Here is a 54,484-nt window from a genome sequence, read left to right on the forward strand (position 1 = left end):
TTCCTGTATAAATGGGTGTCAGTGAAGCAGTTTTATGCTCTGGATGCAGATGTGGGCCACATGTAAAAACCTTTCCAAAAACAGGCACTGTGGAGAAGGGAAAGTTGTGCTTACAGTACCTCTCCAGGAGGGGCTGGCTGCCTCCCAGACTGGACTGCTGTTAGATCTGTCCAGTCTGAATAAATAATGACAGTCCACATCATCTGGACACTTACAAAAGGCATGCAAGTGCCTGGACCAAATGCTAAGCCTCGTTAGACCCGTATAATTCATCAATGTTTCATAGAAGTCTTACTTTTACAGAACACATTTCTACAAGTGAGCCGTCTAGCAGAGGTGTCCTGTTTATGCTCCAGATGTGATTGCATTAATGACAATGATAAAAACAAAACTAGCTCAGGAATGTGGCATTAATCTTCACACACAACGCCATGAATAACAGAGGAAATGGATTGAGTTTCAAAGAGCCCTGCCTATCCGAGACACAATCGGACGACCTGCGAGTAAAAGAAACACTTGTTTGCAAAGGAAAGAAAAATAAATGTTGAGGAAGAACAGAGTATGAGATGCCTGGCAAGGCAACAAGGAACACTCTGAAGAAGCTACATACAGTCGAGGTGAGGGTCATGGCCGAACAATAAGGCCATGCATGGTAGATGGGCACACTTCTTTGCCGTCAGTCATAATAGAAGAAAGATGAAGTGGGAGAGTCTTTGGGCCCAAGCCTAGAGGGCCCATGGGTAGTGGGAGAAGAGCACAGCGTGAAAAAAGTCATGAGCAACGACAGTTAATAGTAAACTGCATCAAAAGGAGTCCCAGAATATGTTTGTTTTCAAGATTTTGTACGAGTCAGCAAAAAGTAGCCCCCTTTGTAGCTGCCTGCACTACATAGTTCAGTCGCCAGACTTATGAGCAGTGGGTGATGCAGCAAACACAATTATAACAGAAGTGTTCTGGTGCAATTAAATTGGGATCATCAGGGAGCAAAGAGTGCAAAATATAAAGAGCTGCAACGAATCAGGCGTCGGCGACAGGCCGCAAAATCACGGAGGAGGCTGTCCCCGGACTCTGACGTCATCGCTGACCTTTCGTGTATTTACAGAGGAGGTTTGATTTCCACTCTTTTTCCATGCTCACACATGAGCCGTTGTGAAGCGGGCCCTGGAGGTAAAAGAGTAGCTTTGTCCCGACCTGGACGGAGAGCACTGGAGTCATGTGCTTCTGCCAATCCCGAAGACTGGCCCACAAGCCACGGCCATTGAGAGAAGCACAAGCATCACCTGTTTTATATTAAATCTGTCAGATTAAATAAGGAAGCCAATAACCTGCAGCTCTCAGGGAGCAGGTTTAGCCAAATCTGACCCTCTGCTACTCTGATCATAGTTCTCCAAACTGTTGAGTTGAGGGACAGGACAGACACATTTTGCAAAGAAATCCATGAAATTGCACCTGATCATTTGTTGACGTATTAAATGAGATGCAAGGCGATAAAGACATCGTCTTCTGTATTTCAGCAACAACAAAGCATCTGGGTTTTTATTTGGGATAATGCAGCTTGGGTTAAATCCCCAGCACTTAAACTGATTGATTTTCGGGGTTTTATGGAGCAAAATAGAACGTCTATTATACAACTTATATGTTGCTCATTTATCACCTTGTTAAATTATTGAACAAGTACAGAGATCTCATTGTCATAGAGTAGAAACATGAAGACATTTAAAGAGCCCTTTCAAAGTACTCCCCCTAACGCAGCAGACAATATTGCCCTCTACAGGGCATACACATTAGTCACGCTTGTCTGTCTCCACTCTTTTTTGGGGGGGAGGGAGGAGAGACTGTGACGAGTTAAAGAGACACAGCACCACATGTGTTGATGAATGTATAATTACCTAAGTGTTCAGAGACCTTGAGATTCAGGGGGTGCAGGTTAGCACCTTGAGATCAAGACCCTGGATTACACCCTCTTGACATTTAGCATCTGCCTTGCTGTGGTGTCCTTCGGCATGAGTCCCTGCTAGCTTCATGTCAGGTCTTCTGTTTACCCTCACTGTGAAGGGCACAGGAGAAAGAATGACAGCCAGGAACTCAATAATTCTCAAATTGCATTTATAAAAAGGATAACAGAAATGATGTCAGTCTTATAAATTCAAAATAATGTGTTGACAAGAAAAATAATTGTGTTTTTATCACGTGAAATTGAATTAAAAAGACATTATGCAGACTGATTAATAACTCCAAAAGATATTAATTATTCCAAAGGACCATGGGCTCTAATTCATCAAGTGTCTCTGACTTTGAAAGATGATTAAAATGAATGAGATGGTCACATGAAGGACCTGGTCAGCGATCCAGGACCAGTCCCTCCTTCACTTGATGATACACAGTCTATGAATTCTGCCTCTGGTCTCCAAATTAGCTGCGTGGCATGAAAGAAAGAGGAAGAGGAAGAAGAAAGAAAGAAAGAGGTGTCTCATCACTCTTGAGGTAGTGGGGGGAGGTCACCTTACTCCTCTTGTCCTCCAAGAGGAGCTGAGTGGGATGGATTCAGCCTCCCTCGGTCTATGAGAAACACCAAAGCAACAGAACAGTTACGTCTCCAGAGATCCAACCCTGGGTTCAGCCTAACTGTGGCATGAGATGGACCCCAATTTAGGACACAAAGACATAGGTCAAACCAGCAGGAGGTATAGCCTTTCCCTGAGAATGAGCCACTCCTTTTCTATTCATTGCGACCGTACTCTGTCCTCTCTTCTTCCTATTTTTGTGTTTTCCCCTCTGCTTCACCCTCATCCGTCTGCATCTCTTTCCTGCTTTCCCTCACTCACTTTCCTCACCCTTCATCCTCCCCCATTACCATAATGATCGTTGGTGTACCTACACAGTGTACCTCTGAAGCTAATTATCGCAGTCCTGCGCTCATTTACAATTATAAATCTTCTCTGAATGCAAATGCACACTTTATCTCATTGTAGACAAGCCAGAATTGAGAACGGACAATCATGCAAGGTGTATCTGCCAGCCATGAATTTGAACAAGCAGACACGCTGCCGCAAATTAAATCTTATCCTCAGCTCTTCTGATAACATGTTTTGGTTAATTTGGCAACGCGAGGAACCCTTGTAATAGGTTTATACGCTCTACTCATATACGCACATCTGAGATTGAAGGAAAGGACCCTCTTGAATCTCCCACTCTCACAACTCACCTTCTAGAGAAGGACAGAGAGGCCCTCCAACCACTTTTAGCTGTTATGGAGTAAATCACAAACATGTCATAGCTTGATCCTCTGGGACTATACACAACCTTAGCTGTCCTATATTGTGTGACTAACCAATGTCCTCCTTGGATGGCCAAGGACCCAGAACAGCCCACATCTCTTATTCTGAGAAATTAGCCTTTTTTCCCCTCTCTTTCCACACTTGCTTTTCTTTTTCCTTCAGGCATTGACATTTAATCAAACCCAAATCCCATTGTGCCTATTAACATATCAGGCTGATACGGGTTGCTGTAAAAAGCTTGAGTACAAGAACCCGGAGCACATCATTACCATAACTCTGCCTGTGTGATCTCTATTTTCACTCCTCCGCCCACATGTAAAAATGCTTACCTGGCAAACAACTAAGCGTGGAATCATTTCTCTCTCTCTCTCTCTCTCTCGCTCTCCCCCTCTTCCACCTCATTCCCCCCTGCTTATCTTTTTAGAATGTGTTAATTATTTAGCTGCTTGTGCTCGTAAATGTTCGCCAAATAGCACTGAGACAAAACTAAGCATCTAATGCAAAAGGAAATTTTAGTATTTCACCAGACCATCAAAACCATCTAAAGTTTGCTCTGCTGTGACGAAATAAACTATTCTGGGGTACTTGTTTTGGAATGCTTAAGTGCTTTTAATGGATGATATGGTTTCTCTATGAGCAGCTCGGTCTTCCCGGTATTAATCATCGGAGACGTGGAGGGACTTGGATATGTGATGCGGAACGTCTCTGAAAAATGGCGATGATTATGAGGTCAATACCTGATAAATTGCCCGTATTGGAGAGGAGTTGTTTTCCGCAGCTCAGCAGATATCGGCTGCTTTGCTCCTCACCTTGATGAAGGTCCCTCTGCTCTTGAGTGACTCTCCACACATTTGACCCTGTTGGCGGCCGCTCATGTATGTCGGGGCCATATGTTGGTTTGTGAGGCGGCCCTGCACGCTGAGCCTCTCTACCTGCGACCAACTGAGGCCAAAACTGGTTGTCGGTCTTGTACCACAGCAGGCAATTACTTCCCCCCCCCCAAAACTAGGACAGCTCTCCGTAATGACACAATTGTGACACAGAGCACAGTATTTAGTGCAATCAAAAGACATTGTCGCTGTCAGCATTGGTTTCGTACAGGGAGGATGACAAGGCAGCGTGAATGGAACGGGGCCATGTTGTACAAAGAGGATTATGAAGACAAAACAACTTTGGCAAGTCTGAAATTTGGGGACACTTCCGCGGGGAGATGAAAACTATCAAAGTCAAGCTGTTTGTCGGAGGGGCGGCAGCTCGCTGAATGTGATGAACAGACAGGACAGAAAATACAGTCATTGAGTTTTTACCTCTGCATTCAAAAGCTGACACTTGACAGAATAGCACTTCAGAGAGCGGCAGCCATCTACATGCGCTGAACAAAGCCCCACTGTTTCTCAGCGGATGACATTTTCTCTCAGTGCAACACAACAAATAATACATTAGTGTGAGCAATAGGGTAATTGTGCAGAGCTAGGAGAGATAAAAACATGTGTTTATGTGTTTTTTTTATGTGTTTTCTGATACTGACGCATTAATTTATGGTGCTTTCCTGTTGTTAGATCAAAGAGTGAAAAATAAAGGAAGAATTATTCCTGAAGTGATCAGTTGTTTATACAACTCTGTTACATAAGCCATCTCTCTTCTCCACATTTTAATCAACATAAGTAATGGTAGACCCTCATATCAATATACCTGAGCCATCTGCTCCCTATACCAAGGATTTCACTCTCTGCGATCGCACAACCGGAGTTACGCCTCTCACTACATCCCGATCGGGATTATAGCGTTGGCAGGGATCAAAGTGTGTTTCTGTGCTCTTATTTTCAGAGATTTTTGATTGCCAATCTGCAGCATTGTATCAACAATATACAAGCTGCAGGCGGTGGCTGTATATGCTTTGTACAGTCTGGTTCGCTTACAATTTATTTGATCCTTTACTGGCCAAGCAGGTTTTATTATTCAACAAACCAAACAACATCAAGTCACGTCAAGGCCACCTAATAATGACAAAACACGGTGCTCACACACTGGCAATTGTATTTCCTTATTAGCGGGCTGTCTAGTGGAAAATATGGAAATGATATTCATACTCAGACAGGTAATAACGACCAAATGGCAATGTAAAAAACTGTTTTGCAAATTAGTCTTAACACTAGACTAGTACATTTGCATATTGTCTTTGAACATGTGGAGGGGGGGAGGGGGGGGAGGGAAGCCGGAAGTTGAATGGTTACTCGAAATGTCACATTTGAAATTCACTAAACAAGTAGTCTTATAAAACATGTTGAGTGTTACAAATGACCAGGCGGAGCACATTAATCTTGACCTTGAGTTTTTTTTATTTTAGTGATCAATATGACCACACCTGCCAGAACACAGTGGCCTGTATAGGTTATGGAAGAACATTAAAATATGCTGTTACAGGTCGACTCCAGGTAGGTCTATGTGTCCTGTTAACCCTTCACTACCATGCAAAATAAAAGGGTTAGTCAACTCATTGTTGCAATGTATAGTCACCACCTATGCCTGGTGTCTAAACATAGTAGGGCTTCAATTAATGGTTATTTTCATTATTGATACTATAATATTGATTTGCTGATTTTTATTTTCACTAGTGATCTATTAATTGTTGTATTTATTCATTGTGACATCTTTAATAAAAACAAATGATATATATATATATATATATATATATATATATATAATTCATTCTATAGATGTGGCCATGATAATCTGACGGAGCACATTCCTTATAAATATTAAGCATTTTGGAGTAGGCCTTATTTGGACGACTAAATGCATAGGCAACCCTAATAAACAAAAAATCCTTGAAAAAATGGGGGAATTAATGGTGATCCGCTACAGTAGGCCCTCCTCCCCATTTTAGAGTAATAAGTCAACAATGGTGCAAAAAAATTCAGTATCCCCGCTTGAATTAAAGACATGCCTACTCCCTCTCTCACTGCACAGCAGTTATCCCCCACCCCCCTCACTGTTTCGGGGATGGTGTGGTCCAGGAAGCGCGCCTCTCCTGCGCTCTCCTCCTCTGCTCTCCTCTCCGGCTGAAGTGAATCAGCTGACGAATGGTATCAGCTGAGGAATGGTATCTCCCTCCTCTCGCGCGGATGGATCGCGCCGCTGAAGCCGGGCAGCCTGAGCGCTGACACAGGAGCAGGTTGCCCACCGCCCGCTCTCCTGCCGCTGGATGTCTCCCCGACCGACCCTCAAGTAACATATTTTCGCTGCCCGCAAAAAAACAAAAAGAGGCTACTTTGTTATTATTTTTCACCTCGAGCAGGAAGCCACCCGCTTCCCCTCACCATGGCTTCCAACTTCAACGACATAGTCAAACAGGGATACGTGAGGATACGGAGTAAGAAACTGGGGGTGAGTACTGTTGCACTTGCTGTCTAGCCCCGTGGAGGAGGAGGAGGAGGAGGAGGAGGAGGAGTTCCAGTTGTTTGCCGTCTTTAAGCATCAGGGGCGGCTGGATTAAGAAAGAGGCTTTAATTGCTCCATAGGCAGCCGTCCTGCTGCGAGCTCTTCAAGAGGAAAGACAGATTAGAGCAGCGGCCAAGTTTCTCTCAGTTTCATTGTGCAAAAAAACATACTTCTTCTGCACATACTGAGATGTTGGTAAAGTCCACGTGATTGACGGCTGGTGTCATGTGGATGTAGTTGTAAATCACATTTCCCATCTTTATGATCAACCTCCATGCCAGTGACTTTATTTTCATTGAGAACATTGTTGCAGTTTGTTGTAGTTTTCTCACAAACAGATACCACGCTTTTCAACCGGAGCTGTTGTTACATCAGAGAAAAAAGGGGGTAAACTACCAATCTTAAGGATCTAAAAATGCTATGAGATCAAGCTAACTGAGATACTTTGTAAAAGTAGTATAACAGACATTAACCACACCATAACTGACTCTAATAAGGTCACTTACATTTGAGCACCACAGGCTTTAAGTGTCTCCATCATGAGGCACGGGGCCAATTAACACCGTGCTTTATGGCTTCTAGGATGTACAACATAATAAGAATTCTGGGAATGCCAGTCATCACTATACACATTGTCATCAGCCTATTACCGGTCAGAGCCGTACTGTACTCTAACTCTCTTTTCAGTAATGATGAATTATTCCCAGCACTGAGGAGTCTCATTGAAATCCAGCTGATTTTGGTGTGATGGGCAGCCCTATGCCTTGATAATGGATTTCCATTGAGGTACAGCACAGGGGGGGGGGGGGGGGGGGGAGAGATGGCTAGACTGCTTAAAGTGAAATGAATGATATATATTCAATCACGAGCGCCTTATTGTCTGACTCATAAAGCCATCTGCTTTTGTTCATGCTTCCAGCTCATTACGCCAACAGAGCAGGGCACACTCCCTCTCCTTTTGATGAAGTGTGATGATGGAGGCTAATGATGTCTGCCTCCTCACATCATCACCTGGCTTCATCAACATTATTCCACTATTGTTGGCTGCATTCAAGGTTGTCTTTGATTGCTGTTCAAGAGTAATTGTTGTCGAGTAAGAGCAACCTTTACCGCCCCTATAAAAAGGAACTTGCACAACACAAGCGCGATGTGACAAATGAAAGCGCAAGACGTTTGTTGTTGTTAACATGCTAATTAGTTTGCTCACATACAGTTGGCTCGGGTTTATTTACATCTTGCGTATGCTGTTAGCTAGATGCATTCAGAGAAAGCGGGAGCGTGCGCGTGTTTGACTTTGCAAAAAAGCAACCGAGGATGCACGCTGCGTTGGCTGTGCTGGAGGTATATGGATGCCATATCTCTGCCAGCTCCACATCTCATGCTGCTGTTTGTGGAGAATAACAGTTTGTGTCCTGATCGCCCACTCCCTCAGCCCTCCACCGCTCGCTGCCGTTTCATCATAGAAAAAGCCACGCTGCGATGGCCTCAGAGGACCCTGGTGTGGGAAGACAGAAAGTATTTATCTGGCCATGCTAGGGTTAGTTATTCCAGGCAGATACTCATTCAAACAACAAAAAATGGAGCAGGAATAAGGTTGTTTGTGTGCCTGATTCAACAGGCACCAATAGAGTACATCGCTGTGATTATTCCTGTTTTTTTTCTTCCTCATCATTGCTAAATGGCTTAATTTCAAGTGTTTCGAGGGAGATGAAAATCCAAATGTGTGAACCATGCGTGGGCTCACTGGAGAAAAAAAATACACATCTGGAACGACGGGGATGATATTTAGAGTTGTGAGTGCTATTGTGTAGCGTGATCTCAAACAGCCAATTTGACTTTATTTCATCTTTGTCTCAACAGCTAAATATTGTTTATGGGTGCGAAGAGACACTTGATATGCTGAACAGAGAGCCATAACAGAAGGAGACTCAGATTCATGGATCCGGAGATGCACAGGCCTCTTTGCTTCATAGGATTGCTCATCACTAAAATGCAGCCAAACGTACAGCATACTGTAGACCTCCATCCAGCGGTCCATCATGCCGCTGGGGGCCGATTAAAGTTTAACATATCATACTTATAGAAATATAAGATTTATTCATTCCTACTGAGCAAAAAAGAGCCACAACTAAAGATTATTTTCATTAACTATGAATCTATTATAATGTGTTATTGATTACATCTTTTGATCTATAAGAAAAGAGAAGATTTACCACCAAAAGTTCCCACATCCCAGGGTGACATCTTCATATTGTTTGTTGTATCCAAAAAAATGGCCCAATACCATAAAATAATGAAATATACTCTTATATAACAGGCAAATCTTCACATTTGACATTCATTTATTAATTGATTTCATTGTTTGCTTTGTAAAATGGACACAATGTCTTAAAGCCCAAGGTGATCTTCAAGTCACCCGTCTTGCCCATCAACAGTCTAAAACCCAGAGACATTCCATTTACAACAGGAGAAAACTGAGCTTTAGATGCAAGCTTTCAGTTTTCTGACAGTTTTTTGATATTAAGCTCTACCGACACATTTCATAAAAGTAAGTCATAAAAGAGTTGAAACTCAGCCCTACCTGTCAGGTTGAACCTTCTCAGTTTTAGGACAGAAAGGTCCTGGGTGTTTTCCACCTCATGTGATGGTTTTTTAATGTTTTTTTTTTTTTTTGTGCTTTTAAAGGTCTTTCAAATATCACATATCAAGACTTTGCATCACAGTTGACCTTCTAGTGCTCCCACCCACTATTCTAATGCTGTGCCATTTAAAATGCATTATACATTATTTTTTATTCGAAAGTGGTACAGTTGAATGGTTCTCCTTATGCGATATTAAAGTGGCCAGACCAACAGCTTCGCCTGAACTCATCAGCATCTGTCAATATGATTGGCTCATTTCCAAACCCCATCAAGTGTGAAGGTTGAGGCCACGAGGTCAGGTCTGTGTTCTTCCGAGTGATCAAAACTACCAGGCGGGGCACTTTCTCTTCAGTTTTTTTTTTTTTTTTTTTTTTTTACTGGGACATTTTTTTTTTTTTTTTCACTGACGTGAATGGCAACGATTTCCTACATTAGCCAACCTCTTTGTCTCTTTGTTGGCTGAAGAGACAACGGTGCAGTGTTCTTGAATGCACAAGTAGTCTCTCTCTCCCTCTCTCACATTCCCCTCCTCTTCCTCACCTCTCCACCCATTCTCTCACCTCACGTCTCACCTGTGCTCCCCACCCAACAGTGTCTCTCTCACCCCCCCTCCCCCATTTTATCTCCCTTCTTCCTCTTTATCCGGCTATCTCCCTCACCTCATCCCCCCCTTTGCTCTCTCTCACTATTCTCTCCTTCACTGGTTTGCAGACAGTTGAGAGACTGAGCACAAAAGCATCCTATTCATCACCCCACACTGCACCCTCCATAACCCCAACAGACTATTCCCCCTGACACAGTGCAAAGGCACACGCACACACACACACACACACACACTGGCTCGGTTCAACAACGAAGAACTGGCACACACATGCACCCGACAAACAAGTAAACAATCTGCTGCCAGAGAACAGTGTGTGGATTCTCAATTAATTGTAATCTCGTGGCTTTGGACCATACAGTATTTTTTTTGGCGACATAAAGATAAACTAAATGCCGAAAAGCGCCAAAAACAAGTGTCTCTGCGCTCGGAGCAGCATGGGTGACGGCAAAAATAGTTTTTCTCTCTTTCTCCCTTTCAGTGATGCTATCATGGTCGCCTCTTTGACGAGCTGAATAACATGACCTTTGAGTAATTTGCGCGTCAGTCTCAGACCAGGTACATGTTTCCCAGGTTAAGCATCCCTGTGGTAAATAGAAAAGGTCAGCTGTTGTATGAATATTTCCCCCTCGTCTGTCCAACGGTTTCTTCCAAGCCTTAAATGGTCAATTTCAGTTTGCTGCAGGTGAGTCGGTGAATGGCGAGACTGAATGGCAGACAAACACGTTTTGACACTTCAAAAAGGGAGCTGTAGATTCGATGTTGGCCCAGAGGTAAAATATGTAATATTTTAGGAGAACGCAGAGCACTTCACACACAGACTTCACACTCAGGTTATTCTTGTTAAATTTCCCACCACATCAATGCCAAAGGAATTTCACCAAAGCAAATAGTACCTGCAAAAAACTCACCATTCATTTCCTTTACATACAAACAAATGTGCATTAAGAATAGAACCAGATGATTATGATTTTACATCATGCCAGCTATTTAAACTGTCCATAATTAACATTTGCCAATAAACAAATGACTCGTATGGGAATGGGGTTGCATCTAGTAACAAAGCCACAGAGAACTATCGCCTAACTCTTGCGGTTATCGCAGCTTTAATCTTGTTTTGGTTTTTACGGCCTACAACAGTACTATTTTGGTTCATTGTCACCTCTCATAGTGTTGTTTTCAGACACAGCTGGCAGAAAAAAAAACAGCTTTGAAAACCCACTGTGCACTATACCTGCCTAGCACCAAACAGCAGACAGACACAGTTAGCATTTAGCTGGTGATGAAAGTGGAGGATTTAGCAGCTAAGAGAGCCCGATATTTCCCACAGGAATTGGTGGAGATCAAAATCAGAGCTAAAAAGGAGAGCTGTGAGCTGGAAATTAGCTGAAAGACGCTAGCTGGGGGCAGCTGCAGAGTCGGGTGGATATTTCTCTGTGGGTACATGACAACATGTGATACCTTTTCATATTACAAACAGTCACTGGATCAATTGTTGTAAAACATATTTGTTATAGCAGCTTTAAAGTCATATTTTTAAAGCTAGACCATCTTACCTTGCACTCTCCCTGATTTTGTTTTGGTGCCCAAAAGCGGACCAAATCCCCAAATTCCCCTGTTTTGAAACTTGGACTTGATTTATTTTTTTTTAATCGTATGTTTTTCAGATCCGGAGGTGCTGTCGGGCATCTTAAAATTACAAGTGCACTGTGAACTGCACAGTTGGTCAAACACTCAAGCCCAAAAGGTCGAAAAGCAACAAATTAACGTAGATCTTAAAAAGATAGACACTGTATAATATATTTAATAGACCGCTAATGTAATTCATAATAGCAAGAATACAATTGAAAAGCACAAAGCTGTACTCCACTGCCATCAGAGTGCAGTTATGAGAGCGCCTTGGTCAAACCACAAATCTCAAAGCAGAAAACACATAAAAAATGCATTATGTCTGGTCCAGAATGAGGAGGAGTGAAATACAATCAGCCAAAAGTGTGGTTGTAAACCAATAATCAGGGCTGCAGACTGAGACTTTAAGTTATTCATCATCCAAACACAAAGGATATCATTCGCAAAAAAAGATGGGTTACTCCCCCGTTTATAGATTTACAGAAGTGATTTGGGGTCCTAAAATTACTTTTTTGCAAGATAACAATTTCACAATCTTGGGAATGCATACCGTTTGTTTTGGGGCAAATAACCCTCTGTAATTTAAGGGCTGCTGTAGCTCAGTACTTATTGGAACATTGCCACCTTTGGTCTTGTAGGAATGTTTTGAGGGAAGTTTAATGTGTGACAATCTACAGTACTTGTGTTACAGTGGCCCTTTGCCACAACACAGCAAACACTGACAGCAGGTAAAGTAATTTGTGATGAGTGTTGGACACATCTAATTACACTGTGTAGGGCTCCTACCAGCTGTTATGACTCTGTGTGAATGTTTGCTCATGAGACTTCCATGTTTGCTCTATTGGGGAAGAAGTTAAGTATGCAAACACTACACTTGAAGAATAATTCAATTTAGAGCAATATTTAGCCAATCACCCTCTGGTTCCGGCTTCTCAAATGTGAGGATTTTTATATATTTGTTTAGACTGAATATGTTTTTGGGTTTTAGACTCCTAGTCCATTCAAAATGTTGTGTTTTGCAGACCTTTGATACCTGCGTTCGATGCTTAGCTTGCAGTTTACGCTGATAAAGACGTTCATTTTGCAAATTAAGCCTTTTTCTAACCATTATATAAGAAGACAAAATCAAGAGTTATTACTTGCAATAAAGTACTTTTTTGGACCCAATGGTGCTCTCCTCCCATCTCTGTCCACAAATACGACAGTTAATAAGTGCTTTGTCTCACTCAGCGGTTTTTGTCTTACAAGTGGGCGGTTGTGTTCAGTGACCAGTGGCCGTTACGTGGTCAGCGTGTGTTGTAATGGTGTGTGGGTGTGTTCCCCCCTGGTTGCCGCGCAAGCATCCAACCAAAGCAGGGTCGCAAAGAAGTGCAGAACAATGGATCTATTGTCCAAGATATTAAGATAGGATCTTGCCACTTCCATGCACTCACTATTAACAGTGACAGGCCGTCCAGAATGGTGGATGTCAGGAGATTTTTCACCCCAGGAACTGTACTTGTCAGTGGAGCGTAGAAACAACACAGTCAGCTATGTTACACTCTGCAACATGGATAAATGTGACCGGGCTTGTGCGGGAAAAAAAATCATTAGATTCTTACATCCAGTGGCCACAATTAGCCGTGTCCTCTGCTCCATCTTTGAGATGGCCAAATATAAATAGAAACTGTGGCAGATAGAGGATTTTTAACAAGCCCTGTATTGTTTATGATTTTATTTTTTTTGCCTTGTGGGTGCTTGTAGCTTACTTTCAGCTCTTCTTGTGATGGATGCTTTTTCGACTTGGTGCATTAATTCACAGATATGCAGGGCTATACATCGTGTGGTCACTTCCTTTGGTTTTCATCAGCTTCCTGCATCAGACAAAGACCCGAAGACAAATTACCAGCTCTTATTGGCCCTGATGAATTGCATCTCCAGCAGGATATGGGAACAACAGTCCAACAGTCGTTACTCATGGTGAAAAATGTGCCTCTATTATATAGTCGCTTTCATAAATAAATCTCTGCCCGGACCCCACTTGAACATTTCACATCATTGATTCCCCGTTGTTACTAATTATCAAAAAGGCTTTTTGTCATGACAGAATGTTATTAGTAGTTCGTAATGTCTAAAACCCAAATTGATTAAGTAATGCACCATAAAAAGACAAATAATGCCCTAAACACTCTTTCCTTGCCCTCAGTCAGTGTCATGCTCTCCAAAAAAAAAAAAGCAGACACGACTCTTCTTTTAATCCCAGCAACTTTTCCCGTCTCTCGCTGTCTCCTCTGTCCACAAACAAATCCGTACACCAAGCCGGCGCTGTCCACAACGGCTTTGTGCTCCCAATGTTTTCTGATGAGCTGCTTTGTAAAGTGCAAAGTTCTCTAATCCCATTGAGGGAGAAGTCACAGCTCAATGGAAAAAAGGACTCTCTTCATGGCTATTTAATCTTTCCAATCCCCGCAGACCCTGCCCCCCCCCCCCGACAACAGGCGAGACACTCGATTCAACACCACAAATCGAAGTCGAGAGAACAAGCATATTATTTAAATCTTTGTTCCACTTTCAAGTCATTATTTTTCTATATAAAGTGCAGAAAACATAGCAGAGCATATAATTTAAAGCAGCTTTAACAAGATTTATACAATCAATCACATAAGGATTTGTATGTGAAAGGGGTCGCTAATAGCATTGAACCCACAGGGAATCATCACCCGGCTCATTGTCTTTGTGGCAACTTGTCTTTGGTTCACTCTCCCTGCTTTCATCACCAGCGTTGGCAGCTAATTTCTATCTAAAATCTAAAATAAAAACGGACTGCATGTTGACTGCCCACCACTAAACGATGGACAAACAAAGTTAGCGAGTAGCTGTAGAGCGGAGCATTTAGCAGATATTTCCTTCAGGAGTTGGTAGAGAGAATATGTTAGTGCCTCCAAGTGGCCCAGCACGTTATTGCAGACATATTAACAGTAACTTTATTAAACAAAGGGCGTACTTTCAGCTACATGATATCCATTTTCTTATTCATAGATACATTTTGTAGCCAAAAGACCATTTCTAAAGACTATTTCGACACTATCTGTGATGTGATGTCACTGAGAGATTTTCCTCCACCTGTTGTTGACTGTTGACTCAGCATATTTAGTCAAGCTGTTAAATATTACCTTTCAGCGATGTGACAGTCACCAACAAATTAGATTTTCCTGTAAAAATCGTTGCCGTCACTGTTTGTCACAAAGTTGGTAAGCTGCAGCGAATGTCTCTCAGCAGTGTTTTACAAGAGAGGCTTTGCTCCCTAATTCAACATTTTGTAAAAGATATTTTCAATTAAGCCGTGTGATATTGAGGTAAAATGTAATTTTCTCCATATTCAGACCATCTTGTTCACATATTTCCCCTCCCACACAAGGCTTGTGCTTTGCAGTTCTCTGTGGTACTGTAATGCTAGATTGTGCGGATACACTGGAGGCTCACCTATAAAACACCATGCCTAGAGGAATCTATCATAGCTCCATTAACACTTCTGCTTCATCCTCCTCTCCTCGCCTTCCTCCCCTCATTAATCAACAGACCAGCCCTCGGGGCTCTACTCTGCAGCTAAGCTCACTCTCACTTTGTGTGTCTGCGTGTGTCCATACAGTATGTGGGCCTTGTGTTTATGTGTGCGTTTTCATGTGTCAGATATGTAAAAAAAATACAATTTACAGAGCAATTTTCTTTCTGTACTGTTAAGTGCAGGACTAAAAAAAAAAAAAAAAAAAAATCATAGAAAGATCCATCAGAAAATCCTTCAGATGTCGTTATCAGTATGTATGGTCTTATGATGAGTCGGTCGTCCCTCTCACACTGCTTCCAAATTCAATTCAGAGAAATTGCATCGGGTCTTCAAGGATGAGTTGACAGACATGACAATCAGATTTGTAAATACCGTCTCAAAAGGGGACCAGATGAAGTTATTCTTAGATAACAAAAAAGAAGTCCCACCTACCTTTTTATATTTGAATCACGATCTATAATGAGTTCTTCTCCTGCTGTTACCTTTCATCGGCCTGCTTGCCGAGCACATTCAGTACAGTGCACAGCCAAAGATAGCCTCAGCTGTGTCTATGTGTGTTAAGGGGCTTGTCTTTGTCTGTATTCTTAATTTACTCAATGTGGCGCATAGGTAAACAGTATTATGGCCTTGCTAAAAAAAAATAATAATAATGAAATATTACACCTGATCTGCTTTTAATTGCAAGCAAATAGCCTTGCTGAATAATGTAAATTAGCCCTAGCTATGGAGTAAACAAGGCTTTTTTATGTGGCACTAATTGTCAGGCTCTGTATTATTAATGTGTTGTTAAAAAAAAAAAACTTGACCGTGTGTAAGGAAAAAAAGCTCACATCACCCATCTATGTCGAAAGGTGTTTGTTTTGGGATGAGTTTGTACACTCCGCTCTCCTTCTCTCCCTCTTTCTTTCTCAGGGGAGTTCTTTTAATAGTAAGGAGGTGACAGTTTTACCTCTCTCTGCGCACCAGAGTGACAGTTTGGTACCTGCCCAACTCTCATGAAACGTTACAGACGACTCGCTCAAGTCGCACGCAAAGCTGCACTCCATTCTAATGAGCCGAAGTTACCTTGAGTGTCGGCCGCGGTAATCGGATCCCCTTTTCTATAATACAGCTTTTCATATTTCCCCGAGAATTATGGTTCAAGGGAATGAATTTTTGGAGAAGGTGTGCCAAGAGAAATGGAGCCCACAATGGTATATAGCCTTGGCAGTGGCACTTTGGAGCGGATCATTCAAAAAGGTCATAATGGAGAAAATAATGGCTCTTAAGAGTCATAAAACAATTGAAAACAAGAGGTTATTGGAATCAATTATAAAGCAGATGAAAGAGGAGTTAATATGGTATGCATCGTAAGTTTGGGACTTGATTAGGACTTTTAAAGAAAGTAGGTTTGAAGTTGAATGCACACATTGGGGTCAACATTAACTGGTGTTACACACACACACACACCACCCCCCCCCCCCCCCACACACACACACACACACACACCGTCCTCCCTTCAACTCCCCTCTTAATGTCTGTTGGGCTAAGTGATAATTGCATTCCTCGATGATTGCATGCTGAGACACACAGTGACACCGAATCACAGCCCACTTATTCCAAAGGCAGTGTGTTCTTTTCGGAGGAAATGAGACAAAAACAATATGACCAACTCCATCGGACGCCCTTTTCTTTGACACAGAAGTGCACTTCCCTCATTTCCCTTCTTCCGCAAACACGGGCGTCCGTTCCCCAGCGTCCTCTTTTGATTTGCAGACCAAATGTGGCCGAGTCAAGTTAGTTCCAGGGAGCACAAATCTCTGCTTTTCTGGTCGCGAGAGAATAGTTGTTGCAGACACAGAGCCCGCTGCTTTCCCAGCTAACCGTATCAGAGAAGCAACCCGAACATCAGTGAGCGAGTACCTCTTTAGAATTAATCCTCGGGGGGGGGGGGGGACTGCACCAATGCACGGGGATTACTGCTTTTAGGGCTTCTGATGAAATTCAAATAACAAAACGCCTGCACAACGTGTCCTGGAAAACACTCTGCGTTTCATAATATCCTGCTAAAAGTATTTGCTGGAACACCTCGCAGTGGTCTGTGCCTCATTCGATTTCACAGTCTTTATTGATATGATAATCAAGTGGTCAGCTAATGGTAATTGGCGGAGTTGCGTCATTGTTGTGTGCGCGAGAGCTCCTTTCATTCTCTTACTTTATATTCTCTTCCCACAGAGGCTATAGTCGGCCACTTCTGAGGCACTGTATTTGGTTTCCATGTAACAGCCCCTCACCTGACTTAGATGCTAATTTTGCTCATCCGGCAGCGCAAGCACCAACATACTGGAGTGACAAATATGGCTTTGCTTACATTACAACTACACCCAAATGGAGTTTTATGCATGCAGACCATATTGCTCTTCATTTATGGATTTAGTTCAGTTCAACGTTCGGCCACGCTTGAGGGGACACTGTGCTGGACAACTCATTCCAGTCTCATAAGGAGAATAACACTGCTCTGTATTGTCGCTTTCTGTCTACAGTGGTCTGTCTGCTTGTTGGCGAGGGTATTCTGCCATAGTTAAATCCTTCTTTGTCTGCGTGTTATTGTCTGTGAACGCTTCAGCCTTGTACATGGATTAAATGGAAATTGCTCTGTGTGTGTATGTGTGTGCAGAGGATTGCTGACTAAAGCTGTAATACATAAAGAGCTTTGGATGAGGGATGGTTCAAAGAGCAGGCAATTGTCATAATGATGACTTAAAGCAAAATTGTCCCACCGTAAAAAAGAAAATGTTTTACACATTGCACTGCCTTGTATACGCTTGCCAGCAGTGCTTGGCAACCTCATTGTCACAAGAATCAATAGTTGCTGAAATATACGATGGAATAACTGAAGTAAGCAACATTATAAAACTGTATAAGTACATTATAGGATTATGATTGTGGTGTAGTCCTTTGTCCTAGCTTTTGTCAGTTTGACTCAATGCCCAAGGACGGATGCCGGTGAAGCCATAGTCTGAGCCCTGTTTATACCTCTACTCCTCTTCACTTGCTCACACCTGCAAGAGAAACTTCAATATTGACCTACATCTCCTTCAGAATAATTTAGCGGCTATTTTCGTGCTGTGCTTTTAAAAAAGAAAAAAAAAGAAAAAAGAAGCCCTGCTACAGTAGCCATGATGGCTGGATTCAGCACAGTGTGTGACATTTTAACTAATGTTTTCCTGCTCAAGGCTGCGTTGCCCAGCGTGGGTCAAACATGTCCCTCGTCTCTCCCCACAGTTACAACAAATAGAAATACTTTCCCCGCACTCGAGGATGACGATTGGAAGCACAGAAGGACTCGCCTTGTAGCTTTCCAAGGTGTATATGTTGTGCCGTAAATTAGGGGAAGAGGGTTTCTTATGGACGATACAGCAAAAAGGTAGTCGTCAAGGATCTGGGATTAGTGCTCTGACCACAAGCCCCAAGCCTTATTCATCATGAATCCTAATGCTGCAGCCACTTGCCTCTTTAGCTCTGACAGATTCCCACGCACCACTTTTTCAGCAGCTGCTCTCACGACCTCATGGTCATTTCCACATCTTCAACCTCTCTCTTAAGCAGACTCTTTCTTTTCACCCTTTTAATTTGTGTTTCCTTCTTTAATGCTCTTATTTTTCATCATTCCTGGCTTTCTCCTAATCCCTCGCTGGCCCTCTTGTTATTTCTCTGTGTTACGTGGTCATTTTAATATCACTTATATCATATTGGGTAGACGCACCCTTTGCTTTCGGGTGAGGAATCAGCCGTAACCTGTTGTCCTTTATGTTTCAGGCCACATTGTGACATTCAAATCCAGTATTCAGCTGTGAATTCAGGGTTACTAATATTGCAATTTTACAATTCAGGACCAATTTGGCTGATTGGATGAGAATGTCCAATCGTGCATAGACACAAGACAGAGATGATGAATGGGAGAGGAGAAATTTAGAAGAGAGAGAGTGACGACAGAAGGGCAGGAGGAGAGACAGAGATGAACCAGGCTTGAAGAGAAAGTGAGGAGGGGGAGTGTGTGTGTGTGTGGGATGAAGTGGGGGGCAGTGATTACTTGCTGAGGTAGCACTGCATTACACATGAGGATTTGGAATGGCCCAGATAAAGTAATCTATGATTAACTGGGGCGCGGCTGGCTCGCCACCCTGCCAACAGCTGTAGTCAGGGGCGAATTACAAAATTATGGGATGTCCAAACATTTTAGATGCGGTGGTAAATGCATTTCCATACAGGGGGAGGGAGGTTCAGTGGGGATGAGTGTTATGTATAAAGTCAAAGGTGACAGCCGGCGACTAGGGAAGAGAGCGACAGAGGGAGCAGTGGTGCATTTAAGGCAAACGTTTTTTAGTGGTCGCATTTGGCAGAGGATTGTTGAAATGGTCCAGCAGTCCTGGGAGGGGGAGGCAGGAGGGGGAGGCAGGGGTCATGGCGGGCGGAGTGATCGCCGCAATGATTGCTGGAACAACTGTCCGACAGAATAACAAATCAAATTATAAAGATGGACACCGCGGCACAGACCCCGCCGCCGTCTGAAATTGATTGCCAGCACCAGGAGCTGATATCGTCGGGCCCGGTCTGTCATAGTCCATCAGGCGTCATTATCACCAGGGGAGCACTGAACCTCATGCAGAACGAGGAGGATGACTTCATCCACACTACTGCTTTGAGTTAAAGACAGAAAAACAAAAACGCAGACAGAACCAGGCTATATCAGAGGTTTTATGCTTCTTTCTTTGTGATTACAAGGTTAAAAAAGGGTCTTGTTCAGAATACTGTTCAGAAACAGCTCAGTATTCAACATGCTAAGTGCCAGCTAAATCCGGTCTGTTATCATCATGTGTTGCAGGACTACCTTGATTGAAGTGCTCTCGTGTCTTGTATGTGCGGCAGCAATCATCTCTAAATCATAGCTTGTAGGACAGATGAATCACGGAGAGGTTACAAACCCTTCCCCCATTTGTCCCTTTTTAAAAATCACATATTTTAGGAATAATGAATGCAAGTGCGCCTCTGAGGTATTATGATTGTGTTTCAATATTAACTCCCGAGAATTGAACAGGCGTCTATTTTTATTCTGCCATGTGATTAGTCATTTAACTGAAGCAGGCTGTCATTGGAAATCATTTTCATGTCTTCAGACAGTTCCTCAGTTCATCCAAATGACAAGTGATTTTGCCTGTGGGGGGAAATAGGCCCATATTTTATTGAGAGCCGAGACAGTTCTTTAATAATGCTAGAAGTTTCTCGTGAAGTGAATGGACTTTGTGTTTGAGGCCACTTACACAAAACGACTAAGGCTTCAAAGACGGCTCATTACTGAGGTCCATGAGGTGTCTGGCTTCCTAAATTATCTACTAGACCTCTCAGTCATGGTTTTACACACTCACCCGTCAGTTAAACTTTATTTTTTATTGTAACATTAAATGTCACCATTATTAAGCAAGGTTATTTTATATGTAGACAGCCATGCTCTCAGTTTCCTTTTGAACCTTTTACAAGAGCCCATCCAATAGTCTGCTTCCATCTGTCAGTCTGTGATCCTATTTTGGCTCCAATCCTTCTTCCGGTACCCCCCCCCCCCAAACAACAGTCTCAGTGTGGTTGTCGTAGTAGAGCTGGTGTTGATGAACTCGCTGCACCTTGCCAAGAGCCTCCTGAAGTGTTTTCCTTGCCACAGACAGACCTGCCTAAAAGTGAAGGGTTTGCCCTTGAAATGTTCTCTCCAGCGCCTTGCTTTTTTTTTTTTTTTGTGTGGCGATGTACTCATTGTTCTTTAGTAGCGTAGAATCATACAGAGATTAGGGATGTCACGATAGCTGAAATTTGGCTGTCAATACCAATACTATTGAAATTCAACGATTCTTGTTACCAAAGACGATACCACGGTAAAAAAAAAAGAAGATACATTTGAGCTTCGACTTACTCTCCTTATTACTGTTTGCATACAGTTTTTGGTGAATTCATTATGATCCCCTCATGTTTCTTGCCAAAAACAACATTTTAGAAGATTACATTTAAAACACATAACATTATAATTTACCTTGGCCCTGATCCCTGTGGAAAAACAAGTACCGTCACGTTTTTCAGAATTTGGCATCAAACTTCTCAACCAAAGTATCGATTATCGTGACATCCCTAACAGGGATGCACTAAAGGAACAGAAGAAAGAGTATTTAATTCATATCTTGTTAGCTATTAGTATTCAACCCTGATGACTTTTCTTAGAATGTCGAAAGTCGAATACCAAAAGGGTTTCTTACATTTTTAGTGATGGCCTACACAAAATACAACATGACGACGAATGAAAACATGCTCTTGGACGTTTTGGTATTTTTCCTTTTCAAATTTCCACCATTTTCCAAGGTTGAAAATTGAGCTGTGAATGCGAAAGTGAAAACCAATTTTAAAATCTTCATTGGAAGTCAAATCTTGTCCCCAGCACAGAGTTTTGCATTTGAACCAAAGAGCACGGCCTCGTTTCATCTGCCTTATTTGCAATCTCTTGGCATGTTATCATGTGCCGTTTATCAGAAGAGGCTTCTTTCTGGCCACTCATGCATTTGTAATATTTTTTTAAATAATATTTGTACATATATATTTGGCTTGCTCATTCGTATGGTTCCTTAGAGTATTGTAAAGACAGACACCTATACTGTTACTACACTGTACATCATTGTAGCTGGAGATGCTCGCCATAATCTGCTTTTGAAAGATGTTGATCTTCTTGTCACACTTGGTTGTCCAACTACAGTTTTATGTGACACTTTCTAAAATTGCCATGGTTAAACAAAACATCACATACTGTATATGATGTGCAACATGCATTGGAACTGCACTGTCATGATTCAGAAAATTATGTCCAATCAGTTGAACAAATCTCATGTTTGACCCAAAGATTAGTTTGTCATCACTGCTAAGTAGTCATTCTTGGTTTAATGCAAGATTTTAACATTAAGTTCATAGTGATGTTGTATTGCTACATTAATCACATGGAAATGTACACGCAAACATGTAGGCCATGTTGTACCATAAAGGGAAGGATTTTCATTTGTTTTCCTCGCATTCATTTCTGTTTCTGGTCTGTTTGCCACACAGACAGAGGCAGAGCCACACACACACACGCAAAATCGTGGGGAACTTGTGTTGGAAAAATAATTTTCTTTAATAAATCATTCGAAGATTGTGTTAATGAAGTGTTCAATTTTAATGACCCAATCTCGTTTGGATTCCAGTGGCCCTGTGGGTTGATCCCACCTCTCAGAATTATAATGAATGCACAATAAATATACTTCTTCTTTTGTGATCCTCGTCACCTGCTGAATTTTGCCGTTCACTGAAAGCACCATTTTGACCAGTGGATGACATGAATAATAATGATTAGTAATTCGTCTTCAAAAGACTTGCGTACAGAGGCTTTATTTTAATCATCATTGTGGAGAAGTGCTGAGATGGTAGTAATTGTGTGTGTGTGCGCGTTTCTAAGCAGGTACATGTTGAGTGATGTTTATGCGTCTGTTTGCAGACGAGGCAGCCTTCTCTGACTTTTAATGAGCCTCACCCTCATTAATCAGACTTTGAGAGTGAGACCTGCCGATCAGGCCTATATGGGAAAGGTACAGAGTCCAGAGTTCACATTTAGTCTTTAAGAGGTCCCCTGTTGAGAAACTGCTTCTGTTATTCCATGTAGAAAACATAACAAACAGAAGGCGATTGGACCTGTTGCTTACTCTAATCTGTTCAAGTGAATTCATTCAGAATTTGGTGTATTCTCCAACTTCAAATATCAGTGAAGTCATTGGGACTCCGGGTTAATAAATGCTGTCCATGCAAGATGGAGGAGCTTGTGTACTTGATCTGAACTCTGCTCTCGAAACACTTTATCATTAAATTATTTTAACTACACTACTTAAGACTGAGTTGTACTGTCTCCAACATATATTTCTAGCAGAGAAGTAATTGTAATTTTTTCAACAGAGGATTATTTTTCCAAACACTCAAAAATCACTAATGGGGTTCCTCAAGAATCTATATAGGGACCAGTACTTTTTAATCTATGGACTTACCCCCAAGTTGAGACATTGCATCTCTTCCCATATGCTGATGATACACTGCTTTATGTGGCTATGTCTCCTGAGAACACAAGACCAATTGATGCTCTTTGTAGATGTATTTTAGTGTCTGGATGTTGCAAAACCTTCACAGCTCAAACACATTTATTGGATAAAAGGAAACTATTAGTTATAGGCTCCTAGGTTGAGAGAGCAGAACTGGACAGAGACATACTTTCCACTCGTAAAAGGGTCCTTGGTACTATGTTTGACTCAGAACTACACCTCAAAACTCACAGAAGGGATGTCACCAGATCAGCTCTTTTTATAATCTGAAAAGAATAGCTAAAGTATGGCAATTTCTCTCCGTGACACAAAGAGAAACCAAAGGTATAACACCTGGATTTTCATCAGAACTCTCTTCTTCTTCATTACTTTGTGTTTTTCTGGAACCGGTGGGTTGGCTTTCACTGAAAACCAATGTATTCTACACTGTTCTGGAATTAAATGAGTTGCACCAAACTAGCAGAGAGTCCCATTCACGTCTGTGTAATTACAATAAATGTTAGAGTGTCTCTGAATAAGATCCACCAGCAGCCAAAGAACAGGACTGCCTTGACAAAGCATCGACAACTGTGGAACAGGCAAAATTTAGCCCACTCCATTCATACACCCTAGTTCTTATTATGCATAAGCTATCTCACTGAGCTTGCTTTTGTGCTGGTATAATTACATAATCTGAGCACTCCTATGGGTGAATTGCTTTGTGTGCGGCAAGGCAAGCAGGCAGCATTGCTTTGACTCAAGTTCCCAAAGGGGAATTGAGGCTAGCTTTAATTTTACTGTTTAAAAGTTGCAAATGTGGTAATGGCCATTGTCAAAAGGATTTCACATTGTTTGTTTTTCTGTCAAAGCTGCAGTTTTCTTTTGTTTTAATAGGCGTTTTTTTAAAGACATAAATACAGAATCTTCAATTTTGAGTAAGATTTGATTGCCCCTTTGTTTCCTTACTTTAAAGCCTTTTATGTAGAGTGGGGGTGGAGAATGATCCACCGTGCATAAGGGTGTGTGTTGTGCACTGCTGTATTTTGTGTTTGCTGTTTATAATGGGCCGAGGCAATACTTAACTAGAATGGAGGCCCATCAAGGCAGACCGATAAGGACCTAGGGATCCACTCTAGTCAATTACTGCAAAGTGCCAAGTTCAACTCAGTGGGCCTTTTATGAAGTACACCGGCTGAGTAAACAAATTAATCGTACATCCATGGTTCCCAAACACAACCATGCGGCCCAGGGCAATCATACATCAGGCAGAGTGATAGCGGCTGTCTGCACCAGGAAATAGAAGGGTCCCACTATTAAAGATAGGCAACCACATAGGACTCATAAGGTATTGGCCATCACACTTAGTCTGTCTCTCAGCTGCACTGTTGTATATGTTTTTTGCTTTTTACACCTTCGACACTGGTTGTGTAAAGAGGTTATGTTTTGGAATTCCAAAGTTCTGCTGTGAGGTAATGCAGTGGACTGATATTAACAGCTCTTTTTTTAATGGATCCTCAGGGATGTTGCAATCCAAAGTAAACCATGTATCGACAAATGTAGCAGTCTAGAATATGTCATATAAACTGAGGGAAGAAGTGTTTTAGGAGTTAAGGAAATTCCCTTCAACCGTTAAAAAGCTGCCCATTGTATTAGCTAAAGATGTATAATGAACAGGGCAGTTCCTATAGCTCATGAATGATGATTACATGGTTTGCTAAAGACTGCTACGTGATTGCAGGTAAAATGACAGATGTACACATACATATAGTGATTTTGTGTGTTCACGTGTGTATGTGTGTCCTTTTTCATGATTTGACCTGAATTCCATTATACAACATCCTGTATTTGTGTCATCTACAGCTGGTGGATAGGCCATATTGTGGTCCAGTAATCAATACAATGTATTAGTAATCTGAGAGAGAGCGCGAGAGAGAGAGAGAGATAGAGAGACTTTTTGTCTGGGTGAGTGTGCATTCACAATGTGTGGCAAAAAAGAAAAACGGATTTTGTGCGCACAGCCTGTAATAAATGGAAGCACATTACTTCAGGTTGAAGCTACAGCTGTTCAGCCTGTAAAGCAGAGTGTAGTTTGCTCAAAGCATTTTAGGAATACGAGTTATTTGGTGGATTTGAAATGTGTTGAACACTTGCTCTAATTTTGATTCTGGGACAATATTTGTTAGTGTATGCACGTATTCTGAAATGCAGTTTAATGTCTACAGTTACAGCCCATTTCTGTCTTATTGCTAATATATAAACCAGGGATTTCACTTCGAAATTGGGAAATGAATTAATCAGGGAATCAATAATATATCCAGGATTTGGGACATTAATTAATAAAGAAAATAAATAAAAGGATTTTCTTTTACTAACCTACATTCCCCCCTACCAAATGTTTTTCCAATCAAACCAAATCCTCATCCAATATTGAGTTGAACAATCAAATAGCAGATGCACAAAGTTAGTGCCTCCCTTTGGTATCCTACTTCTTTTATTGGCCCCTTCAAATATTCTGTACATGTCTTGGAAAATGATTTCTTGAAAAGACTGAGAACTCAACACACAACCAATGATGTGCTATTCCTAATCCTTCATCTCATCAAAGTTATTCGTTAGAAGATCGAGAACAAGTTCTTTATTTTCTTCTGAAGGTGCAATCTGAACGGCCTATGAGCCCATATTACAACCCTATGCAAACAATCATAAGAAGAGTATTTGGAGTTGCTATTTTCCAAAATCAAAAGCATTTACTCAAGTCTCAAAACTCTGATAATGCACCATCAGCTGTCATAGACCAGTGTATTGTATAAATGCATTATTAATGAGCTCATAACATTTGGATGACATTCCACATTTCTTTTTATTTACAGATGTATTTGATTTATGAGGCAGAATGGTTTCATTTCCTTTCCCAAGACTTCTGTTTGGTGCGTTTACTCTCTTCTTGACATTCAGCTTGATTAAGTATGTAATGAGGGTGAGAATCACTTTGCTGTGCGTGTACTATATGTCAGTGCTTTCCAATGTAAACAACATGACTGAACCCTAAGGCCAATCTAAGATTAGATCAGTGGGAAAACTTCCACAGTCAAGTGTTCAATTGCTTTGATGTTTTGGCATTTTGCTGAAGTGGCTTTAGTGATTAAAAGTAAGCCTGAATTCTAGGATGGTGACTGGCATTAATTTATCTGCTCTCAGCTTTGGTAGAGCAGGCGTCTCTTTAGTTTTGTCCTGTACAGGGGGGGGTCAGTTTGTGTTTCAGTAACGGGGCTGCCATCGTTCTCTGTTGTCAGATCTTCCGGAGGTGTTGGCTGGTGTTCAAGAAGGCCTCCAGTAAAGGTCCACGACGGTTAGAGAAGTACCCGGACGAGAAGGCTGCCTACTTCAGGACCTTCCACAAGGTACAGACACACACACACACACACACACACACAACTGAAACTCATTACAGATTACATTCTGGTTTTCATTCAATTTGATAATCTTTTGATTTACCTTTACCTGTAAAGAATGAGTCATCTGTTGCAACCCTAAGCAATATAATATATCGTAAAGCCCTTTCTGAGAGTGCAGAGTGCGTCATAATAAAAGCAAATAAAAACAAAGTATATAGTGTCTAGAGCAGGGGTATTCAATTAATATTCATGGAGGTCCAGTAAGAGAGAATTTCCTCATGCAAAGGTCAGGAACATCACAATAATGTCTAACTTGCGCTATGATTTTGTCCCATATTTATTGAAGTAGCCTAACGGTTGTATCAACGTCTGTCATTTCAAATAAAGAAAGATAAAGATGAATAATATCGATATTATATTCTTCTCATCTTCTAAAAAGATACATTAGTGTGCCGGGACTTTATCTGTGGTTATTGTATTCACTTGTTTCAGCTCTATTCCTCTCTGTTAACATCAATTCATGTGTTAGGATTCTGATCATATTAAGCTCTTAGGTTTATTTTTCTGTGCCTTCATTTCAGATGCGAGTGGGTACGTTTGCTCAAAAGATGTGTGCTTTTTCTTGTAGTGGTGCTTCACATCGGGGCTTTTAAAAATCCCCACGGTCTGTGAACATGACACGTACTGGTTTTGTACTGCCCGTGGGAAGACTGAACATATAAGAGTCTGTCCATTCTTAGTTAAAGGCTCCGGTCTCGCTGTCCACTTTTCTCTTTTTGGAGAACGCCATGTGAAATAATTTCTCTGACTCACGCTCTCTCCAACGGTTCGTTCTCCCTCACGTCTGTGTTTATCTCACTCGAGTCGAGGGCGATACTTATCGGAATACACATATTTGATTGGCCGAGTAGCATCACGTGATACAATTTACAACGCATGTAATTGGTCCGTGTGTTTAACGAACTGCTGAACGAGTGCAGTAATGGCTAGAAAAGCTGCGCTGGTTAAAATAGAGGCGCCCCGTTAAAATGTAATAATTCTCAATTCTCGATCGGTTTCAGGTCTGGGTCCAGATACAACGGCGGTTTGGGTCCGCCCATTAGTGACCCCTGGTCTGGAACTTTATGGATATTTCATTTACATTTGTGTCGCTAGCGGTGAGTTCTAAGGGTACTAATGTCAGTCAGGCCTTTGGTCAATCAAGATTATGGAACATGTATTGACGAGATTTCCATGAAATTAGTAACTCAATATTCCTAATGATTTGGTTACAATCTGACATTTTGTCTAATGCCACCATCAAGTCGGATAATGCCACTAATATATAACACATATATGGCATTCAGAAGTTGGTTTTCTTGGATACCAGAAAGAGATTAAACCTGGTGTGTAACTCCCTAGGGATTAATTTTTGGCAGAATCTAGATTCTGCTGACATTGGCACAATCATCACACAACAGCCAAGATTTTCATTTAGCAATTAGGACAACAGCTGGAATTAATTAGCTGATACAATCTGACACCGATGGTCGTCCACCAAAAAGGAGGAGCCTGGCCTTCTATTTAGGCAGTTAATGTATTCTCTTAAAACATCAGGAAACGTGCTCCAGTAATACTGTGAAATCAATTCATCTTATAGAAAGTGACGCAGTAAAAGGCAGCACTTTGTTGTATAAGATCAGGTCACTCAAGGTGGGTGTTTTTTTTACAATCATAAATAAAATCACTCAGTACTGTATTACACACTCCTACCAAGAACGTGGTTTTCATCCACTGGCCACAGATGATAGAGTTAAATATCCATTAATTAAGACATTTTGCAACTTTATCATCTCCTCTGGAACCTTTTCCCTCCCTTTTGAAACTAATAGTCCAGTATATAATATATCTCTCCCCGCCTCTTAAGCCCTTTGAAAGTCTCCATTTATGACTCATTATCATGGTGATAGGAGACGATGTTAAAAGGAGTAGCACCGTGAACAGTGTGTTATAGTAATGAGAGGAGATAACAGTAGATTATGGGGGACTTTGACACCAGGTTTCCTATGCGGCTGCAGTTTGAGTAGCCTGAAGCATTACTGTAACCATGTAATTATGAATTAGGCCTGGAACGTCTCACTGGCTAGGTAGAGGTTTAGATCCACTTTGTTGTTAGTATCCCTCGCTGCTACAGGATCAGCCATGTATGGTGAATGAAGCATCTCCCTACTACATCATGCTGTCACACTGGGCGTCCTGTGTGGCTGTAACCCCCCCACACCCCCCTCCCAGAGGCATCTCATACACCCAGCGCCGGAGTGAGCGATGAGCACACACATGCACCAGTGCACCTGGTAATGCATCGCCACAAAGATCAAGAAAGGTCCCGTCTGAGGGCTTCATTCAACGCTGCAGTGCTTTGGGAGGAAATAGGCTGCACTGGTGGCTGATTTACAGAATCAACACAAAGGGGATTGGCTTTCTATACCACCATATCCCCCCCCCCCCCCTCTCTCTCTCGGTGCCTTTTTCTCTGTCTTGGAGGCGCTGGTCCACACAGTAAAAGAATCCCTGAATATTTTTAGCAATATTTCTAGCCCTGTGAAAAGTATTTTTTTCTGTGTGCTACACTTCTCGAGCTCCTCACAGAGGCAGCTGCAGTAGAGAGATGGAGCTGTATTTAAATGCCTAAACACAGTATGTCCACATGGAAGCAGATGGTTTTAGTCACACTAGTGCAGTCAGTTGGTTGGTCCACCACTTTAGAGGGACTCGTATCTCAACAATTGGATGGAGTGCCATGGATTTTTGTACAGACATTCTGGATTCTGAATTATCCTCTAGCGCCACCAGCAGGTTGACATCAATGTCTTTTAGTGACATGTCTCAACAGCTATTGGGGGGGATTGACATGCCAACACACTCAACTGAGAGAGACAGCATTGTTAAGATTACCTGCTAAAAATCATCACATGTTAGCAAGCTGACATTAGCATATAACTAAGCACTGCCCACAGCAGGATCACGGCGGGATGCTTTTTTTCTAAAAGTGGCTTCTTTTTCAACTTTTTTCACTGTAGGCCGCTGAATTTTTTCCCAGCATCCCCTGCAGTCCCCATAGCCGTAGCCTAAACAACGCACTACCCACATTCAAAAGGAATGGGAAGACTGGCGGTTTTTACTGTGACACCTGATTTGGTTTGAATGCAGCCTTCTTGATATATGAGATTTAATTTACACCTTTGAATAAACAAGAAGAAAGATGGAGAGGGAAGAGGAGGAGAGATGAGATGGGGAATAAGTTCTCATCACAAATTATTCACTTTGCTCGGACTGTAGCGCCTCAGGCTGGGAATGCACCCAAATCTCTCCCTTAGACACATGGCTTCACACACACACACACACACACACACACACACACACACGAAGAGACACTAAACCATGCACAGTTACGCAAACAGAGACAGAGATGAATGGCTGGTGGAATTCATGGCTCCGAAATTCCCACAGCTTGCTTTGTAGCAGTTATATGTATGAATGGTCTGCCCGGGGACAAAAACATACTGTATCCTCAGAGACAAAAAAAAAGTCACCTCATATCAAATATTTAGATACTACCTTTGAAGAGGATAAGAAATTACGAATGGAAAACCTTCATTATCCATAGCCTCTTCTCTTTTGATTTCATGCTTTTAAAAAAATCTCTCTATGTAACTTGAATGCCGAGCAGATGATATCCGACAATAGAGGAGATATTTACAATATGTAGTGTTATCGAACAAAGAAATCTGTAGTCCACATATGTTGTGTGTGTTATGAGGGCTGGGCTTTTAACTTTAAACAGTCAAGCTTTACTGTACGGTCAATGAGCCCAGCTAATTCATTTCCAACAGTCTGGCAAAGGGCCCACAGTTAGCACACAATGGACTACAATAATGTAATGGGCCTTATCTCCCAGGCAGGGTGAACACAGAGGAGACTGTTGAACAAAATGGCCTGTAAATGCGGGTGATATTCAATTAAATGTAATCTCTTTTTTTTTCCCCATTCGCGATCAATATCCTGGTAAAGTGATTTAGATGCTTTTGATCGCACCCCCCCCCAGACCCACCACCCACCACCAACCTATTGACTGGAAAATCACTTTCAAGGAGGCACTTGAACAGTGGATACACAGTGGATACAATATGAGCGTCAGGTCACATTTATTCATAAAGTGCTTTTAGCGATGCATGACACGCACTACTACAGCAATCACTGTGCTGCAACGAGCTGCCAATGTGGATGATTTCTTACTTTTTAAAAAGAAGCTTTTTGTAATCAATGGGAAAAAACTGCCATTGTTTATCTATCCCTTAAGATCGCCCACATTTCTGTTTTACTTTGCCATCCTTTATATGCTAAGCCTCTAACTACTATTGCACTTTCAGCGAAGTCGGTGCAAGATGGCAATTAAGCCTTTGCTGGCGCTGCTGCTGCTCCTGGCTGTGTTCATTCAAAGTAATGTGCTGCTGCCACTCTCTCCTTCCCCTTTAGATCACTGAGCTCCATAACATAAAGAACATCACCCGGATGCCGCGGGAGGCAAAAAAGCACGCTGTGGCGATCATCTTCTGTGACGACACATCCAAGACATTCGCCTGTGAATCAGGTAAGTGCCTCAAATTCAGATTTCAAATGAGTCTTTTTAGCCACAGTAGACTAGCGGCGGAGAGAGGAAAGCTTTGACTTCTTGGGTGTTTGTTTTTTTATTTATTGCATACGTGAATGTGTGGAGGGATATGCTGCATGAGAAGTGGAGGGGTGGTTTGCGAAAAAGTTTGTCAAGAAGCGGAGGAAGAATCAACTTCAGTGAGAGAAAGAGAGGTGAAAGAGGTTGTGGAGAATTGGAGTTTAGCCAAGTGATGCTCATTTGCCGCTATATTAAGAAGTGGGAGGATCTGTTCCGAAATATTGATTTTCATACCGCAGGTATGAAAAACTATATTGGGCATTGTTTGCAACCCAATTACGGACTGTAACAAAAGAGATTGCCTCTAATACGTGGGCACAAAGCTAAAGAGGCACATCATCTGCACACGGTCGGTCGAGATTCAGCAGCCTGTTCTTTAGGTGCAAATAAATGGAGCTGGGTTGTAGAGGTAGCCAGGGGCTCGATAAGGCGGATGCACCTTAATGTGCTGGCGCTACACAGACCGAGGATGAACGTCTCCGACTTAACTCCAGCCTCGTGGATGTGTGTGCACATGTGGGTAGCAGTAAACATCAGGGGGGAAATATTATTGAACGAAGAGCCTTTACTCTTGCCTTTACTTTCCCATGATCACTTCTCCTTCACTCTCTTGGCTCATTTCCATGCCCACAGCCCCCCCCCCCCCTCCCTCACACCACCATATGGATGTCTCTATCACCCTGTGTACGTGACCTATCATCGTCCTTCACTATCTGGAAGTGGAAGCCCCTTACATTTATACCCCTTCATTTCCCAGAGTGGGCATACAGTACGAAGAAATGCACGACGTTAATGATTTTGACCTAATCTAGCCAAAAAAAAAAGTGATTAGGCCTCATGATGATCTCCTGATATACATCTTTAAATAACCTTTAGTGTGCCGTCAATGAAACACTGAACAAAAGACGGTAGCAGATCTTACATCTTTTGACAGATGTGTGTTTTGGGTGCATCTGTCAAATATGCACCATAAAGAGATAGAGTGCGCGAGCTGAAGATTGAATAATGTGTCAACTCCTCGTTTTCCAAAGCTGAATCAGGACCAAAGACATGGTGCACATGATATTATCTACTATACGTGTCTGAAATGAAGAAAAACAAAGACTCCCGATTCGATTCTCCCATATTCTCTCACTCTAACATCCTCTTTTTCTTTCTTGCACTCAACAAAAAAAACGTGACTCAATCTTATACCATCACATACCTGCACTTCCGCACACACAGATATATCCTTCTACGGTATTTCCTCATGCATGGCACACACTAGCGAGGCTGCCTCTGTGCGGATGAAGTGTTTGTTTAGCCAATTTTCCACTCAGTGGCCTTTAAAAGTGTGGGAGTTTAGAGGCACTCGGAGGCCATGGTAACTGTGAATGAGAACGCTAAATCTGGGGAGGCATGAGCAAGGAGCTAAAGTGCAGAGCTGCTGTCTTTAAATTTGTGCGCGTCTGTATTTCAGCTTTTTGTTTTGTGTGAATGAGGTGCTTTAGGCAGCAGCAGACCTTTCCTTCACCCTGCAAAGTTGTGTAGATCTGTCCCAATGGACACTACAGTTGATCTGACAAACAGGCTGTCAGCTATCATCCCACAAGTTTCAAGTGAATGAAGTGTAAATTCCTCCACACACATATATTACACAAGCATGCATTGGCTTGATTAATAGACACAGAAACAGGGTTCCCGTGCTTCCCTCTGTACACATCACTGGCCATAGTTACATATCCCAGAATTCCACAGGGCCCGGGAGATAAGGAGCTTCCGAAAGATGACCAACTCTGGCATTTGCCTGATTTCATACCTCAGTAACTCTCACCAAAAGCTCACACAAGACAATTGGTAATCTTCTCCATTGTAAACAGTGTTGTTTTCTGACTTAACAGGAAGATGAATTGGTATCCACAAACAACAGATTGCCACACAGACTTCCAGATTTGAACCCACCTCCTCTTTTAATCTGCATCGAATTGATCCGATTGATTTTTTTTTTTTCCCTCCCTGGTTACTGTTAGCTGTACTCGTGTTCTTGTACATGCAGCATTTTATTCTGAAATTCCTTGGGTGATTTATGTGCATGTGTAAACAACACACTAAAAAGGCAGCGCAGTTGTGGTGGTATGATTTGTGTTTTATTATCTCTGCAGTGTTGGATATGGAAGTGTGTGTGTGTGTGTGTGTGTGTGTGTGTGTGTGTGTGTGTGTGTGTGTGTGTGTGTGTGTGTGTGTGTGTGTGTGTTTAATGGTGGACATGCCTTAACGCTGTACTGCTGTGTGCAGAGCTGGATGCAGAGGAATGGTGTAAGCTGCTGTGCGTGGAGTGCCTGGGCAGCCGTCTCAACGACATCAGCCTGGGAGAGCCAGACCTGTTAGCAGCGGGGGTGCAGCGGGAGCAGAACGGTGAGTGCCCAATTAGTCCCCGCTACCACCGACAGCCATTCAGGGTCAATCTCTCACACTCAGCTCGCCACCAGCAGTTAGTGGTCGCAGTCCAGGCCCGTATGTGTTAATGCAACTGAGTCCTCAGAGGGTTAGAGGAGCAGAACAGCCACTGTCCAATTCGGCCTGGCTAATAAGGGCCACATTTTTTTGTCAATATCTGATCCGAAGTCCCCTGTAACAGTCTTTAGTTACATTAGCACATGTTGGTTCAACTTCAGAAGGAAGTTCGGATGTGTGTGTGTTGAAGGAAACCTGTGTGTGTGTGAGTTAAGAGCACAGGTCACAGGCTGTGGTCGGGGCTCTGTTCCAACCCTAATGAGAAGTGCTGTGCATCACTGGCTTCCCTCATAATGAAGCTTGTCACAGAGATGGATGAGATTATGGCTCCTAAAGCCACGTGAAATAAATGTGCTTCCCCCACATATTCCACTCACAGGAAATGGAAATGGAAAAAGAGAGGGGACAACAGCGCGCTGCTATCACAGTGGAGCTCATTGTCTGTGTAATTTGTAAACTCGCAGAGGAAATTGAAAAGGCAAACAGGCAAAGAAGAGCAGTTTAAAGTTGTAAAAGGGCGAGTAATTGAAAATAATCTGCCTTCATTTCAGCCCATTTTATTTCGCTGCAAGGGAAATCGTGTTCTTCAACATAACTTGGCCTCATTTTTTATAAAAGATACACAAGTTTTTGACTGAACTGTAACAAAACAATTCCGCTCACTTCCGTTGCAGCAGAAGTTGCGCGCTCATACAGCAGCAGTGTGTTACGGAGACAAATTGAGTCTGTCTGCTGTCTGTATGAGTGAATGAAACAAGAGGCTTGGGCCTGCACCCATGTTTCAATTAGTAGCCCTCCCCAAACAGCAGGGGCCGATAATTAGATCAGAGTTCATTTTCACTGTCCCTAAAAATACGCCGCACTATGACACTGCCATTTTCTATCCACTGCAGACACATACTTATTTTGAATCATTAAGCGTAATTAGTGAGAACTAATTTAGATTATGGAGAACTCGCTCCCTCTCTTCCTCTGCCTCAGAGAGTTAGTTAATGTGACTGGGCAGATTTGGCTCCTTGATCCCAGTCTAGCTCACTGCACGGCTAGTTAGACCCACTTTAGATGAAGTGCTATACCTTTTGTATGGTTGCTGTACTCCACTTTTGCCACATCGGATTAAAAAAAACCACAAAGTAAGAGTGAGTCAGGGCTAAGTACAGTCAATTTAGTGTATTGTTACGATGTACAACTAAAGATACTTATTGGATAATTGCATGCAAAAAATAGCTGACTATCTAAACTGGTGCAAGATGCTTGTATTGTAGAAACATTACATATTGTGGCAAATTATTTAAAAGCCATGAGTTTCATGCTCCCTGCCTCATGCCTCTCTCCGACACTCCATATCTCACATAGCAGCGAGTGAAGAATAATCCATCACTTCATAAGAATTGATCCTTTTATCTTAATCAGGCTCTCTGCAACCCCTTGTAGGACTTACAGCTACATCCCAAATTATTCTATTTTGGTGGTTCATCTTTCACTTTACTTCTGGTTTCAATAAACATTAGATAAATTACAGCCAAAATAAGTCATCTTTAAAAGGAAAGAATAATTATCTGCGCCAGGAAAATCATGCGATTGCTTGTGTGCACGCATGCATGAGGGAGTGTACACCTCTGTTGGTCCACGACTAATCTTGCATTCTGCTGACCTGTCATGGTTGTGGTGACTCACAGCTTTATGAAAACACTTTTTTGCCTGTTTTGTACTGACCAATGACTGTCTGCTGACTCCCTTACTCTCCCCTCTTTAGGGGCCTTGTAGGGGCCTCTAATGATAACACAGGAGGGGGGCATCGCCGAACCCCGGCCACTGCTCTGCGTCCAGAGACAGTTTGCTCACTTTTATTGTTTTGGACAGTGTGTTTGGCTAACAGCTAACTTATCGGCCTGTATTGTTAAAAAAAAAAATAGACTTGAAGCATAAAATAAATGCTTTTACTTGAGGATACACTGTGAGACGGAGCTGAGACACGGCTGTATGATAACAATGAAGCTTCTGCCAGGAGATTCATACAACAGCAAGGTTGTAATTGTAGTTTGTGGATCTTTCCAGAACGCTTCAACGTGTACCTAATGCCCACTCCTAACCTGGACATCTACGGGGAGTGCACCATGCAGATCACCCATGAAAACATCTACCTGTGGGACATACACAACGCCCGCCTCAAACTCGTCATGTGGCCTCTCAGCTCGCTGCGCAGATACGGACGAGACTCCACCTGGTTCACTTTTGAGTCCGGAAGGTGTGTGTGCGCGCATGATAAGAGCTTGTTTTTCTGTGTGTGTGTGTGTGTGTGTGTGATTGAAATGTTAGCGGTGGGAGAAAAAAAAAAAAAGTTCTGGAAATGTCATAAAAACTTTAACAAAGCAACTTTGAATATTGAAACATCCCGGGATATCAGCATTTGCCTCAGAGCCCTTCAGGCACTGAAGTGACAAGTGCCTCTGTGAATGTGTCTCTTTGTTTGTGTACTGTATCTACTCATGCATGTGTGTGTGTGTGTGTGTGTGTGTGTGTGTGTGTGTGTGTGTGTGTGTGTGTGTGTGTGTGTGTGTGTGTGTGTGTGTGTGTGTGTGTGTGTGTGTGTGTTTGACTTCAGTGGGGTATTATATCAATGCGCACACTCAACCATGCATTTTTGTAAATCAGCAATCCAAGAGTGAGCACGATCAAAGCGTGTGCACTTCTCTCTGTCTCTGTGTGTGTGTTCCTGGCGCAGGATGTGTGACACAGGAGAGGGTTTGTTCACGTTCCAGACGCGGGAGGGGGAGATGATCTACCAGCGGGTCCACTCGGCCACGCTGGCCATTGCCCAGCAGCACGAGAGGATGATGGAGGAGATGGAGAAGAGTTCCCAGGTACATTTGTTACATTTTGCTTGTTTATCTGATTTTCCCACAGCAGCTCACAATGAGGCCATCACATTTATTCTAGCACTGCCAACATTGCAAACAGCTAATAATGCGCGCAAGTGTCAGCATGCATTTGTTCCAGGAATAATTACTTAACGCATGCATAGTGCGTGTCACTTCCAATGCGCTCGATGATATACCCTGTCGCGCATTATGCTCGACGAACCATTTGTACAAAGACTGCATCTGCAAACATAAATAACGTGTTTTTGTTTGAATTTCAATGGTTTCTTGGCTGTCTGTTTGATTTAGGCTGATCAAACTACAGTAGCACGTCATTGAGGCTGTTCACAGAATTATTTTTAGAAACCAGTGAACACCAAGGCAATAAATCATGATTTTCACATAAGATGTTCACACACAGACACACACACTTCTCTCAAGGTATTGCTGCCGGGTTTCTCCCCAAAGAGCTGCCATGGACCAGAAGCCCTCTTGACACCCCACAGTCTTGGCCTCCGCTCCCTCCTTCTATCACAACACCCGTCCATCCCTTCCTCCCTCCTTCCTTCCGTCCTTCCTCCCCCACCTCTCCGCTATCATCTGTATTCTTTATTTATGTAGGCCTGCCTAGTGTTTGATGAGCCTTGACCATATGGCCATGCTCTTGGACCCCACCACTTGGGAACATTTCCAAATGCAGCATTTACCCTCAAGCTCTATAAATCGCATGGATAGCAACACAAATCTGACCACTCACAGTTGCAGAATGGGTGAAACTGAGAAAATGCAGATTTACTCGCTTTACTCAGGGTGTTTCTGTAAAATGTTGACATATTTAATACATTTCCAGCAGCAGTCTGGCTCCAAGATGAAACCTTTAGTTTAAAGCTGCAAATAAAAGTCTAAAACAGATAATCCAGTGGTCCAACAACATCACGGTCCCAAATTAATCCTCATCTCGCCCGCCGAACAGCCATTCAAGATTGGAAACACGACATTCAACCAGCAATATACCGTATTATGAGCGCCCTTTGTTTGCCGACATGCCCAGAGCAATCGCTCCTGTTGTGAGTGGCTGACTGAGATACATTGTAAGCGTTCTGTCTCTTTCAGATCCACCCCAGAGAGACGCTAACCAAGTCCATCTCCCTGCCACGCAGCGCCTACTGGCAGCACATTACGCGCCAGAACAGCGTGGGAGATCTCTACGGTTACCAAGGTACAGGCATGAAGTTACTAATTATCATAAATGCGCCGTGTTGCTATTTCTTCACCTGCTTGTGTCAGCGTTGATGTGTGGAGCACTTTGGATGAGCTGGAGGAAAGACAGGCGGAGAAACAAGACAGAGGAATATTGTTCTGGGACTAGAACTGGTGACATGCACGGATCAGTTTTGAACCATAAAAGATTAATGTGGATGCCTCTGAATTCCAAATTGAATGTGTTTAGCTTTGAAGTCTAGATTCATCCCATAATAAGACAGTTTAGATTCTTAGCTTCAGTCATAAATAAATAGTTTTGAACCGAGTCAAACCAGTGTTTTTTTTCTGTGATAAACAAAAAACAGAGACAGACGGATTTATAATCTTAATTCAATTATGAGGGACAAAATAATGTGCGAGTGTTATTGAAAGTAAGTGTGTGTGTGTGTGTGTGTGTGTGTTTGAGGGAACGACGGATAAATGTCACCCCAAAATACAATGATGTTGCAGCAGGCGCTCTACAGCGCTCACGCTCAGCGCTGTATGTCCCCCGTGAGCACTTCATTTACACATGGAAGGGTGTTTTAGTTTGTGTGTGTTAAAGTCTAGATGTAGACCAGAGGCAGAGAGGTGATTAGTGAGCTGATGAGATTACTCTCTGTCCATGGTATTAGTTGATTAGTAGTCTTATCTGAGGATTATGGGCCTTTTGGCTTTCACCGATAGAGCAAAACAGAAAGCCAGGCAAAGATGAAAGTCACTCTGTCGTCATCATTTTCTTTTGAAAACCTAAGGCTGGATTTATTTATTTTTTCACTATCATTTAATTGTGGCCTGATAAGCTTTAAAGCAAAAATATGTCTTCTATTCCAAACAACATGTTTTTTTTTTACTCATTTACACTAAACAGACAAGCTTCCACCTCGGGGTCCTTATTTATAGGCCCGGTCTCGGTAAACTCCCCACTTTTTTTGAAACTCTTCCTTTCCAAACTTGGGTGAGCAGAGGAACTTCTCTATCATCCATCACCCTGGCATCTCCTCTGGTCCTCCCACGCTTTCTCTGCATTGTCTGTCCGATTCAGAGCAACCCTCCACCTTCTCCTGCTCATAGACATTCAGCGCTACCGCCATCTCCCCCCTTCTCTCTCTCTCTCTCTCCTTTCCCATGAATAAATTGAATGCATCAGTGTGTTTGAGGACGCAGCGAAAGGTCTCGTCAGACAAGGGGGACGACAAGGTGATTCTGGGGAGCGACAGGAGTTTAACTCCTGTTGTGACACGGGATGTTTGGACTGTGAAAGGCATGTCAGGAGAAGCTCACACGTGTCGGGTGTTGGTGCTGCTTCGAACATGGCTGCGGGCCAATCTCAGATGGGGAGAGCCATGTAGAGTAATTGCATTGATTCTTCATTGGCAGAAGGTCTCGACCTCCCCGGAGCTCTTTCACGTGCCGTGTGTGTTCACTGTGCTGCTCTTTGCACTTTTAGCATAACCGTGTATGTTGAAACAGCACAAAACACACACTGCGTCTTTAGTAGTGCAACTGATTATTAGAGTATTTAAATATGGATATTTTCTGAACCGATATGAGCTGCATCCAGATTTTTTCCTGTGATATTTAACTCACAGAATTGACACAAACAACCACTTTTTTTCTGAAATAAGAATTCAAAACACGCAGATATCACACTCTGTGGCGGTATTGATCCCCCAGATTTCAGCTGATTGGGAAGAAGCCCGAGAACTAGTTCCCAAACCACATAATACAGAAATATTTACTTGGAGAAAACAATAAATAAAATCACGCAAGTGCCTTCACAATAATAAAGAAATGCCTTTTCTTTGATAATGGAAGTTCATATGAAGGAGGCTTCAATGAAAATAAACCAGATAACGCCTGCAGGCGTAAGGTTATCGTGAGGCAACAACAAACTCTTGGCAAATAGAAATAAGGTCTGCACTGACGCAGGTGACGTAGTGGAAAAAGGCGTTCCCTAATAATCTCTGTTGAAGACTGACATATCCGGCTGGCAAAGGAGGTTTGCATTAAGGTGAAGCATCAGAATGCCCTGACTGTGTAATTCCCCACCTGTCTTAAGCCCTAAGGAAAGGGCTTCGTCACACCCTGATTGGCCAAGAGGGGAAATACACCCAGCTGTTGTCAATTCTTAATTAGCAGCCTGTCCCCCACACCTTGCACAACAGGTGATCTCAATCAACGCAGGGGAAGTGTGACATTCAGTTCAAATTAATTGGGGAAATAACAGCAAGAACTAAAGAATGAGAGAGTGCTACAACTCACTCTTTACATTGATATCAGGATTTATAGTGTCCATAGAGGATACATTTTAAGATATCTGTTTAAAAATCATAGAAAACTTATCAGAATCTACATTTTTCTTTAGTATCCTCATCTATTATGGCCATTAAAGACAACAAAAAAATAATATTCCGAGATTAAAGTCCTAAATTTATGATTAAAAACAAAAGTTTAGATGCTCCTAAAGTAATATTATTATGGTAAGGATGAGCGAAGCGAAGGTCCTGGAAGATACATTAACACATTTTCTTGCATAATATTTTGGTTTTATTATATTAACATAATGCTGACATCGGTATGCATTGTACTGTATCCTCATGTTAGACCTGTTGTATATTTTTTGTATTGGATTTTGCCAATCGGAATCATAAAGATTGCTGTTTACAATCTTTTCTCTGATGACGGCCTCTGAGCGAGGTCAAGGTCCTGACAGATACATGTCTGTTCTTTTATGGACATAAATAAATACTAATATTGTAGACGTTACAAGAAAGTAGAGACGCACAACTTATTTTTTGACTACTTGACGGCGTGTCTTATTTCAGCATAGCTAGCACTGAACTAACAACCATTGAGAGGACTTTAGTCCGAGCACACCAAGGTACCATATTACACACTGACCATGTCCAACTGTCAGTGTGAAGTGAGAACAACACAAAAAAGGAATACAACATAACTGTTTGTTGAACCACAGATTATGATGAATGTCCTTGGAGTTTGCTGGGCAAAGGAATACCCTGCTCCCCCATCAATGAACTGGTTGAGAATGGATGGATGGATGTAATAACAGTCCGCTACAGTATAAGAGATTTTCTTTCTTGTAAATTTACTACTTCAATCTAAAATAATATCCACGTTTTTTGCTTGTGAATTTACGATTTTAATCTTGGAAAAAAGTTTTTTTATCACCTCCTCCCAGCTCCGTAATCTTTTTTCACCTACACTGGCCCTAATATGCTGCCGTATAAAGCTGACTGATTTTTACCTCATTATCCGGTATTGAGGCATTAGCGCAACTTGTCAGGTGGACAAAAACTGACGAGCTGAACTTAGTGACCATCTCAAAGGTGCACGCAAAATGGCAAGAGAGCTTTTCAGAGTTTTACCAATAGCTTTCTCGTTGTTTTTATTGACACTTTGGGTTAAAATACAAATCATGCTTTATTAGGCTATTTGTTTAATTTAAGTATGTGGTTAGAATAATATGTTGAATGTTATTTTGTGGGCTAACTTACACAAATGTATATAAATAATTAAATGGCTTTAGAAAAAACAAAAATGTAATTGAAGCAGAGTAAATGATTTCCAACCGTTTCTGGCTGGAGCGCCACCAACCCGTATAAAGGACAGATGAGGTTGGTGTGACACCAGAACACATTGAGAGGGACGCTGAAGAAGTCAATTGGTTATTAAGAAAAAAGTTTACAGGAGCAAAGTGGAACCCGAGAAATTCATTAAAACTACATTAAACTGAAGCGAAAGAGCAGCAGACAAATGAAAGCTGCAGCCTCACAGCAAGCTGCCGACCAGTGAAGGGCACCGAAATCACACAAAATAGTTCACAAACCATTTCTTTACTTAACATTTGTTTTTCCAAGATAGTCCCATTGAGATCTCCTTTTTCTGAGGGAGTCTTAAGTGCAAATAACAGACTAACGCAAAAAAAAACCCTGCTAATTACATCATCCAATGCATTTGCAGTGTCGTTCGGTAAGAGGACAAATACATTCAGTGTTCTAAAAGTCCTCCAGATGATGCACAATTCTTTGGTTACTGCTGACATCCTCACAATTTATGTATAGGCACTCATATATATACCAATGCGCACACCATCAATAATAAAACCTAATTTACTGCAGAACTGCCTTACCTTTTCTTCTCCACATTAACCCTGCTGAGAGGACATAATTAGACAAACCTGTTTGCACTATCACTGATTGAGCTGCTGAGCAGCTAATCTATCCCGACGTCCCGGCAGCAACCAAAAAAACATCAACACAGACCCAAACAATAGGGTGAACTCAACGTTATTAAATCAAATGAAACATTGGACTGAAATTGATATTGAAGCAGATACAAAAACACTGTTTACAGGGCTTAGTGTTTGGCACAAATCCACACAAAACAAGATACTTTTGTGAAATAAACAAGTACAGATAACTTAGCATTAACCCTTGGTCTGTAGACACATGTACATATTTAGCACACGGTATATAGTTGCAAATTTCTTCAAGGAAATATAACTCGAATAAACGCCTCATGTGAAAATATAATGTTTGATATAAGTACTGGGTGTATGCTTCATCAGGAACCCAGATAATAGATAAATCAATCTATTTTTCTCTAATAATGACGATATAAGCAACAATTATTTGGTTGCAAATAAGAGGTAAGAAACCAGGGATTTAGACCATGATAGCTGGCTGCCTCTGCTCCTTGGATTCATCGCTGGGTGCGGGATGAATATCCAATCAGCACAGTCAATTTGCTGAGTCATGCTCGGGTTGCTTTCAAATACCCTGCGGGTCTGAGGGAATAATTAAGGAACACGTTTTTTTTTTTTTTTTTGTCCCGTTGAGGTTTATCCACCTATTTGTTTATTTCTTTGCCTTGATTAAAGGGGGACCTGGCAGCAAAGAACAAATAACTTCTTTATTTTCATATATTTCATATCTGCTTTTCATTTGTCTGGAAACGTCTCAAAAACATCCCAAAAGCCTTGTTTGCCGTAATTGAAAGTAATAATTGTCAAGTGTGTTTTATTTAACACACTTGACAAGGCTAACACTCAGCCTTGATCATGTTGCTGTATGAAACAAAATCCCCCCATAGTATTGAACTTTTTAAGTAAAACCAAAGGTAGATGTTTTAATCTCCAGAAATAATACAATGTGTACTTTCGACTGTGTCCCACCTCTGCTCTCCTAATGTTATTCCCTCTTTTGCATTTCAGGGATACTGCTGTGCTCTCTGAGTTTGCTGATGCATAGAAATAAGTGCACTTTAAAGTTTTTCGAGTTGAAAAAGCAAGGCGCAACGCCTGTCGGAAGTGGTTCAATTACCTATATTGGAATGGAACAGGGACAAGAAGGCCTGTATTTCTTCCTGGATTCATTTTTTATGTAATCCGTTGCCTTCACTCCCTCTGCATGTCATTGTGCGCCACAGTTTAGTGCCGTATCATTAGCAATTCTAATGGAATGGAGCGCTTTTCTGAGTTTGATTGGCTGGGAGTGATACGAGGGGATTCAAGTATCAAAGGCACGGGGACAAGATGATAGGAGAACAGGATGATAACACTATCTTATCTGCAACAGGCGACGAGGAACGTAGTAGACGGGAGATGCAAAAAAGCGAATCGCATGAAAAATTCATTGCAGCCAGGTAAAACTGAGTTCAAATCTTTATCGGTTGATGTTCGGAAAAGTTTTTAATCTCAGCCATCAGCTTGCATTATTTGAAACTAAAATGAACTGACCCGATCTTCAGGCCGCATTGGGCTGATCTGAGATAGTGTGCCGTTGCTCCTGTGGCTGATTTAGCACGCTAAAGACACAAAGCTCGATGTCAGCAGCCTTGCATAATCCAGAGTTCGTGGTTCTCTCTCTCTCTCTCTCTCTCTCTCTCTCTCTCTCTCTCTCTCTCTCTCTCTCTCTCTCTCTCTCTCTCTCTCTCTCTCTCTCTCTCTCTCTCTCTCTCTCTCTCTCTCTCTCTCTCTCTCTGGTTACAGCTGTTACTAGGATGCCACCTGGGTTATCGCACTGTGAGGAAGAAAGGTGCAGACAGGTGTGTGTGTGTGTGTACAAGCATTCATGAATGGCTGCTTGTGTGTCCGGGTCCACCATTGTATCTGCGAGTGTGTGTGTGTGTGAGTGCCCTCCCTGCGTGTCCTGTCTGCTCCGGCCCAGCAGCTGCCACCCCAGGCCAGATAGGATGACATGACCTTCCGTGGTAATGAAAAGGCACTGACAAATCACTGTCTGCTTCTCATAGGGATGGAGAGGAGGAGGGATGTTGACCCCCCCCCTTTCTCTGTGTTTTTATTACTTTTATTTTTTATTTGCCAGCGAGCCTACATTTGCGTCTCCAGTCCAACAAGTGTGACTCTTGTCGGGGGTCTGGCATCACACAACAAACGCTGCCATTTACGACTGAGGAGATGATGAGATCTGCTTGGCCCTCTCGGTCTGCACTGGGCTCCCTGCCTCTTTTTTATTTTCTTCAGCCCCAAATTGGCCTTGGTTGGGGAGAGGGATTGTCTTGGCAAAGATGTGAAAAGGATATGCCTGGTTGTGCACCAGTCGTTTCAGCAATCTATTAAGTACAACGTGGAGAGGAGAGGAAGTGTCCTCCTTTTTTTTAAACCTGTAGTGTTTTTGTTTTTTTCTAGAACATGGACTGAGCTGCATTTAATACCTTAAGCCGGAGCCTTATCTCATTTTCCTTAATTTGAGGGAGTGGAGGGAGGGAAAGCCTAGTGGACAGAGGTGTGTGCGTGTGTGTGTGTGTGCGTGTGTGTGTGTGTGTGTGTATGACTCACCTGTTATGCCAGGTACCGTTGTGGTCTCATCCTCACACCCACACCAGCCGCTCTGTGCTTCCTCCTGCAAGCTGTTACCTGAACTCACACAGGAAAATGCCTTTTTTTCTGTGCTTTTTTTCCCTCCTCCTCGTCTTACTTTACTTGTGCGTTGTTTCCGTTCACGCACATTTCTGTTAAAACTCTCTGTGGCTCTGACACGCATCCACACAGCTACTTGACATTGCTCGCCAGGCTGAGTGGGTCATGTTTTATATTCCACGCCGTGGTGAGTTGGCAGCGCGTCTCGCGGTCTGAGCCTGATTCCCTGCGGTGGCAGCGTGACTGGTTGGTGCTGCTGAATAGACACACGCAGAAAATATTGTGTGTGTGTGTGTATGCGTGTTCGCCGTATTTGTTAATAAGCACTTCAGCACCACAAGCAGAAGAGAAAATGATCTCCTTGTCGATTTTGTCAATGTGGCCTTGGAAGAAGACGGCTTATAGAAGACAAAGTCAAATTTAAATTTGCTAATCAAATTTCAATTAACCTCCGGAGGTAAATTGATTTGAAGTGTATTGACCTGCAGCAACTTGTCTAAGCCAGCCGTGTTAGTTGGTACCATACATGCTATACGTTGATAACGGTACTGTTAGGTTTTGGGCCTCCTGAATTATTAATCACTGGCCACTTCCTCCTTGTTCAGTGCATGATCAGCAGCCTGCCAGCCACTTTATCCTCAACCTACCTCGCCGTGCACGTCTCCAAACAGCATTCTAATATATTATTAATGGTCTCACAGTTGCACAGAGCAGCCCTCCACCCACAAGTATCCATTACTCCCTCTCAGCGCAGTTAACCAATATGAACTGCAGAACAAATTGGTCCAATTAATTTAAATTAAGGTGGAGGTGGAGATGGAGAGAGCGGGGGAAAGAGGGGAAACAGCAGACAGTCTGAAAAAAATGAGACAGTATATCAGTCTGAAAATGTCTTATTTGAGGGGAAAGGTTCAAGGTCCATCAAACTATTGCACAATTTATATATTATATCTATTTATATTTTTGTGATCTGAGAACCACCTACATCACAGAGTTTTAAAAGATCATTTTACATAAATGAGGAACACCAGGATTATTCTTGTAATCCTCATTTGTATATGAAGGTATCAGCGTGGACTGTAGCTAAGCAACAGTTGTACCATAAATATATTGTCTAAGAAAACAGGACATATTGTGCAGAAGGAAGGTCGCGTTAAGCGAGACAGATTAACCTATTTAATTCTGCTAAAAAAAGAAGCGCTTCATTTACACTCTCTCTCCCCACTTATTTTCCACAGGAAGCGGCCTGACGATGACTTTTATCCCTCGAGCACAGACGTTCCCCAGCTTTCTGTCTGACGAACAGGAGGAGAGCCAGCACCAGGAACAGGCACCGTCGCCCTCTAGTGGCCCTGAATCCAGTTGCAGCCGGAGACCCCTTCAATGACAAAGAGACTGATCCACCAAAACCGGACACTTTCCCCACCACTGTAGAGAGGATGTAGAGATGTGTATAGTGACATGTGTAATATATTATTTCCTGCTGACACTTAAACAATAGTGTCAACTGTAGAGCGAGTGACACATGATGAGGGCCCTGAAAAGGACCTTTTTTGTGTGCGGTGTGCGACAGCAGCAGTAGCGTCAAAGATTGCACCAAAAATCCTGTAAGTGTAGTTTTTAATGTGTTTTATGTTGTCATTAAGCTGTTGAGAGCCAGCAGGACCTCCCTTTTTTTTTTTTTTTGGGAATCACTGCATTACCTTAAGAAAGAGGTACAAACACACTAAGGCCCATTGTAAAACAGTGTTTAAAAAAAGCCTTTGTTCTGCAATTGATGAAATCACACAAGACTCATTCCAACAATGTGCAGCCTCAGCAACCATTCTAAGAGAAACTCACAAACTCACTGTACTTTGCTCCTTCGGTAGAATGTGAAATTGGTCAATGTCTTACATAGAAACAGCTCGACTTAGGTGGCAGTGATGAATCGGCTAAAGCCCTTAATCAGTTACAACCAGCAAAGGGTAAAAGTCATTCAGAAATGTAACGATACGTAGGAGTGGACCAGAAATGGTAAAATGCCACCTTCTCACAGCCTCTACTTTAAACTGCCAACCATACACTACGCTAGCGGATCAGTTTGATTCCGAGCTCTTCTCCAGCTTCATAACCGGTTCATTAGCAAAAGCAGAGAAGCGAGATGTTGGTGACCTGATGGGGAGAGTTAAAGAAAGCAATAGGACATGGAACTCAGATGTGGATCGTGGCAACAAAATCATGGTGGCATTTGCCAAGCTGGTATTTTCATGAAAGATTCAAATTTAGAAAAGAATATTAGGATCATGAGCTGTGTTTTACGGAGAAAAGCTGTGGTCATTAAAATACACAAAATAGGGAAAAGTCATTAAAGGAATAGTTTGCTTTCTTGTTGAGAATTAGATGAGAAGATCGATCTTCTCATCTGGCCAAAAAATACCTTCATAGCATTTTGTTTTCCATCATGAGCAGCTGCATAGAATCCAGAAAGAAATGCTATTAGTGGTGGTTGTCACTGAAATCAACAGAAAACCTATCAAATATTTTCAGTAAATTCTTTCCGTGGCGTTTAAGTGACATTTATCACAGTCGGTGACGATAGCATTGTCCTCCTCGAGTAAGAAGTGCCTTCCGACACAGACCGCAGAGTGTGAGAGCTAACCAGAGCAAACGTCTTTGGGCTTTGAGTTTACAATCGTGGACAGAGTTCAGCTCTGTAGCCTAACCCTTCAACACATTTTGAAACGTCTTAAGTTCCTCTTAAATACTGTCCGACCAGCTTTGAAATGCCATATCACCCCGAAAACATTTAGCGAAACCTAACCAGAGCTCTTTTAGAAAGTTGAGAAAGACACTTCTCGTTTAAATATTTGTGATGAAAGTGCTCTTTCTTTTTGTTACGTTATGTTAAAGAAAGGCAAGAATCCAGAAGTTCCAGCAGCAACTATGAAATTTAAAAAAAACCGATCCAATGACAATCAGTTTGAGGCAGCAAAGCAGTCCTTTAATGTCAAATATATCTGAATGTGTTTTGTTGTTGTTGTTAAAAGATTCCTGTAGAACTGGAGATACACGTACAAGCACTTATTTTGTGTTGAAGTTAAGTTTCGCAGTCAGTCACTTTATTTTGTACATTGTAATTAAAAGAAGTCAACCTTCATGTTAATTTGAGCCTCGAACAATGTGCCCATCCATAAATGTGTCTGCATAGCAGAGCCCATTGTAAGAGTATGCAGAAGGACAGTTGTTGACATACCTGGCTACATGTCTGTCCTAGTTGTCCTGAGTCTTAGCTCAAGTGTGGTTAACACATGTATATGTATAATAGTTCCACTACATCGGGAGCATTTAGAGCAAAACTGAGAAGACTGGAGAAAGTTCTAGTTGACCGTTTATCATTTGTAAATGTTGTACTTTATGTAGCCATTCGCTTGTTTGTAGGTATGACGTGTCAGATTTCTGTTATTGCTACTACAGTAGGCTTTATGATATAGTTTGTGTCCATGTTTTGGGTTCTGGTACTGTCAGATTATGTGTTTATAGCACTTTGGAAACATTGAGTGTAGGACTACAGTTTTCACTAAATGTACATAATGTAATGTTTTTGATGACAAAAAGGTAATAAATTGAATGTTCTATCATGTATCAACATACTTTATATGCTAGTAGTAATGTCGAATGCATTTGTGGAATTGTCCGACATCTTGGGAAATACACTTATTTGCTTTCTTGCCTAGAGATGCATAAGAAGATTGATTCGTCTCTTTATATAAATATGAAGCTAGAGCCAAGCTAGCAGCCAGTTAGCTTAGCTTTAGCACAACGTTTTGTTACAGGGCAAACAACTAGCCTGGCCCTCTCCAAAGGTAAATCCCATTACCGGCACCTCTGAAGCGATGAAGTAGTATAAAGGTCTTCTCAGACCAAACACGAATAATGTGTGCGAATAAATCCCATGTCAATAAAAAAGAAAACGTCTATCTCTATGATGCCATATTGAAATCATATTTCACAGTGCAGGATTGTCGAGGAACTTCCTGAAGCATCCGCTGACGACAGGATTCCAGGAAGTGACTGCTCCCAGCCAAATCACAAACTGTTATTTTCACGTGTTGTACAGATTAAACAAACAAAATACAACATAATTAGTGAGCTTATGACATTGTTTTATTTATACCACATTGGAGTCATTTACGGTCACACACATCAGCTTCAGTATTGCTGGTAACACACACACAGCATTACAAGTATCACAGTCAAATGTACAGTTGCAGCTTCTACTGTTTTGCCGGAAACAGCGAGATGAGACATTGAAGGTAAAAACTTGTGGTTCCAAACTATATTGTCCCCTTTTATGTTCCACATTTCTAGCTTGTCCACATTTGTCTTGTTTCGTAGCAGGATAGCCTGCATATCCATTACTGCCTCTGCCACAGCCTCCATTTCTATGGAGATAAATGAATCACATTACACATAAACAACACACAGCTTAATAGCACTACCATAAACCTTAAATATTGATTTACTAAAGCCTATAGGCAAGCTTAGAAATCAAACAAAAATAAATACAACGTGGAAGACTTGTGACAGCTTATCATAAAAAATGACTTTTCTTTTTTCAATTATATTTTCAAAACGCAGAGTGAAAAATGAACCAACACATTCATTAATAAACAGTTGATAGACAAAGAATAAGGAGCTGTAAACTAAAGCACAGGATTATCCAATTAGAGTTTAGCTTTCACAATAAGAGCATGCTGTAGCTAGAATGCAGCCATCCTAGACGGAGAGCCCTTTGGGGAAAGCGACAGTCTCAAGTGATGGTACAGTGCTGAGTGACTGCCTCTCTTTTTCCGTTAGATGATTAGACACCATTGTCAAGCTTTGAATGGAAACCAGGAGGGATGAAAGTAAAAGGAGAGCAATTACACAGGCTTTTGTCAATCGTTTTACTCGGGGGTTGGGGACGTGAAAGGAATGATTATACAGGCTTTTGTCTGCTTTTTTTCTGCATAACGGTTACTGTCAAATTTTGTTTTGCACAAAACAAATATTTCCTCAACAGTAATTATGAAGTACATACTACATTTAATTAGTGGGTGCAGGGTTGAACACAAACAAACCCGTCAGCCCTCTGAGACTCACATGAGCAGCAGCTTGTTAACTCGTGCCAAACCACAGTGTGAATATTAATCAGTGTCATCCCTCCCTGAAATAATTAGAATCAGCCCAAAGTCGGTGTATGTTCCTTCAGAAAGGTCTTCAGACCCCTTCCCTTTTCGCACACTTTACTGTGTTGTAGAAGTGACGAGCCGAGCGAGGCCTTTCTAAACTATGTCCAATCAATGCAATTTGCCACAGGTGGACTCCAATCAAGCTCCAGACACATCTCCAGGATAATTAGAGCAAACAGGATGCACCTGGCAACAACTTAAGAGTGCCAGAGCAAAGGGTCTGAATACTTATACACATGAATTGAGGTTTTTGAAATTTTAACACATGTTTTCACGTTGTCATTATGGATTATTGAGTGTGGATTGATGGGCAAAAATGGCAAATTTCATCCATTTGAAAAAAAACTCATCTACAACACAATAAAGTGTGTAAAAAGTGAAGGGGTATGAATGCGTTCTCAAGCCAGTGTACATGAATCTGCTTTGTTTGTGAAGAACTACACGTTGACATTACACAATACATCATACAGTATGCTCATTTATCGCGAAGCTGACGTGTGGTTTTGTGTGATCGCACAGTCGGTAGGTTGGCATAGATTGGGCAATTTTTGATCTGCCTGGACTTCTTTTCCACCCTGGGACACACGGAGATGTTCGCATAGAGGTTTAACTGTGAATATGAGGGAGATGTTATTAGTATATGAAGTGTTAGACAAGGAAATGTCACAGATGATAGAGCTTGGCAAAAAGTTAAAAAAATGTCAGTCTAAATGGGCGGAAATATGCTTTTTATGATACTTACCTCATTCCATTACAGTTTTTTTTATTCAACTAATCTATATTAAGTTGAACTAAATGTCCTATAAGGATTACTTTAAAGAAGTAATCATTAGTTAATGTTTCAATTTCACACATTTCACATCTTGACAAGCTCCTCTCGTCACCGTGAGTTAATGTAAAGCAGCGTTAGTTAAGTCAGCAAGTTACATGATGACAGAATGTGCTTAATAGAGTGTAACGGTTTTATAATTGAGTGCATGTCTGAAGAGAAGGTAAGGGAGGGCCTTAAAAGTGCCAAGCGTCAAGACAAGAGTAGATATGATGACTAATGTGAGGCTCACCTCTCTCTGAGATGGGTGCAGTTTGACTCTGTACTCCTCTCTCCTGTTCTTCTTCCTGTGATGAGTATTGGACAAAAAGGAAGCAAACTTTTTGCTTTTTATTGTGAATTACTCAATAATTTACCTCTCTCAACAAGTCATCGTTTTGGAACCACTGCTCTAGCACCACCATGAAGATGACATTTTTGTTTTTCTTTGTGAAATACCTCAACAACTACTGGATGAATTGCCATTAAATTTGATAGATCTCGTGCACCACCAGAGGGTCAAAGTATCTACTGTTTCAACATCTACCTGATAAATTGGCACAAACTTTAGTTCAGACATTCATGGGTGTTAGACAATAAATCCTTAAAACTCTGGAGATCGCATGACTTTTCCTCCAGCCCCACACCATGATGCTAGAAGTTGTGGTCTTGACTGAAATGTCTCGACCACTGCCATGAAATCGGTTCCATATAGACCCATATTTACACAATCAATATTTGTGTTTTGCTTGCTAAAGATATATTAAACCACATTGTGGGATCTTACCTGCGCTTCACTGCTAGTATAATGATGGCAATGAGTAGAATAAGCCCAGCAGCTCCAGCCCCGATGTAAATATACATCATGTACACGGATAGGCTGAATCCACCTGGAAATGAGAGAAAATACTTGTGGTAAAGTATTTGTGGTGTTTGCTCATGACTCACCGATACATCGCATCAAAGCATGCATGTAGTGTGCAGACACACACATCTCCCTAAGTATTGAGCGATGTGCGACAGGATGTTGTGGTTTCAGCAGGTGAGTCTGTTTGAGTTTGCTGAATTATTTGAGCTTTACATTAGAAGCAATGTTTTATTGTATTAATTATGTTTCATCAAGTATCCATCAATCATTTAAAGTATGACAAATGATTCATCACCCAAGCCATAATAAGGCCATATATACAGTATATATATATATATATATGAGTATTTTCAGTGCTGCATGATGTCTGTCTTTGTACCTGGAGGGGGCACAGTGAGCAGCACAGTGGTGGTCCGCGGCCCTGCGTCTGTGCTGAAGCTACAGCGGTAGAAACCGGCATCTTCCGGCACCACACCCGTCAGGTGCAGACTGACATCCAGGCTGTCCAGACAGCTGACTCTGCCCCTGTCGCTGTAGTCCTCGCTCACCAGGCCCCCTTCCACCTTCTTACACACTCCGATGATGGCCCAGGGCTGGCCATGCGGCATCTTCTCCAAAATAACCTGGTAAATGGTGCCGTTGTGCTGGTGGTTACAGCCGATGGTCACGTTGTTGTTCGGCTCTGCCACCAGCTCCGTGTTGGTCTCGATCACCTCTGGACTGGGGGGCTCTGTGCCGTTGTCTTCCGCTGGGGGCTCATCTGTAAACACGGGAAGGCGGATGACACACAGGAAATAGCTCGTCAATGAAATCTAAATGAGTCAAGGAAATGAAAGAATCTATCGAGTTTCATTTCCAACATCATTGTGATTAAAAGTCTTCCACCTCAGTACTTTCTCACATCTTTTACCTAAGTCTTCCACCTGAATGTTCCTTGTCCAGGGGCCTTGAGGGAAGGTCTGAACCGAGCAGTGGTAGACCCCGATATCCTGGTGAGTTACGTTCCTCATGGAAATACTTCCATCCATAGGCGTGGTCCTCAGGAACTCTATCCTCTCCCGGTAGTGGTGAGAAAAGTCCACTCCATACTCTGGATGGAAAACGGCTACCGGATCCTTGTCTGGTACTTTGGTCCAGGACACCATGCTGAGGTTGCCGTCCCAGGGGCACAAACAGCTGAGAACCATCCCTTCCTCCAGACGGACTGAAACAGCCTCCGTCTGCTGGACAGCACCTGGATAGAGCGCATTTTTCTGTTCAATCGCAATCTTGACACAATCTAGAAATCATGACTCTGTAAATAAAAACCTGTAAATCGCCTACAAGAATAGCAATTTGTAGGATTATAATATAGCTGATTCATCCTATTTTAATATTGAATATATAAACAAATATATATATATATAAATATAATATATACATATAAACATTAATATTAAAACAAAAACAAGGAAATCATGTTTACACCTATAGCAAAAAAAAAAAAGAAGCCATGTTTAGTCCCCTAAATCTCTCCTACTTGAAGATTAACACAGCCATTCACAGCTATGAGGCCATGCCTTGGTTAATGGTAATTAAGCTAATTTGAGCCACTACACAAAAACACGACTGACAATAGTTGGTGATCAAGCTTCCAAGTTTTCAAAGCCTTTTAGCCGAGCTGAATGACAATTGATTTCAAGTCCAGTGATGCCCCTGGGAGAGTTCTGGCAGGTTTAGAATAATAATGTCTTGTAAAACTCACAATAACAAGCTTTCCTACCATCTTCTCTGCCAATTAAAAAAACAACAAATAATGGAGTAAAGGAATGTTTAGTTTTAATTACTGATTATGAATGAAGTATGATAAAATGACGAAACTACATGAAAAGTATTTCGATAAGTTAGACTTTTCAGAGTAGCCCACCGAGAGACAGTGAACGCCACTTTCAACTTTCAATAAAAGTGTGGTCTTGTGACACATTACCATTCATGAATCTACTATAAACTTTAAAATATACAAATGTATATAAACTCCATACCTTTAAGAAAAGGAAGAAAGATGAGTACCACGAAGTACCAGTGGTCCTTTTGTACAGCTTCCATCTTGCCCCACCGAGGGAGAATGAAAGCTGCATTGATGAGACGAGTCGAGAGGCGACCGAGCTGCACTTCCTGCTAGCTCTGTGGCTGCAGGGGAACACTTGAGCAACTGGGGCACTTCATGGTAGAACACTGCTGGCTCATTCCACACAGAGGGGCACTTTACCACTGGGGCTGGGAATGAGAGGAAAGCTTGTGGCACAATGTGGCCCGGTGGGATCCACACCGATGTTGCCCTCAGCTACCTACATGCAAGAATTTCTATCCTTCAATTAGGACTTTTGAGAACTTTTTTGACATTTCGTAAAAAACATAAAAGTATGATTAAAGGGTGTGCATCTTTTAATGAAATTATAAACTAAATGTATGTTTAGTTTGTGAGGTTTCAAAGATTCCTAAGAATGACAATGTCAGTCTGTTCACCACTTTAGTCCAGACTCAAATATCTCTCATGGATTGCCTTTCAATTTAGTCCAGACATTCATGGATCCCAGAGGATGAATCCTACTGATTTTATGAGCCCCAACTTTTCCTCTAGCGCCACGACGAGGTTGACATTTTTGGTTGAGAATGAAATAGTTCGACAGCTATTGGATGGATTAAAATAATTTTCCAATGGTATTCAAAATGTCTTAAAGATAAATTAATTTGGTGAGCCCCT

The 54,484-nt window shown here is 41.9% G+C and overlaps 2 protein-coding genes across 2 annotated transcripts; one reads left to right on the plus strand and one right to left on the minus strand.

Moving 5' to 3' along the window:
• Positions 1–6,599: 6,599 nt before the first annotated feature.
• dok6 (docking protein 6) lies at positions 6,600–47,034 on the plus strand. Its single transcript, XM_076080573.1, has 8 exons — positions 6,600–6,665; positions 26,540–26,647; positions 31,157–31,271; positions 33,627–33,746; positions 35,904–36,093; positions 36,571–36,709; positions 37,820–37,925; positions 46,091–47,034. The coding sequence occupies exons 1-8, from the start codon at positions 6,600–6,602 to the stop codon at positions 46,237–46,239; spliced, it is 993 nt and encodes a 330-aa protein (XP_075936688.1). The 3' UTR covers positions 46,240–47,034.
• A 1,952-nt stretch (positions 47,035–48,986) lies between these two features.
• On the minus strand, positions 48,987–53,959 carry cd226 (CD226 molecule). Its single transcript, XM_076080649.1, is given in 8 exon segments — positions 48,987–49,179; positions 49,182–49,276; positions 50,561–50,675; positions 51,127–51,181; positions 51,661–51,763; positions 52,121–52,501; positions 52,652–52,975; positions 53,763–53,959. Coding segments are annotated over 8 exon segments (1,314 nt in total). The 5' UTR covers positions 53,827–53,959; the 3' UTR covers positions 48,987–49,002.
• Between the last annotated feature and the right edge of the window lie 525 nt (positions 53,960–54,484).

This window comes from Anarhichas minor, unplaced genomic scaffold, assembly GCF_050575085.1.
Source record: "Anarhichas minor isolate MPS153535 unplaced genomic scaffold, ASM5057508v1 ptg000074l, whole genome shotgun sequence".
Taxonomy (NCBI): Eukaryota; Metazoa; Chordata; class Actinopteri; order Perciformes; family Anarhichadidae; genus Anarhichas; species Anarhichas minor.

Excerpts from the sequence above, each read along its gene's own strand:
- dok6 (XM_076080573.1), top strand. The coding sequence starts at position 6,600 with ATGGCTTCCAACTTCAACGACATAGTCAAACAGGGATACGTGAGGATA. Across the intron at positions 26,648-31,156 it reads ACTTCAGGACCTTCCACAAG|ATCACTGAGCTCCATAACAT; the intron begins GTACAGACACAC and ends CTTCCCCTTTAG. Across the intron at positions 33,747-35,903 it reads GGTGCAGCGGGAGCAGAACG|AACGCTTCAACGTGTACCTA; the intron begins GTGAGTGCCCAA and ends GGATCTTTCCAG.